This window comes from Eumetopias jubatus, unplaced genomic scaffold, assembly GCF_037043125.1.
Source record: "Eumetopias jubatus isolate StellerSeaLion01/CBP00866 unplaced genomic scaffold, mEumJub1_p1.0 scaffold_2, whole genome shotgun sequence".
In the NCBI taxonomy this organism is placed as follows: Eukaryota; Metazoa; Chordata; class Mammalia; order Carnivora; family Otariidae; genus Eumetopias; species Eumetopias jubatus.
The window spans coordinates 201839637-201902985 of NW_028274808.1; the positions used below are offsets into that span (position 1 = coordinate 201839637).

General features: G+C 57.4%; 2 protein-coding genes across 5 annotated transcripts; one reads left to right on the forward strand and one right to left on the reverse strand.

Moving 5' to 3' along the window:
• Window positions 1-12943: 12943 nt before the first annotated feature.
• NKX1-1 (NK1 homeobox 1) lies at window positions 12944-16389 on the forward strand. The gene is made up of 2 exons (XM_028126843.1): window positions 12944-13427; window positions 15524-16389. Exons 1-2 carry the CDS (start codon window positions 12944-12946, stop codon window positions 16387-16389), a joined length of 1350 nt encoding a protein of 449 aa, XP_027982644.1.
• Window positions 16390-21372: 4983 nt separating this feature from the next.
• UVSSA (UV stimulated scaffold protein A) lies at window positions 21373-56656 on the reverse strand. 4 transcript variants are annotated; one of them, XM_028089074.2, is made up of 14 exons: window positions 56593-56656; window positions 54281-54380; window positions 52779-53109; window positions 51999-52119; window positions 50739-51098; window positions 49785-49897; window positions 49533-49661; window positions 41361-41478; window positions 35205-35343; window positions 34601-34726; window positions 33792-33975; window positions 33307-33418; window positions 30645-30819; window positions 21373-29157 (listed from the first exon to the last, which is right to left on the reverse strand). In XM_028089074.2, exons 2-14 carry the CDS (start codon window positions 54376-54378, stop codon window positions 29064-29066), a joined length of 2100 nt encoding a protein of 699 aa, XP_027944875.1. In that variant the 5' UTR covers window positions 54379-54380; window positions 56593-56656; the 3' UTR covers window positions 21373-29063. The 4 variants fall into 4 exon arrangements, with proteins under 4 accessions (XP_027944875.1, XP_027944871.1, XP_027944878.1 ...); XM_028089070.2 differs by having other exon boundaries at window positions 54281-54513; window positions 56593-56617; XM_028089077.2 differs by lacking the exon at window positions 56593-56656 and adding an exon at window positions 55084-55213.
• Between the last annotated feature and the right edge of the window lie 6693 nt (window positions 56657-63349).

The window sequence follows — 63349 nt, forward strand, 5'->3', positions numbered from 1 at the left end:
GTTAAAACAGGGCTTAGAGGGAAATTTACAGTATTAAATGTTTATATGGAAAAAGAAGAATCCAAGCTTCCTCCTTAGTAAACCAGAGAAAGAAGAGCAGAAGAAAACCAAAACAACCAGAAGAAAGGAAATAAGAAAGATGAAACCTAAATCGGTAAAATTAAAAACAGAAAAATTTTAGGTAAGATCAATGAAGTAAGAACTGGTTCTTTGGAAAAGACTATTGCATGATAAACCTCCAGCCAGACTGACAAAGAAGTGAGACGAGACACAAATAACCAATAGCAGGAGTAAAGAAGAGGTCATTGCTAGGGGACCCACGAACATGAGAAGGAAGAATAAGGTCTGCTCCACGGACACAGACTCCGATTCAGCAATCTGGATGGATGGACCAAGTTCCTGAAATCCACAAACTATTAAAACTTAGCCAAGAAGAACTCACAACTCGAATACCCTCTGTCTACTAAAACAATTGAGTTCATAGTTCATAGCCTTTCAAAGAAGAAAACTCCAAACTCAGGCGATTTCACTAGCAAATTCTACAAAATAGTTAAAAATTAAAATAAAAGGGGGGGGGGCGCCTGGGTGGCTCAGTCGTTAAGCGTCTGCCTTCAGCTCAGGTCATGATCCCAAGGTCCTGGGATCCAGCCCCACGTCCGGCTCCCTGCTCCGCGGGAAGCCTGCTTCTCCCTCCCCCACTCCCCCTGCTTGTGCTCCCTCTCTCGCTGTGTCTCTCTCTGCCAGATAAATAAATAAAATCTTTTTAAAAAATAATAAATAAAAATAAAATAATAAAGCTCTTCATAATCTCTTCAAGAGAATAGAGGAGATAATTCTCGCCCATTTTATGAGGGCTGCATCCCCCAGTCCCAACAGGAGACAGGAGAAGACAAGATAAGAAGCTACAGAACCATGAACATCTCTGCAAAATCTTCAGTAAAATATTAGCAAGTTGAATCCAGCAACATACAGAAAGAATAAAAACATTGTGACCAAGTGGGGTTCATCCCCAGAATGCAAGAGTGGATCAGCCCCAATCACCAATCACCACAGTGACAGACAAAACCACAGGGCACTCTGTACATGCAGAGAAAACATTTGATAAAACCATGTGTTCATGATAAAAACTCTCAGAAAACTAGGATCAGGAAGGAAGTTCCTGAACCTGGAGATATTGTAAAAAAAAAAAATTAATTTCAGTTTCAAGTTATTGGTTGCTAGTACGTAGGAATTTGGCCTTTTATAGGTCGCATCCTCTGACCTCCCCAACTGGTCCTGGGAATGCACTGCAGGTCCGCCCAGGTCTCCAGGTGGAATCTCATGTTGTCTGCACATAGCAGGGACAGTCTGAGCTTTTCCTTTCCACTCTATATGCCTTTTACCTCCTTTTCTCCACTGAAATATTCGCAGGTGAAGGGACCTGGTGTGTGGAGATGTGCTTAAAAACATCACAGAAAGAGAAGTGTGGCCGTGAGGACATGGGCTCATGGGACGCGCTGATGCCCGCTGAGCCCGAGTGGCAGGGCTCCTCTCTGCATTTCTGCCTGTGTTGGACATGTTTTATAATAAAGGGTTTTTAAAAACCTAGTACAACAACGCCAACAGTTGAACAAATGGAAAAGGGACAAAGGCAGTTCACAAAAAATTAGAAACACACATGACCAATATTCACTGAGGAAAACTCGCATCCTTACCAGTAAGTTCCAGCGAGAGAGGACCTGCCCACCTTGTGCGTGGATCTGCGGGCCCCAGATGATGTGTTGCTGGGGTCACTTATCCAGTGCCTTCCCATTAACCCAGGGACTCGCGTCTGTTTCCTCCTAAAGAGGGGATGGAAATCTAAACAAGACTCCACACGACAACGTGTTTAGAGTAACCTGAAGCTAACTGAGTGATAATTAGCTCAGGTCTCTGGACGAGGTACCAGGGACATACCGTGGGGTGGAGAAGCGGAGACCCAAGGGCACACACAGTGCCAACGTGCACATCTTTAGAAAGCAGAAAACACGGTAAAAGGAAACAGGCAAGATGTGCACTGAGCTCTTGCTGTGGGGCGGGATTACAGAGGCTTCAGCTTCAGCCTCCTTGCTCGTCTCCATGGGTGCACGTTACCTTTATCATCAGAAAAGATATAGATTGTCTAAGAACACGGAGATAGCAGGATCCTTCCCACGGCCCCACAGCAGGGCTGGGTCAGGTAAGCAGGAGCCACGTGGCTTCCCGCCCCCTCCCAGTCCACACACCAGGCTCCTGCCCATTTCAGCCCCAGTGACCGCCCCCCCGGACCGCCTCCCCACCCCCCGCCTCCCCCCACCCCCACTGGCCGCCTGGGCTTCTCTGCTGACGATGCCCGGGGCTGTCTGTCTCCAGGGAGCGGGGATCTCTACATTTTCTGCAGACAGTGCCCCTCCACCCCACGCCCAGTACAGTGGGCAGCCACTTGATGAGGGATTGGGGGTAGGAACAGGGCCATCCAGGCAGAGGCCTAGGGGCCAATGACCAGCTCCAAGCCACTGCCGACCCTGCTTCCAGGACATTTCTGGGCACCAGGCCCCACGTTTCCCGGGGCCCACCGTGTCAGGGCCTGCCTCCTGAGAACCAGCTCTTTCTGAGGTTTTGGTGGCGCACCCCGGTGAGGGAAGGGGCTGCCCTGCTCAGGGCTGACTGCCAAGAGCAAGGCTTCCTGCAGCCCACGAAGGACGAGGGGAAGCGGCGGATTGCTGAGCAGATCGCAGCCCGCCGGCACCTACCGAGCTCACTCCGGACAACGGTTCACCGAAGGTCACTCTCAGGAGCAGCAGAACGGCATCTGTCAGTCCTCTGTTCCACCAGCAAATAAATAAAGCAAGCCTTTTGGGGGAAGAGTTGAGCCAGGGCCTTTAGGGGGTGCTGCTGGAGCAGAGAACGGAGTGTCAGCGAGAAGCCGGCCTTCAGAGCCAGGGAATGGCCAGTGCAGAGGCCCGGGGGCCGGAGTGAGCTTGGCGCAGGGCATAGAGCAGGGAGTCTGCTGGCAGGGGTGTGGTGAGCCCAGCGAGAAGGGGGGACGCAGGTGGAAGCCTCTCTGACCGCGGCCACAGGCTTGGGTTTTGTTCTCTGTGTATCATCCAGAAGACACTGGAGGGGCATGAGGTGAGCCCTGCACCGGTGCCCTGAGCATCGTGACTCGGGGAACCCTCTGCTCCAGGCCCCTGCTGCAGAGAAGATGGGAAAGCAGCTGCCGGGACCAGGGCACCCCACTGGCCATTCAGAGACCCACTCTACAGCAGCCCCACTGCCTGGGACCCCAAAGACTCCTGGCTCAGAGGGAGCCGTCAGCGGGGACAAGGCCAACAGGGCAGGCGGCAGCGCCCAGAGCCTGCAGCCGAGGCCTCCCAGCACCTGGCCCCAGATTAGATTTCTCCTTTCTCATTACCACCGTAATAGGTCCTTCAGACCTCATTCCAGCCCTAGATATTATCTGACCCGTATAATTAATTAATTATAGCCCAAATATTATAGATTATTAAAAATAGCATAACTAATAGTGTAATATCTCAAGCTGTCGACTTTAATAGTCAACATTGTCTTGGCCGCGCTTATCAGCCCGGGACACCCGGTGAGAATATTGATTCCGGGGTAATTTTAGCCGTCATCTGCCATCCTGACGGGGATTGTCAGGTCCTCACCCAAGCCGGGGCTCATTTGAAATCGTTAAACCGCCGCGCGGCTCACAGTGGATCTTAATGTTCCCTTTTTCTCCCCTTCAATATGTTTCAGCAACAGAGAGGAAAATAAATAGAGAAGACGAAGGGGAAAGCGAGAGAGAAAGAAAGGGAGGGCGGGAGGGCGAGAGTCCGCTCTCAAGGGGAGGGGAGGGGCGACTGATTTGTCTCTCTCCCCGGGGACCCTGGACCCCCCGCCCGCTTCGCCCCCCAGCCCATCTTTCCCGGAGACTCCGCTGCTGGCGGAGCGGTGCAGGGGGAGGCTGTGGGGGGGCAGGGCGGAGCGGCTGAGAATCAGGCTCCCACAGGACACACGTGCGCTGCAGCCCCGCCGGACTCCGACGACCTGACCCGCTGGAGAGCCTCAGCTCCCGCCCGCAGCACCCCGGCGACCCCTGGGGCCCGCTCGCAGGCACAGGGCACTCGGGCTGCAGAGATGGAGTCACACCCACGCTGGGCACAGGGCGCATACAGCCACGCGCACGAACGGACACACACACACGGAGTCACGTGGACACACACGCACGGAGCAGGCACATGCAGAGCCACACGTGTGCATGGACACACTGCCACATGCGTGTGGAGGACGCGGACACACATCTCAACCAGCATGTATTCATGCACTGAGGGCCTCCTGGCTGGGTGCCGGCAGGTCCAGAGGCTCAGAATAGTGAGGGGTACCCCGGGAAGTGACCTTGGGGAGGGGGCCCCCGGGGTGTTGCAGTTCCAAAAGGCGTCAGCAGGGCGGCCTCGGGAGAAGAGGGAAAGTACAACCCTGAGCCCCTCTGGCCCTGAGCCCCCAACCGCAGCGCCGTCGCCACGTTGCGTCTTGCGGGGAAGGGACGGCAGCTGACAGCAGGCAGGCTGCGGGGGACCCTCAGCACACACAAATGACCCCCCAACGGGAGGGGCTTTGGTAGTGGGGGGCCAGTGCGGGCCGGGCCCCTCGAGGGGGGGGTCGGGCCGGAGTCTCCCCCAATCCTGCCCATCCGGGTCCGGGCCCACGCTCACGCCGCCCCCCGCCCGGCGCACAAGCCCCATCCCGCGCACGCGCATACTCCCGCGGGCACGCGCTCACCCCACCCTCACCCCACCCCCACCTGCCCCTCCCCCACTCCTCCGCATCCCCTCGGGAGGCCCGGGACAGCGGTATTCCAGAATCGCTCCTCCAAGTCTTCCCTTGGAGTGTTACTCAAACTTCTAATTATGATTCACGCGTGTGATAATAATTTAATAATCAGGGAGACGTGCAAGAGGCATTAACCTCAATTAAGCTCATTACGCGACCTAACGCCCCCCACCACTTGCCCTCCCGACCCTGAGTGAACACCGCGGGTGTGACTGTGGCACGTGCATGCTGGGCAGGAACAGTTTCACTGAATGCATTTGTTGAACACCTTCTGTGTACCTGGCCTGGACCCCTCCTCGCACCCTGATCGGGTTCCCCGTGCCGCCTCCCCTCTTCCTCCTTGGACGCTGTCCACTCTTCCGACTAGGGAAGGCCCATGTCCTCCATGCCTAACCTTCCCACCCGTCCTCATGACTGCCCTCCCTCCCTCAGGGCGCCTTAGGGGGAAACTGAAGGACCGCCGGTGACGGCCAGCTCTCCCTGCTAACTGGGTAGCTGCCCAGCCTCCCTGATGGCAGACCTGCCCATCTGGCTCATTTCTGCCCCCACGCCCACCACAGGGTCCACCCTATCAGAGGTGTGCCATGGAGAGTAGCTGAATGTGTGGTGGATGAAGGAATGAGCCCCCCGTGGGATGTGGGGTGGGGGGAGAAACATGGTACCTGAGACTGGGTGACTGTGGAGATGTCCAGGAAAGAGTCCTGTGACTGTGGGTCGGGTGAGCAGAGAATAGGTCAGCTGTGGGACACATAGAAGACAGCCAGGTAACATGGTACGTGAACAGACAATGGGTGGGGACTGCTGAGGCCACGTCTTCTCAACTCTAGCATGTCATGGATGATAAGGTGCCCCACTTGTATCAGGTTTCTGCTACAACATTGCTGTGTAACAAACAGCCCCAAAGCTCTCAGTGGTCCACGGCCATTGTCACCCATTACCTGCTTGTGGATCATGATCAGCTGCCATTGGCTGCCCCCGACTGGGCTCACCAGGTGGGGTTCGGGTGGGCTCCAGACCTTTATTCCTAGTCCCAGCTGAGTGTCCGGAGCATGTTCTCTTCACAGAGGACAGCGGAAGCTGCAAGGGGCAGAAACACAGATGCTCTTAAGGCCTGAGCTCAGAGCTGGCTCCTTGGTCACTTCTGCCCAGTGCAGGTCATGTGTGGCCAAAGTATACTTTCAGTGGGTGGGAAGTACACTTTCCCCATTGGAAGGCCATGGCTGAGTAAGGGGATGAAGGGAAAGAAAAACTGTGGTTAAGTTATCCAATCCATGACATTTCTGCTCTAATCAGAGTTTTTCCAGTTGGGTGGGGCTGGGGGGGGCAGGGGTGTGAGGGATAAGAAGCATTCCCGTAAATGTCCACAGACACACCCTGAACTAAGCTGTGCGCAGAGACACACAGCACCACAGGGGTAACAAGTCCTCCCTTGGTCAGGGACTTCCTGGGCCAGTCTCTACCCCATCCCAACCTGCCACACCTAGTGAGACCCAGGCAGAGTGAGAGGCACAGATTCGGGCGCCTGGGATTTACCGAGGCAGGAGAAATCCAGGAGGCACGGACAGGACAGAGCAAGGATGCCTTCTGCTGAAGTCCTGCCTTGGCCTGATCCGCGGGGAGCCCAGGAGTATCCATCCTGACCGCTGTCTACCCCTGAAGGAGGGCAGGGTCCTCCCAGGTGTCTCTGGGAATGAGTCTCCTATCAGCCAAGGACAGTTCTCCTGAGTAGCTCATGGGTGTGACCTTGAGCCCCTCCACTCTTAGCAGCAGGGGCTGGGGTCTGGACAAGGATCTGGGTGGGGGGCTAGTAAAGGATCTAAGCAGGGATCTGAGTGGGGATCTGGGCAGGATCTGGACGGGACACCATCTGCATCCACTACACCAAGGAGAAAATTGATCAGTGCCAGACCCCTCTGTGGTGGAAGACAGAGCCAAGGTGGCCAGGGCCCTGACTCTCCAGCCAGGGCCATTTCCCTATTCAAAGGGGCCAGAGAGCTAGAGCAGGAAGTCAGACCACTACTGGGATGAAAGGAGAGTGGGTGGGCTGAAATGCTTGCCCCACCCCCTCTGCACTTGGCCTTCCAATTTCCCTTGTCAGTGTAAACATGCTTTTGCATTTCGGATTCTGCCTTTACTTTGATGGGGGACAGAGAGCTAAGTGAGACACATGCACAACGTCCAAGAGCCCACAGTCTGGAACCAGAGCCACAAGTGGATGGATAAATGTCCCATGATGTGCGAAAACAGGACAGAGTGAAGCTCAGGGTGTGGAGGGATACTCAGGGTGGCACCTCCCTTTTCCCCGGGGAAATCAGATGGCTTCCAGGTGGTGCTCCCACTAAGATAAGTAGGAATGATGCATGTGGACAAGTGGCCAAGGGCACGGCTGAATGAGGGAACTGCAGGTGCAGGCACATGGCAGATCGACCATCGGGCTCAGGAGCTCTGGACACAGGGTGCAGGTTTAGGGACTGTGCAGGACAGCCTATAGGAGCCAGTCAGGAAGTCCTTCATATCAGGCTGCAGAGCCCAGATGCCAGCCCTGGATCGTGGCAGCCTTCAGGTGTTTCTGGAAGAGGAGTGTGATCTGATTTATGCTTTAGAATGATGGAGGATAGACCAGAGGGGGCTAGGCTGTGGCAGGGGCAGCGAGAAGTGGAGGAGGTCATCAGCAGGAAACTCTGACACCCTGTGCCCAGAGAATCCCCATATGCCCCACTCACAAGGGGTCTTCAGGCCTTTCACCTCCAAACAGAGGGGCTTAGAGCATTCCACTGGGTAAAAAATCCATAGAAACCCAGACTACGGTGGTGATTACTGATGGGAGAATGACTGTCCTTCAAACCCTGGGTACTGACAGGACTTTGTGGAGGGGGGAGGGATGGAAGGTTGCCATCCTGGGCACGACTGAACCAGGACATCCTTGTTACCCCTGTGAGATGGACCAGTGGCAGGTAAAGCAGCTGGAAAGACCAAGGGCCGCAAGGGGCATCCTGAAGAGAGAGGACCCCTCTGGGCACCCCACATGGACTGCCTTCTCTTTGGCACCTGGTTGTTGATTATCTGTCACTTTGCACATTAAGAATGCTGGCATCAGTAAGACCCAACATTCACATCAGAGTTCCACCACATACTGGCTGGATGACCTTGAGCACGTGATCAATCCTCTTCATCCTCAGTTCACCCATCTGTGAGGCGGTAATCCTCACACCTGCCCTACCCTCTGGTCAGAAAACCCTTTGGAGCTAGGATGTCCTCCGAGGCCAAGAGAGGAAGCTGGACAACACCTCTCCCGTGCTGCCGTGGGAGTTGGGTGCCCTGCTCTCCACACACAGCCCGAGAGCCACTCCCAGTTTTGATGATCTGGGATTTTGTTTTTGTCTTAAGTTTAAAGGGTTTAAACCTCACCTTTGCATTTGACCGACCCCTTGCCATGAACCAGACCCAGTGCTACGTGCTTTTCATTTTGAACTCAACGCAGCTTACAAAGAGAAGCATTCAAACCCAGGCAGTGAAAACCTTGTAAAACTCCCTGGCCTTTTGGATGGTTCTGGCTTGGCCATGGTTAATGGGCTGGAGCGCAGCATATACTGTGCCAGGACGCCACACAATACACAACCTGCCGCCCTCTTCCTCCTCTGGGGTATCCCGGAGTCTGGGGGAGAGAGCCAAGGACGGGGCACAGAAGCTCTCCCTGATTATCAGGGAGAGCAAAGGCGCCTGGAGGTTGTTTGCGCTGTCCGCGGTGCTGAACGCGGGCGCAAGCGCAGCCCGGGGAGGGCCGTCGGGAGCGCTGTCCGTGGTGCTGACGTTTCGGCGCCGTCCGTGGATCTGAAGATGCCCCTGGTGCCGCGGCTATTTCCTCTCTTCTCTGGTGTTCTGAGTGTGCGGTACCCTTGCTCGAGAAGTTAGGAGACCCCCAGAAGAAGCATATCTTAAAAGATGAGTAAAGAAGCCGAAAACTGGAAAGTTCCCCTCTTGTTTTCCAAACTCTGGGTGAGCAAAAGGGTTCACCACGGAGTGGAGCGGGTGGAGAGGCAAAAGGAAGGAGAGTAGAAGCCTTCTGTTCTCCATCTCCGCCTCTACCTCCTGCATCCTTCCCACAGGTGTTCAGGAGGATAGCCTGATCAGAGACAGCATTATGTCATCAGCAGGACCCAGGATGGACTCAAAGACTCAGAACACTAATTTGTAGATGGGGGTGATAATTTCTTCCCTGCATATTTCACAGTGATGTTGGGGGGGCGCTGGAAAGTCTGGGGTGGGGTGTGCTTTGCATGAAGCAGACATTATACAAAGTGGGGGTTATCCATCCATGCCCTGTAAACCCCAGAACATTGCTGCCCCTCCATCGTGTCCAATAAAGCTCTCCAGGTGCAAGAGAAAGGAGGCCCCCCACCCCCATGTACAATGAAGGCTGTGATCACGTTGTTATTCAACTCACAAGGGGAGGTATAGGGACCTTAAAGATCACATAGAATCCAACCCCCATTATTGACAGAAGAAAACATTGAGGAGGGAGTTCATAAACACGTGATAAGTTAGTGGCAGGGTGGAATGCCCCTCCTGCTCTTGTGCACCCCAAACTTCCCAAAACTCTGATGTTGGGGAGAGGCTATGGCCATGGATTGAAAGGGCTGGGTGCTTAACTCTCCCCAATCCCTCTCCCTCAAAAACCTCCCCTTCCTCTTCTGCATAATCTCAGCCCTCACCCACCACTTTTCCCGGGGCCACTTCTTAGATCTTTTACCACCAGTCCCTCCCCCAGATTTCTACACTTGTTCCATGTTGGTTCCTGCTTTGGTGCAGCCCCTCCCCCAGCCTGCCAATGACTCCATCTGGTCCTGCTGATGTGCAGTGAGTGGAGGCTTAGCAATGAAGGAGTGTCTCCTGTCCACTGGGTAGGCAGAGGCATCCCTATCTCAGGCACTGATTTCACCTGTCAGTGCCCACCTGGGGCCCCGCAAGTGAAGCTGGTGGCTTGGAGATAACCCGATATGGCAGATGGGCAGAGATTGCACAAATGAGGGCCTAATTGACAATCAATTGTGATTAGGAGTGAAAGGACGTCTTTATAGCCCTGGACGCTCTGAGTTGAAGTTGGGGGGAGGGGAGGGTTCTTCCCGGGTATCTGAGAGAGTAGGAAGGGTGCCGTGCATCCCCATGACTTGGGTTGTTTTTTAAAGATGGGGGAGGAGTGGGGCAGGAGCGGATGCCATGATCTCCCTGACCCCTGTCCTCACATAGCACCCCCTCTTCGATGGGAACATGACCCAAGGTCCCCTATGTAGCACTGGAGGCCTCCCCTCACACCCCATTTCCCTGCCTCTGCTCCCCTGGGTCAGACTCCGCAGTTCATTACTCTGACTGCTGCAGCTCCCATTAGACAGATCAGGGCAGGGAACACAGGGCAGAGGAGAACCAAGGAGGAGAATCTTGGCACCTCCAAATTCCTGGACAGTCACAGCATTTTTTGTCCAAGTAGCACTCAGCCCTGAGCCAACCCCCACCTCTCAGCAGGGAGCACATCCTGCTATGCTGAGTGTGTGAATACGTTTGGTTGTATATTACAATAGGTTATTTCATTATGCTTATTACGTATCATATTTAACATACTGTATTCTATTTAATATGCTTTAGTGATGCCATACATTATACTACATCTACATTATATAAAATGTTATGTGTGTTTGTGTTGAATGAAAGTTGTACATATTTCTCTTCCTCACCTGCAGGTGTCTGGTGTGCATAATGGAGGTGAGAGCAGACCCACATCCAGCCCCTGCCCACCCAGCAGGTGACCTGTGGAAGACAGGTAGACCCTGTGGGGCATGGAGTGTGAGCATGCACATGAGGGGGTTGTGATGCTCTAGGTCACACTGAAACTCAACCACCCAGAGCCAAGTCAAAGGTTTGCACTTGGGACCTGCCCTAGGACACCTCATCCTGTGCCTCAGGGGAGCAGAGTGGCAGTTCAGGGACTGGGTAGGTAGGGGCTCTGTGTGCCCTCCTCATGGAAAGACTTAAAGAGGGGACCAAGAGTAGCGCAGAGCTGGTGGGCGCAGGTGAGGCTGACTGCAGGGTAGTGAATGCATTTGTGGATCATGGGCCTGAGATGGTGTTCCTAGGTGCTCATGAATGAATCTGAGATTGTATGTGGTGCCTGCTGCTGAATGAGTGTGTGTGTGTGTGTGTGTGTGTGTGTGCGCGCGCGCGTGTGAATGGGGTGTGCACATCTATATTCAAACTTAGCTGGGGGAGGGGTAGAGAGAGCCTAAGAGTCCCACCAGGAAGGTGGGGGCGGGAAGGAGATAATTACCTCCCTGTGATGAGAGATTATCCACCCTCCTTCCCCCAGAGGTGATTTATAATTTAAAGATAAAGAATAATCAAGTCCTGGCAAGGAAGGACACAGTGTTGTGGGTCTGATTAGAATCTCGGGATGGACCAGCATGCGGGGGAGGGGAGGGGATGGGAGCGGGAAGGCCTTGCCTCCCCCCCCCCCCCCGCCCCAGCCCCAGTCTCCCTGAGGCTCAGCATGTCCGAGCTTGGCCCAAATTACAGCCGATTGGTCCCCCATTATTTCTCCCAACTTTTAATTTCTGCTTCCAAAGGATCATTGCCCGCGGTAATTGCAAAGGACCCGTCCTTGTGTGCGAAGCAGGCTCCGGGGACCGCAGTGTGAGGTGGCGCGCACACCGCTCGTGCACACGCCCGCGCGCACACTCACACCCATCACATTCAGCCTCACGTCCTGAAGACCCTCGCACGCGCGCTCCCACCGCCGGCCCCACCTGGGTCCCACCAGCGGCCCAAGCGCTCGCTGGCTCTGCGGCGGGAAGAGGGGAGGGCGCTGCCGAGGAGCAGTGGCCGTCTTACCCTCGGACGCCGGACGCCGGCCGGTACTTCCGAGGGCCGCAGGACCCTGCGGTGCAAACATCGCAGCTGTAGATAAATATGCGCAAATAAAGACCCGGCCCGAGGGGCTTCTTATTTCTCCGGGCGTGGGGATGGAAGAGTTTGCCGGTGTGTCCCCTTACTTGAAGGGTATTGATTTTTATGTAGGCCGCCTGCTGTTTGTAGGATTCTTCGGTCCCCATTTTGGGGGGCGGGGGCGGGAGGGCCGTCCAGCCTCCCTCATTTTCGATCCCACTTCTAATGATTGACCCAGGGGCTGCCGGCCCCGCCCCTCGCGGGGACACAAGGCCCTAGTTTGACGACGCGAAGGGGGCGGGAGCAGAAAGGACTGGAGGGACAGAGACCCTGAGCAAGGGAGACCCAGAGACGCTAGAGGAGACCCCGAGAGGAGCGACCGGGAGAGGCGGGACCGACGCCCACGGAACGCGTGGGAGGGGGGCTGAAGACGCGAGAAAGACACCCAGAGTCTGCCCTCGAGGACCCACCCCCGCCCCAGCCGCTGAGAGACGCCGGAGCCTCGGGGACCGCCAGAGTGGCAGGACTGCGCGCCCCGGAGCCAGCGGAGAGGCCGCCTGGGCGCCGCGTCCCGCGCCGGGATGTCCCCGCCAAGTCTTAGCGCTCGCCCGCCCGCGCGCCCCGGGGCCTCCGCGGCCCCTGCGCCGATTGATCCCGCAATTATTTAAAAGCCAGGGCTGTCTCCTCCCCCTTCGCCCGGGAGGCAGGCGCACCGTTTCTGGACCAGCGGAGGCGCAGCGACGCGCCGCTGACCGCGACAGCGGCTTGCGGCCCGCACTCGGGCTCCGGGCTGCGCGTCTGTCGGTCGGGCCCGGGGCTCGGTCCGTGTGTCCCGCGCGGGGCCCGCCTCCTCCGCCCGGGACCGTTCGCAGCCAATTAGGCGCGCGCGCTAACGAGGGCGGCGGAGCCCCGCGGCCGCCTGCGGGCGCACGTGTGTGCGGCGTGTGGGCGCGTGGGCGCCGCCGGCGGGGCCGCCATAAATGCGCGGGCCGGGCGCGGCGGGCGCCTGAGGCGGCGGCGGAGGCAGCGCTGGGCAGCAGCGGCGGAGCGCGGGGCACGGCGCCGAGAGCCAGCCGAGCCGCGGCCGCCTGCGCGAGACCGTGCGGCCGCGCCAGGGCCGCCGGGGATGGGAGCCCAGTAGCCAGCGGGGCCCGAGCGGCCGGAGCGGCGGGAGGCCGGCATGAGCGCGAGCGGCCCGGCGGCTCCCGGGGACAGCCCGGCGCTGCAGCCGCCGCCGCCCGGGCCCGCCTCGGGGCCCGCACCGCCCACGCCCGCCGCCACCGCCGCCGCCGCCACCGCCCGGGACGCCATGGACGGGCGCGCCGAGCTGCCCGCCTTCCCCCGGGCCGGACCCCCGCCGCTCGCAGCCAGCGACACGGTGCCCGCGGCGCCCGAAGGGGCCGGGGCTGCCCGGCCTGGCCCGCCGCCGCGCCCCACCTCCTTCTCGGTGCTGGACATTCTGGACCCCAACAAGTTCAACAGCAGAAGACGCCGCTGTGTGCTTCTGGGCCCCGTGCCGCCCGCCGCGTGCGCGCCGTGCGCCCCGGCCCCGTGCGCCCCGGCCCCCGCCGCCCCGGGACGCCCGCCGCGCGCAGAGGAGCTGGAGCGCCGCGCCCTCGCCGCCGCCGGAGGAGCTGGAGCCGCCACCGGAGCTGAGCCGCCGCGTGAGTAGGACGCGGCCCGCTCCGGTCGCGGGAGCCGGGCGACGGGCCGCATCTATGCGTTTACGCTCCCGGGCCCCTCCGAGTGCCAGGGCTCAGTGCAAAGTTCGCAGCGCGCGGGGCTCCGTCCGACCCGGACTCCGGGGCCGCTGCCGCTGCCGCCCCGCGCCTCCCGGGATGGCTCCGCCGGGCCGGTCCCAGGGCTGCGGGGCTGCAGGGCCGGCCTTGGAAGGTAGTTGGTGCGGAGGAGGAGGGGACCTGCGAGGCGGCGGGCCCGTGACCTCCCCGCCCCCACCGCCGCCCGAGGCCTCCCTCCCCCTTTCCTCCTTCTCCTTTTTTTTTTTTTTTTTTTGGACAAATCAGACTAATTGTGACAAAATGCTGGTTATCTCTGGAAAAACAATTAAATCCCTTCGATTACAGTTAAGGGGAAATGTGCTTAGCGGCGGAAAGCGGCCGGTAATGGGGCGGCCCGCGCCCCCGGCCCGGTCGATATCCCATTACGGCAGCATGCATATCTCTTTCAAGCACCTTGCAAACTCCCCCCGAACATCTAAATTATAGGGTCAAAATTCGGATAATTACTCGATTAAAACCTATTACACTTATTAGGGGCCGCTATTGATCGAGAATTGCATTCGACCGGCTCCTGATTGCTTTTGGTGCCCCCCTCTCCGGCCCTTCCTCCCTCCAACTTCCCAGCCCCTCTGCAGAGCAGGGACGGGAGCTCAGGGTGGACAGGGCTGGGGCCGCTGTCTTGGGGCCTAGGGGCCTCTGGGTACCTGAGCTCGCCTGATCCAGGTGTGGTCTAGATGAAGAGCAAACCCAGGTTGGCTGGAGGGGAACCCTTCGGGCTCTCGGCCTAGCCGGGGTTCTGGAAGTCTCCACCCAGAGCCTCCACCCGCATGGGGAGCCCATCCCAGCGAAAGGCCCTGTCTCTTGGTTTCGGGGGCGGGGGGGGGGGGGAGCCTGGTCAGGTCCTCTTCCTCCTCAGACTACCCTGACAAGGTAAAACTAGATGGCCAGGTGCTCTCAGGGTCCCCTAGGGGACAGCCTGCTCCTGCTAAGGGGTGTGGGTGTGGGTGGGGCCCCCCTGCCACCACCCCCCCCCCGCGCCCCCACACCTGCCCTCCTGACTTCCATGCAACCTCTGCAGTTGCCCTGGGGAAGTCTGCTAGCGCCCAGTTTGACATTTATACTCCGGGTTCTTGATGCCAACCTGACTCAGCAGCGGGGTCTTGGTGCCCGACTGGGTAGCGCTGCGTACAGCACCTGCCCTGGCTTTTTCTCATGGCTGCACCACCACCTGTGGGGTTCAGTCTGCATAGATGCCCTCCCAGGCCCTGCCCAGGACAGACTCTTGTCTTCCAAATTTTCCACACTCGAAATGCAGCCACCTCAGGGGCCTCTGCTTGGAGGACTGGAGCTTCTGCTCCGACTGGACCTAGCGGGGACACCACCCCCACCCCCCGAGTTAGGACTGCTCAGGACCCCACCGCCCAGGCCAGGACCCCCTGGTCAGGACCCGGACCGGCCGGGCTTTCAGCGGAGGGGCGGAGGGCTGCCCAGTCCCAGGGCCCGGAGGCTTGAGGTGGAAATGGGCGGCCGGGTTTGGTCCCCAGAAGTTTCCTCCCGGCGGCCGGCTCCCTCCCCACCCCTGGCCTCTGGCTCGTCGGCTCTAGAATGCCCAGTAATTGTCTGGCCCACGCCTTTCCGTAATTGGAGGGTAATATACGCCGAAATAAATTAAATGGCCGTTAACTAGTTTGAACATTACACAAAATGAGTTTAATTAAGTTCGTATCTGCCCCGCGGATCGATCGGAGCTTTCCCTCCGCCGTAAGCCCCGCGCGCGGCCCCGGCCGGCCCGGCTCGGGCAGAGGCACCGAGGCAGGGACGGAGAGCAGACGCGGGCGGGCGCGGAGGGAAGCGGGGAGGGGACGAAACGCCAAGAGAAAGGGCAGGAGGGCAGGCCCGCGGAGAAGCGACGGCGCGGGGGAGGGGGCGCTTCCCGGGGCGGGGCGGCCCGAGAGCAGGAGCGCGCGGAGGGCAGGGCGCCGCGTCCTAACGTCGTGTCCTCCCCGCCCGCCCGCCCGCAGACGCCGGCGACCCCTACAAGGCGGACGAGGCCGAGGCCAGCGGCTACAGCGGCGGCGGCGGCCGCAGCCCGAGCGCGGACGAGGCTCCCGACGCCGACTACGACGACGAGGCGCCCGACGCGGGGACTGCGCGCGGCGCGGAGGAGGTGCGGGGCGGCGGCGGCGGCGGCCTCGCGGCCCGCGGGTCGGGCTGCCCGGGCGCGGCCGAGGCCGAGGCGGCCCCCGGCGCGGTGGATGAGGCTGCGGCCCCCGGCCCCCGCGGGAACTCGCCTGGAGCCCCGGGCCCGCCTGGGGCCTCGGCGGCGGCGGCGCCGGGGGCCGCGGGGACGACCCCACAGGGCGCGGCGGCGGCGACGAAGCCCAAGCGGAAGCGCACGGGCTCGGACTCCAAGTCCGGGAAGCCGCGGCGCGCGCGCACCGCCTTCACCTACGAGCAGCTCGTGGCGCTGGAGAACAAGTTCAAGGCGACGCGCTACCTGTCGGTGTGCGAGCGCCTCAACCTGGCGCTGTCGCTGAGCCTCACCGAGACGCAGGTGAAGATCTGGTTCCAGAACCGCCGCACCAAGTGGAAGAAGCAGAACCCTGGTGCCGACACGAGCGCGCCGACCGGCGGCGGCGGCGGGGCAGCGGGGCCCGGCGCGGGGCCGGGCGCTGGGCTGCCCGGCGGCCTCAGCCCGCTCAGTCCGTCGCCGCCCATGGGCGCGCCGCTCGCCATGCACGGCCCCGCCGGGTATCCGGCGCACGGCCCCGGCGGCCTGGTGTGCGCCGCGCAGCTGCCCTTCCTGTCGAGCCCGGCAGTGCTGTCGCCCTTCGTGCTGGGCTCGCAGACCTACGGCGCGCCCGCCTTCTACGCGCCGCACCTCTGAGCGCGGCGGCGGACTGGGACCCGAAGGCGCCTGCCGCCCGGGCTTTTGTAAGGCCTCGGTCGTGGACTCTGTATATAGCCGGTTGCTACAGAAGAGTTTTAAATTTATAAATGACTGTACGCGTCAGGGCCGGGCTCGGCCCGCTCGGAAGCACTTTGCTGAACTTTACTCAATCAATAAACCGCAGGAGGCTGCACCCGCGTCCCTCAGGCTCCCGCGCTGCCCTCGCCAGTCGGTGGGGACTTACTTCATCACTACCGAGGCGCCTCGGGCTGTTGGACCGGGCGCTGGGTTCAGGCCCCAGTTTCCCCGCTGGCCGGGTGTCCCATGGCCAAACTCTGCGGTGCGGTGGCGCCTGGGCTCCCCCCCCCCAACACACACGCACTTGGGGCTGAGCGACTGTCTGCTGTCCAAGAGTCTCCGGTCCCCACGTCTCCCCTTCCCCCACCGGGGGACCCCATGGCTTCAGGGACATCCCCCTTCCTCCTCTGTGTAGCCTTAGGGGGCTCTTAGGGGGGAGGAAGCCCGGCGGAGCAGAGCCGGGCACAGGGTCGGGGCTGGGAGCAGCACTGTCCCCTGGGCACCTACCCCTGTAACCCGCACCCAGAGCACCAGGCCGGGGCAGGTCGGTTGGGCACATGCGCCCCCCAGGCCCGGCAGGGATGAGCTCCCGTCGATTCCCAGAGGAGGGAAGCTGGGGCTCCCCAGGCTCCAGCGGCTTGTCCAAGGGCGCCGGAGCTGGACTGCAAGCCCGGCCCGCACGAGTCCAGCGCTCCAGCCCAGCGCAGCCACCTCTTCTCCAACGACTCGCGGGTCCCGCTCTGGGCGCGGTCTCCACACGGGTTCCTGGAGCCCTGGGAACACCGGGAAGGGAGAGGTGGCGGCGCTGAGCTGGTGGCTGCCCGACATGAGAGCCAAGGCTGTGGGGACACAGGCCCGGGGACACGGTGAGGGAGGGGTCCCCACAGCAGCACCGCCTGGACTTGGGAAGAGCTCAGAGGGGTAGCAGGATGCCGGGCGCTGTGGGGCCCGTGCTCCCACCCAGCCCTGCGGCTGGTGTGCGCCGAGCCCTGCGCCGCAGAAGGAGCTGGCTGCACTTGGGAACACGTCTTCTCTAGGCGTGCATCCCCCCCATGTGTGAGGAGCCGGCTGAGATCTCAGACCTTGTCCCGGCACTAGGTAGCCCGCCAGCATCCGCTCCGGGGAGGGCTGAGGCTAGGTTGGGGAGCCAGAGGGCCTGCGAGGGTGGGGGGCTGCACTGGCCTGGGCAGGAGTGGAGAGAGCCACCCCGCTTGCCTTCCCCATCACCAGTGGGTAAAGGGCCGCTGAGGGGCAGCCCCCAGCCCATCGGGCAGCTGGGGTGGGGCTGGGGGTAAAGGCCGCTGGGACCACCCTGCCCACTGCTGTGGCTGGCCTCCTGCAGGCTGCTCTGCTTCAGAACATCCGGTCCTCCCCGCCCCGCTGCTCTCCATCTGCACGGCACTGGCACCAGGACATTTTCTGCTAAGTAACCCTGCTGACGTTGTCAGCCCCACGAGTGGGGCTCTCCCGCTGGCAGAACTCAAGTCTGCTGAATCTAACAGGGGAGGGTGGAGGGATGGGGACACCCCTGGTCCCACCACCGAGGCCTGGGCATCCAGGCTATAGGCAGCTGACAGAGGAGACCCAGGGCTCCAGAAAGTTCCAGAGGGCTCTTGGCCTAAAGTCAAATCACCAGCATTATTGCGCACTTAGCCCAACCGGGCTCGAGGGGCTGCCAAGCAAGAAGCTAGAGCCTCCACCTCCTGGGAGCAGGGACGGCAGCTCCAAAGGTGCTGGGGTCTCCCCTAAGCCCACCTTGCTTGAGCTCAGCGGGGCCTGCTGCATCACAGCCCTCAGAGGGAGAGGATGAGGTAGACCAGGTACAGCCACCCTGGGAGTCTGCCCAGTGCCTCCGTGGTGCCCAGGCCCCCGCGAGCCGGCACTCCCAGCCTGAGCTGGAGGCAGAGGCGAGTGGTGGCTTTCCTGGCCCCTTATCACTGTCCCCCACCACGGGGGCCCCACCTTGGTGTTAGTGCCACAAAGGGCTGTCTCCGATCCAGGATCTGAATGCACTCTGGGACGGTCCCTCCTCAAGCTCCTAGGACCAGTCCTGGCTGCGGTCTGCATCCACCGGCATCCCAGAACACACCCAGGTCATCTCTGTCTCCTGTCGAGCAAGGCCCAGGCCCTGCGGGTGTGAGCCAGGACACATACGGGCCTACCTGAAGGCCTCGCCTCTCCTGCCCAGGGACTGCTGAGCCCAGACAGAGGCAGAGCTCGCTCCCCGTGAGGCCACTCCCCACACCACTCGGCCCTCCTCTCTTCCCTCCATGCCCACCCACAGCTGCCTTGCTATTAGGATTGGCTTTGGCTGCATGAAAGAGAAAATCCAAACGAACACAAGTTGAAAGGAGATTATTCATTTTCTCTTGTGTGAGGGACATCTGGTTACTGGCAGCCCCAGGCAGCTATGACACCTACACAGAGTCCTTGGAAACCCTCCTCCATCCCACTGTCTGCTACAGCATCCCTGGGCTGGGCCCTCGTCATCCTCAGGGACCCAGATGAAGGGCGACGCTCCGGCCATCACATCCCCATTCCAGGCAGCGGACAGGAAGGAAAGGAGAAGAGGGGGAACACCCCTTTTCCTTTTAAGGCGCTTTCCCAGAAGCCCACGTAACACAGCTGCTCACAACTCATTGGCCAGAGCTTGGTCACATGACCACTCCTAGCCAAGGGAGGCTGGGAAATGTAGTTTTTAAAGCTGGTGGAGACTTACTCTTCGTAAAGAGGGGAGAATGGGTATGGGGGCTGCCAGCGGACCTGCCACCCTCACAGCTTGGCCCGCTTTCCCGCCTACCTGCCCCGCTCCAGTCTCGTCAGCTTCGCTCCGTCCCTCCTCCCCGGCAGCTGGGCCTCACCCTGGAGAGGGCACTCACCCGGCCGGCAGCCGGCCGCCCCGCCCCGCCCCGCCGTGCCCACCTCCCTCTCTCCACGGCCGCCCACCTCCCCTCCCACTGCCCGCCCAGGCCACCTGCCCGCGCGCAGGGCGCCCTCGCTTCTCACCCACTCTTCCCCGCTGGGCCGTGTCCACACCCTCCTTCCGCTCCACCCTGGGGAGCGTCCCGCCGACGCCTTCCAAGCCAGTTACCCAAGGAGCTGTCTACACTCGCTGTCTACACCGGCCTCTTCACCAGCTTCTCCACTTGAGCCCGCGCGGCCCCTGCCCCGCCGCCTGGCCAGTTCCGCTGCTGCCCCTTCGCTCCGCCGCCCCCGCTGGACCCCGGGCTCCGCGGACCCCTCGCGCCGCGCCTGCCGTCCCGCGGGGGTGAGGATGAGCGCAGCTCCGCCGTCGTCGGGGAACGCGGCCCCAGTCCACCTCACTCCCCATCCCCAGGACCCGCTGCTGTCCTCGCTCCCCCGCCTGCCCTCCCCTCCCCGGCCGTCACGCCCTGGTCCACGTGGTGCCCTCCCCACATGGCGGCAGAAGGCCCTTCTGTGGCCGCCTCTTCAGGCCCGCGGCCCTCCGACGACCAGTCACTGCCTGTGCCCTCCCGCTCCTCCTCCCTTACCGGCAGAGTCGCTTGTGACCACTCGCCCCCTGCTCCCAGCAAGCCAGCCCGGCCGTCACATCCCGCATCCCCAAGTGGCACCCAGGGCCCAATGTGGGGTCCCCAGGTCTCTGCCCTGGGCCACTTGAGGTTCGCATGGCTCTCTGAAGTGTCACTCAGCTCAGAGGGCCCTTCCTAGGCTACTGGAGGGATCAGGTGAGGCTTCCTGGAGGGGGTGGTATTTCCATGGGGAGGGTAAGGGGGCATACAGCCTGGGGCACCCAGGGGCAGCAGGTGGTAACAGCTGGGGGGAAATGGGGGTCAAGTAGGTCATTCTCAGGGACGTAGGGACTGTCACACATAGGTCCATGAGGGAAGGGGGTTCTCCTCCATTCCGGGGCCCCATTCCCCACAGGCAGGTGACAACTCCAGGACGCCACATCCCACTCCACCCCAGACAGCCCTGTGCGATGGCCCTTTCAGAGCAGCCGGCTGAGGGCTGATCTATTCACCCTCTTGCCTGGACATAGGGGCTGCTGGTAGCTGGATGCATATCCCCAGCATAAAAGACTGCATTTTTTGCTTCCTGGGCAGCTGGACACTGCCATGTGACTAAGTCTGGCTAAAGCAGCAGGACACCTTTGAAAAGGCTCTTCACAGGAAATGGAGGTATACCCCCTCCCCTCCTTCTGTCCCCATACCCTGTGATGGCTGGAGCCCCAGCAGCCAACTTGGGGATGGAGGCCCTATGCACTGATGCCCGGAAGAGAACAGCCCCAACGATACCAGGGGTGTCTTCTCACCAGCTTGGGGCACCCACCTTAGGGTTTTCCATGCAGAAGCACACATAAATCCTGTGTTGGAGTTAGCTAATTCTGTGACACCGTTTCTGTAGTAGTCCATCCAACCCCAGTCCTGAGGTCATGACTCTGGAATGATGCTCCCTGGGCCCTGCCCATCCTCCCTCCTGCCGTCTGCTCTGGACGGGGACAGCAGGGCCCGTCCAGCCCATGCTCCACCAGCAGCCCCTATGGCCCCTGAGTTGTTTCACAAAATGCCCCCCTCCCCCGCACCTCTTGCTGTCTAAGTACCTCAAAGTGAACAGAAAGCAGTCTCTGACGTAAAAACACAGCACAAGGCTAGTCGTCACAACGGTGTGGTAGCGCGCGCACAGGCGAGTCGGTGGGGCAGAAGCACTGTCCGTCGGTATCGACAGGGGAGAAGGTGGTGCCCCACATCCGCTAAAGAAATACTAGTTTGTCAAGAAATGGAGGATGCAGCTGGGCAGCTATTTGAAATAGAAAACTGGATTTCCTGGGTCATGTTTTATATTAAAATAAATAATAAATGTCTAATAAATAGATTAGTGAGATTTAAATGTAGAAATGAAACCCATAAAAGTACCAGAGGAAACACAGAAAAAATTTTTTAATATAATCTTTGGGGAAGGGACACAGAGACTCAGATACACGAACATCCTCGCGGCAAAACATTAGCAAAGTCAGCAGACAGGAAGTATTTGCAACTTGTCACATGGAGCTAGTTTTCTTAATGAACAAAGAACTCCTACACTTAAATAAGCCAACAAACCAACAGGAAAATGAGCAAAGGCTATGGATGCACAACTCAGAAAAGGAGCAACAATGAGCACTTTACCGTACGAAAAAATGCTCAACAGCTCACTCGTAAGAGACAGGGCGATTATAACCCTGAGATGCCAGTGTTCCACAGGGCTTGGCAAAGATCAAGATGCTCACCACCACACTGAGGGAGGGAGGGTTCCGGAAGTCAGTGTTCGTGCAGGTCGCTTCTGGGAAAGCGAGCTAGAATCCCGGGGACTCGGCCCACACACACACGGCTGTGCGCTGGAGACGCGTGCACACAAGTGCATCTGCGGCAGGACCCCTAGGAACAGTAAAGGGCTGGGAAGGGCCTTCCTGCCCAGTAATCGGGACTGCTCAAAATGCCACAGAACCCGGGGGAAAACTGACAAAATTAACTTTTTCAAAACTCTGGAAATTAACCAAAGACCCGTAACAATCCAAGGAGGGTTTACCCTAGAAAAATGGCTCAGTCTTGGTGGGAAGGGCAAACCTGGTGGCATTTTCAGTTACTCTTCTCATTCCCTCTCTCCAGCTCTGCAGTGGCTTTACACCCAGCAGCCTTGGGGCCACAGGAGCCTGGAGATCAACAGCCTGGCAGCCACTGGGAGGGGAAGACTGGGTCCCAAAGCCCCTCCCTCAGAGACTCGTCACTACTGGAATCGTCAGGCTGCTATCCGGAAAAAACCCATTCTCCAGGCTTGTCTTTTTTTCTGGCCTGACTCAACCGGCTCAGTGCAGGTCTGTCGAGAACAATCAGGGATACTGTTTAATAACGAGCAGCCTGCAGTGGCAACTTCCACTTGGCCAAAGAAGAGGCTGGTGAAAAATCTCAAAAGGCCTGAAAAGTACATAGCTCTCACCACTGGCTGAACTTGAGGCCCCGAAAAAGCAGGAAGTGTGAGCTAAGGCAGAGGTGGCAACTACCTGGCTGAGCGTTCAAGGTGTGCCCAACACACACACAGCTTTCTGCCAAAACCCACAAGACTTCTTGGATCAAAGCATTTAAGGAAGTCTCTGTCCAATCATTAGCTGATCACTAAGCTGACCAAACAGAGACTTCAGTGGCCAAGCACGACAAAGAATATACATTTTTACATAGTTAGTCCAGAAAAGACACTAAATAGCAACAACAAATTGTGGGGAGGGGGGGATCTGATTTCCAGAGTTGCCACCTTATATCATCTAAAATGTCTAATTTCAACAAAAAAATTATGACACACAAGGAAACAGGTAAGTATGGCCCATACATAAGGAGAAGAGTAGTCAGTGGAAACTGTCCCTGAACAAGCCCAAGGCTGAACTTATTAGACAAATACTATAAACCAGTTCTTATAAACATGTTCAAAGAAGTAAAGGAAGCCATGTCTAAAGAATTAAAATATGAGATAATGTTTCACCAAATAGAAAACATTGGTAAAAAGAAAGAAATTATAGAAGAGAACCAAATAGAAAATTCTGGACTTGGAAAATACAAGTGAAATGAGAAATTCATTAGAGCAACGAAATATTAGATTTTAGTTGGTAAAAGAAAGAACCTGGGACCCTGAAGATAGATCAATAGGTCTATTTTGAGGAACAGAAAAAAGAAAGAAAAAAATGAACAGGGCCTCAGGGATCAGAGAGACACCACCAACCACCTGATATACACATAATGGGAGTCCAGTGACAGGAAGAGAGAGAGAGGGGGAGAGAGAGGGAGAGAGAGGGAGGGAGAGAGAGAGAGGCAGAAAGAACCTTTGAAGAAATAATGGACCCAAACCTCCCAAATTTGATGAACGACAACCTCTACATCCAAGAAGCCCAACAAATTCTAAGGAGGACACACGCAAAGAGATCCGTAACTAGACACATAGTTAAAACTGTTAAAAGTCAAAGACAAAGAGCATTTTAGAAGCAGCAAGGAAAAAACCCAACTTATTGTATACAAAGCATTTTCCAAAATCCCAACTTAATGACACTGGCTTCTCATCAGAAACCGTGGACACCAGAAGGCAGTGGGATGATACATTCAAAGTGTTAGAAGACAAAGACTATTAACAACATACTGAAATCTAGCAAAGCTATTCTTCAAAAGTGAAGAAGTTAAGACATTCCACATAAACAAGAATGGGGACAATTCGCTGCTAGCAGACCTATCCCCTCAAGAAACACTGCAGGGAGCCCTTCAGACCAAAGTGAAAGACACTAGTCAAATCCACGGAAGAGACAGACAGTGCAGGTAAAGGAACCACACAGCCAGAGAGCAGACACTATACACGTATTTTTGTTTGTAAACCTTTTGTTTTCCTATCTGACTTTAAAGAGCTATATAAAGCAATAATCACAAAACTATGCTGATGGGCTCACAATCTATAAAGGTGTAATTTGTATGACAAAAATCACACAAAGGCGCTAGGAGGGACACACCTTTATTAGAGCTTTTGTACACTCCTGAAACTAAACTGGTATGAAGCCAAACTAGACTGTATTTACTTGTTCACTGGAATCTGCAGAGCAACCACTAAGGAATTCCCCCCAAAACAAAAATTCAGTGAAAGACACAGGGGAATTCAGCGAACATCCATCTAACACACACACACACGGCAATGGGGAAAAGAGGAAAAAGACATGTAGAAAAACTGAAAAATGACAGACATAAATCTTCCCTTATCAGTAAGTACATTAAAGGTAAATGGACTAAATATCACACTTGGAGGCAGAGATCAGCAGAACAGATTAAAAGCCACAATCAGCTGTTTTCAAGGAGCACGTCAGACTCAGACACCAAAACTACAAGGGTGGAAGAGGATGTACCACACAGTTTCCACAAGGCATATGGACATCATACAAAAGAGACTTTAAGACAAAAGCTGTTACTAGACACAGAGAAGACCCCATTACAAAAGGGTCCCTCCATCAGGAAAAATAACAGTATATGGAGAACAACTGGGTTGAAGGTCAGTGGGGAGAGAGAAGACATAAATGACACTGTGAACCACGTTGACTTAACACGTATCTACAGAACACTCAACAACAGAACAGTTTCTCAAGTGTACATGGAACATTCTCCAGGGTACAGATATAAAATACATTTCAAAGCACTGAAATCATACACAATATATTCTTTGGCCACATGGAATAAAATTAGAAATCAAATAACAAAAGAAAATTTGGGAAATTAACAAGTATGTGGAAAATTAAACCAACTCCTGAATAATCAATGGGTAAAAGAAATTCAAGAGAAATTAGAAAATACTTGGAGATAAAGATGAAACACAACATACCAAAACTTATGCAATGAAGCTAAAGCAGTGCTTAGATGAAACTTACAGTTGTAAACACCTACCTGAAAAAGAAGCTAGACCTCAAATCAATAAGCTAATCTTCTATCTTAAGAAACTAGAAAGGCAACCCAAAGTAAACAATAAAGATCAGAGCGGAAATTAACAAAACAAAAAATGAAAAAAATGAGAGAAAAATCAACAAAACCAGAAGTTGGGTTTTGAATCAATCAATAAAATTGATAAGCCTTTAGTTAGACAGGCCAAGCACATTTTAAAAAGTGAGAAAACACTCAGATTTTTAAAACCAGGAATGAAAGAAGAGACATTGCCAGCAACCTTAAAGAAATAAAAAGAATTACAAAGGAATACTGTAAACAACTGTATGTCAACAAATTACAACCAAAGACCTATATGAAATAGACAAATTCCTAAAAATATAGAAACTACTAAGACTGATTCAAGGAAAAACAGGAAATCTAAACAGATCTATAATAAATAAAGATAATAAATTAATTTTTTAAAGATTTCATTTATTTGTCAGGGCAAGAGAGAGAGAGAGAGAGAGCACCAGCAGAAGGAGCGGCAGAGGGAGAGGGAGAAGCAGAATTCCCGCTGAGCAGGGAGCATTTGGGACTTGATCCCAGGACCCTGGGATCATGATCTGAGCCGAAGGCAGAAGCTTAACCAACTGAGCCACCCAGGCACCCAAGATAATAAATTAAAAACAAAAAAACAACAACAAAAAAACTTCTCACAAGGAAAAGCCCAGGACCAAATGACTTCACTGGTGAATTCCACCAAATGTTTAAAGGATTAACACAAATCCTTCATAAACTCTTCCAAAAAACAGACGAGGAAGGAACATTTCCCAACTCAATCTATGAGGCCAGTACTACTTTGATACCAAAGCCAGACAAGGACATCATAAGAAGAAAAGTGTATGGTAATATCTCTTATGAGCAAAGACACAAAATTCCTTAACAAAATACTAGCAAACCAGGTCATTGGAATCGCAGAATATTAGCAAACCAAGTGCAATAACATAAAAAGAATTATATATCAGACCAAGTGGGATTTATCCCATGAACGCAAGGGTGGTTCAGCATATGAAAAACAATTCATGTAGTATACCATCGCAACAGAATAATGAACAAAAACCACACGACCATTTTAATAGATATAGAAAGACATCTGACAGAATTCAACATCAAGACAAAAACACTCAACAAACTAGAATTAGAAGGAACTTTCTCAGCTGGCAAAAAGCATCTACAAAAACGCACAGCCAACACCATTCTCAATGGTGAAAGACTGAAAGCTTTCTCCCCAAAACCAGGAACAAGATGAAGATATCTGCTCTCACCACTGCTATTTGACATTGTACTGGAGGTTCCTAATTTGCCAAGGCAATTAGGCAAAAGAAAGAAAGGCATCCAAATTGTAAAGGAAGCATTCTATTTGCAGATGACATGATTGTGCATAGAGAAAATCCCAAGGAATCTACACACACACACACACACACACACACACACAATTAGAACTAACCGAGCTCAGCACGGTTTCAGGCTACAAGACCAACATACAACAATCAGTTGTATTTCTATACATTAGCAATGAACAATCCAAAAATGAAATTCAGAAAACAATTATATTTACAATAGCATCAAAAAGAATAAAATATTTAAGAATAAATTTAACAAAGTAAGTACAAAACTTGTACACTGAAAACAACAAAAAACTGTTGAAATAAGCTAAAAAACAGCCAAATAGTAAGAATATCCCAAGTTCATGAGTCATAAAACTTAATATGAAGATGACAATACTTTCCAAAGTGATCCCTAGATTCAACAAAATCTCTATCAAAATCTCAGCTGCCCTTTTTTGGTAGAAATTAACAAGCCGATCCTAAAATTCATTTGGAAATGCAAGGGACCCAGAAGAGCCAAGATAATCTTGAAACAGAACAAAGCTGGAGGACTTCCTTTCAGGGTTCAGAACTTACCGCAAAGCAAGATGAACCAAGACACTGCAGCACCGGCATAAGGATATGTAATAGGTCAGTGGAAGAGAACGGAGAAACCAGAAATAAACTCTTAGATTCATGGCCAACGGATGGTCAGCAAAGGTGTCACGGTAACTTGGTGGGGAAAGAATCATCTTCTCAACACACGGCGCTGGGACAACCGGAATCCACACACAGAGGAATGAAGTCGGATCCTTACCTCACACCGTATACAGAAATTAACTCAAAACGGATCAAAGACCTAAATTTAAGAGCTAAAAGTATAAAACTCTTAGAAGAAAATGTAGGAGTAAATCATAATCTTGGATCAGGCCAGGTGCTCAGGACACCAGAAGCACACAAAACGAAAGAAAAAGTAGATATTGGATGTCATTAAAATTAACGACTTAGTGCTTCAAAGGGCATCACTGAGAAAGTGAAAAGAGAATGGGAGAAAATATTTGCAAACAATACAAGGGTCTAGAATATATAAAGAATTCTTTTTTTTTTAAGGTTTTATTTATTTCAGAGAGAGAAAGAGAGAGAGAGCACAAGCAGAGCAGCAGAGGGAGAGGGAGAAGCAGACTCCCCGCTGAGCAGGGAGCCTGATGCAGGACTCGATCCCAGGACCCTGAGATCATGACCTGAGTTGAAGGCAGATGTTCAACCGAGCCACCCAGATGCCCCTAGAATATATAAAGAATTCTTACAACTCAAACAATGCAATTGAAAATGGGCAAAGGATCTGAATAGATATTTCTCCAAAAAAATACACAAATGGCCAATAAGCACATGAAAAGGTAGTATAAGTAGTCATTATGAAAATACAAATTAAAATGCAAATCAAGATACCACCTCAGGGGCGTCTGGGTGGCTCAGTTGGTTAAGTGTCTGCCTTCGGCTCAGGTCATGATCCCAGGGTCCTGGGATCAAGCCCCGCATCAGGCTCTCTGCTCAGAGGGGAGTCTGCTTCTCCATCTGCCTCTGCTCCTCCTCCCTCTCATGTTCTCTCAAATAAATAACATTTAAAAAAAAAATAAAAGATACCATTTCATACCAAGATGGCTAAGATGAAACACAGATAACGTGTTGGCAAAAACACAGAGGAACTGGAACCCTCACGCACTGTGGTGTGAATGTAAGTCAAATGGTGCAACTGCTGTGCAAGTCTGGTGGTTCACCAACAAGTTAAACACAGAGTTGCCAAGGGAGCTAGCGATTCCACTTCTGGGCATAAACCTCAAAGAAATGAAAATCTATGTCCACACAAGACTTGCACACACGTTCACAGAAGCATCGCTCATCATAGCCAAACAGTGTGAGAACAACCCAAATGTCCGTGATAAACAGATAAACAGCGTGCTGTGCCCACACTTCGGTGTCATCAGTGGGCAGTAAAAGGGCCCAGGGCTCTGACACATTCCACAACATGGAAGAACCCAGGAGACACTGTGCTAAGTGGACTAACCAGACACGAAAGGCCACGTGTTGCTAGGATGCTGTCCACCCAGAAAGGACAGAGCCACAAACAAATCAGGAAGGGCCAGGGGCTGGAGGAAGGAATAGGGGAATGACTGCTAACAGGGACAGGCTTTCTTCTGGGGTGATGGAAAGTTCTGGAACCAGGTGGTCCAGGTTGTACAACGCACTTCATGCCACACTTAAGTGGTACACTTTGAAAGGGTGAATCCTAGGGTGTGGGAGTATAAAGCTATTTTTTGAAAAACACAAAAGCAGAGAGGTAGTTGTTGACATTCTAATGCAGAACCATCACCAAAACGCTCTGTGAGCTGGAAATGCAAGCTGCGACGCTGAACGGTTCACTTCCCAGCTTGTCTTAAAAAAAAAGTGTTTACATAAAAGTGTGAGGGTTCCTAGAGTCTCCCCCGAGTCCCTCCTACTGCCCAGGGAAAAGGCGGGGAAGTGGGGCTTGGGGTGACATGGGTACAGGCTTTGCAAGATGCCCCACTGAGCCACGCTGCCCATGTCACCTCCAGGCTCTCAGGCGGGCCAGACCCATAACCCGGATGGCTGTGGCTCCCCAGGGCAGGGGGAGTCCATACCTCTGGGGCACTGTGACTAGAATACACACTCTTTCCTCACACGAAACACACATATAACAACAGTGGCTGTGGTTACAGCTCAGTCCTGTGTCTGCGCTCTGATCCTGGTGCCCTGGCCGAGGGAGAAGAGCAGACAACCAGAGGGGACCACACACACCCAGGCTGGCCCTCTAAGTCAGTGCATAGTTAAACTGGTTTGCAAACTTCTCATGCTTCTTCTGGTCCATCTGATTCATGGCTGTGACCACCCTCTGCACAGCGGCCCTGTGGGGAAAGCAAAGCAAGACGTGATCAGGGAAGCCCAGCCAGGTCTCCGGACTCCGACCGTCGTCTGGCTGGGATCAGGCCATGGTCCCCAGCGGCTGCCACACACAGACCACTGACTCCCTGCAGATGGGTGACACAGCTCAGAAATAAAAGCAACTGTGACACGAACGTTCCCTGAGCCGTGAAGGCAGCTCCCAGGATCCCTAATCTCGCCAGCACCCAGAATGAAGGCAGAGCCTGCCCAGCAGGCTGGTGGGGGGGTAGCTTCAGGGCAGATGCAACAAGGCAGCGTCAGATCCAGACCCTGCCCAGCTTGCCCAGCCACATGCATAGCGCCCCAGGACAGAGCCACGGGGCAGCACTCCAGTCCTGTAGCAAAAACATACAGACAGGCAATCAAGTCCGTCTCACTACCTGGCCTGGTTGCTGTGCTTGCTGTGCTGCCGAGTGCCTGGGCTCAGCAGGACTCTGTACCCAGGAGAAAGCCTCTGAGGCCGCCAAGCAGGGATGCCCCGCTGCCCCCCAAGTGCCCGTGTGACCGCTGGGTGCAACCCCGGGGCTCAGTCACCCGTGGCCCTTCAACAGGACAAGCTCATGGGGGCTCCGTGCGGGCACTGAGAAAGCCGCCCTCCTGTGCGACCCCACTCAGGCCAAGCACATGGTAACGCTGGCTGGGAGGATAGGAAGAGCCCCCTTCGCCCGCCACACGGAGCTGAACGCCTCCCAGGTGTCTGCTTGAGAAGCCTGGCCCATGAGGACGGCCTGATGACACCCACAACCTGAGCTTAAATCCGACCAGGGAGGCCATGGCTTCATGGGGCTTCCTACACAAGCACCCAAAATGCCTTTGTCTGCCCAGCCCCAGTGGCAGGCAGGCAGTGAGAGTGCTGGCTGGTGGCCTTCCTGCCCTGGCCCTGCCGAATTCCCAACCACCAGGCACGTCCAGCTGGGCTGCGGAGATGCCCCGTCCCTGACCCACCTCCCTGGCAGCACTGGCCAAGCTCTGCTGGAGCGGAGACCTGTGTGGTACCTCCCATCCCACCAGCCTTGGAAGGTACTCCCCTGCCGGCCGTTACCAGGTGGACACCACTGGGCGCTGACCACGAGAGCACCCTTCCGGGTCATCTGGGCAAGGGAGGGCCATGGAGCTGGCTCCGTACCCGCAGTCCCCATGGAGGCCTCACCCCACCACCAGGAAATGAGGGTGTGCTGGCTGGTCAGTTGAAGCCCCTCCGCTAGAGAAGATGCTCATCCATCCCTTTGGGGGGGCCAGCTCCAGGCTCTGCTCCTGAATGGCCCACCCATGGCCCTCCTGGCTAGAAGCGCCCATCCCGCCCGGGGGGCCTGGTAGTCACAGGGAGAAATATGTAGGCGAGAGGAGCTAGGGGCCCCAGGCCTTGACAGTGTTTTGGAGCTCAGTCAGCCCACCTCCGGCATCCCCAAATCCAGGGGGGAGGGGGCAGGCATGCCGCAGGAGCTCTTACTTAGCAAACACCTTCTTGGCGATGCGTGCACGGGCGGTGTTGGCCTGCTGCTTCAGGTCGGTGAGGCCAGGGTGCCTCCTCCTCTTGCCCTTGCCTCTCCCGCTGGACCTAGATGAGCCAAGGTCCACTCCCGTGGCAGCCTCCACATCTCTCATAAACTCGGGGTCCTGCCAACCTGCAAAGAGACCCCGAGATTTCAAGACACCTCTGTCACCAACCAGAGAGCCTCTCACTCAAGCCCTGACCCCTCCTTGCCTCAAGGGTCGGCGCAGCTTGCCCACTGCCGGCCAGTGACAAAGGGGGCAGACGGCAAGGCAGAGCTCCCCACCCCCGTCTCAGGGGCCCACAGGGGTCCTGGGATAGGACCCAGAGGCCTCATCTGGTGCATCCACTGACCCCCTGCCCCGCGCAGGAAGGCAGCTGAGACGGGTGCCCGTGGCAGGCTATTTCCCTGCCTCCAGCTGGACTGGGCCCCAGCAGGCCCCCAATTACGGTGGCCAGACCCATCTGCTGACTGGTGTTTGTGCACACCAGGGGCAGCCACGGCCAACGGGTCAGGACCGGGCCGAGCTTTTTTACTGGTCCAAAGAGAACTTGGCAACAGGCTTCAGCAACAAGGGGGCAGCTCTGCTCTTCTTGCCACGTGTGGTCTGCCACGGCCCAGGCCAGGCAAGGCGGCAGGAGAAGGCGCACCAGGTCCCACAGAGCCCGGCCTCACCAGTGCGCTCATCCACCGGGGCTGAGGGAAGCTTCCACTGTCCAGGGTGCCCAAGGCCCTGCTACTGCCCTGGCTGCTCCTTCCCATCCTGGCCTTGGCTTCCTGGCCCCAGTGAGGGCTGCTCTGCCTCTGAAAGGTGGAGGCGGGCTCCATGAGCCAGGGTGCCATCCAGCCTGGCCACCTCCAGAAGGCCATCCTGGTCAGGAGTGCAACAGCACAGCCCCCTTCATGTGCCCAGACCTACGGACACCGAGCCTGGCTCACCAAAGTGTGCCAGGCGCCCCACACTCTGATGGCGCCCACCATGCCCACGGGAACCCCACGGAATGTGCACCCCAGACAGATGGTTAGGCCTCCCCAAGTTGATTTTTTGAAGTGAAGGAGTACAGGGCTGCACAATTCAGATCCAGGAACGATTAATCCGAGATTAAGGAAAACTGTCTAAACAGTTTATCTCCCGTAATAAGAAGGCGCCACAGTTTAGGAGCCCAGTGAATGGAGCAATTGTTTAAACACCACGGAAAAATACCGGCGCCCGGGAGAGATGGAATGAGCATCTCAGTAAAATGAAGGAGCAATTTAAAAGCCTTTGAAGAAAATCAATAGATGCCGGGGCCACGCGGCCTTCCTGTGCGCTGGCGGGCCCTGGAGCTTGGCGTGCATTGTCACCAAGGTTAGCGCCAGGGAAAAGAAAATTGCCCCGCGTGCGAGGGAGGCGGGGATCAATAGTGTAGTTAGTAAAGAGATGCTATTTCACATCTGACTGGCCAGTGCCGGCCCGCGGCCACAGCCCGGTACCTGTTGTTAACAAGTCACCGAAGCCTGGAGAACCAGATACTCTTCAGGGCTGACACAAAAAATACGCACTTAATTTGCTCCTGAGTGTGAGCCACCAGGGAAGGCCTCGCCCTGCGGATTAGCAGGTCAGGGGCCCCCCCTTGCCGCCGTCCAGGGCCCAGGGTGGCTCAGACACAGTGTCAGCCTGAAATCTCACATCTGTCAAAGGGAAAAACCCCACTAATGACGACAAACACAGCCAGGCTGGGACCCTCACGTGCAGGCCAGTGCTGCACCCACGCACATGGCCGCCTTCCCTTCATCGGGGCTCTGGGTCGGCGATGTGGCTTTCTTGGGAGAGCGAGAGCCCCAGGCAGCCAGGACCTCCAGCCCAGAGCCCAGGCTTGACAAACCACAGGGACACTGAGACAGATCAGGGATCTGGGGGGTACCCCCCAATTCTGAGAGTGCCCACATGCTGCCCAGACAGTGACGGCCACTTCTGGGGGACACCACGTGGCCCTGCTGTTCAGGGATCCTTGGGAGTCATGTGGTGGCCAGCATGTGCCATGTGCCCAGCACAAGGCGCCAACACACGTACCGTGTTGAGACAAGTTCCCCAAGTTGTCCTGCGAACAACACTTACATGGTTCAAGGCCTGAAGCTAGCCTGTAAGCTAGAACCCTGAACCAGCCTCTGTGGAGACCTGGCTCCCGAGCCTTGGGGCTCAGGGCCTGCCTGGCACCTCCTTGCGTCCGCCTGGACATGCACACAGGCATGTGCGCACACATGCCCGGAACCTGCTGTGCTGCAGAGGAGAGGGTGTGGGCAAGACAACGGGTCAAGTGTCCACCTCGTGAGAATGTGCTGCTCTCCTCTCTGGAGAATGGGCTTCAGCCAGTAATTTTTCTTACCTCCATTCCCCCATTTCCTTAAAAACGTGACTCAGAACCCAGAACCCAAACCACCAAACAACATGCTGGTGGTTTCTGACCATGAGTCCGTGACCCCAGTGACAGCGACACGAATACGTGGCCCAACTAGAAGCCTGTGTCTCTTGCGGCACTGCTGTGAGTTACGACCATGCTGGAAGCGGCAGGTGGCCGCCAGGGTCCCGGGCCGTCCCCCCACACAGTGCCCACCGTCTGCTCCAGCCCCCAGACCTACCTGCATGCCCTGCTCGTCTCTGCAGCTGCTGCCTCTGTTCCCAGGCCCTATCCTCCGGGTGGAGGGGCCGGCCCGCCTCATCTCTGGGGATGATCTTCCCGTGGAAAGGGCACTGTGACAAAGAGGAGAACTGTCTGGGGAGGCTGGGGCCTCCATCGGCCTGGCCAAAGCCACCTCCCTTCACATTGGCCGCCCGGCACTCAGCACATCTCGGGCTTAGGAGGTGCTGTGGAGAGCAGGGACGCGGGAACCAGTGCAGAGCCCCCCCAAGTCCCGGATGTCAGACTCCCGACCCCGGCACAAGGCCTGCCAGCCACGGACAAGCCCTCCCTGGGGAGGGGGCCCAGATGAAGGCCACGGCAGGCTTCACACAGGCCGGCTGGAGCCCAGCACTCCATCTGGCCACCCTGTCTGTGGCCCGGCGGAGTCCTGCGACAACCATCCCCACGTGCTGCGGCCCTCCCCGGCCCTGGCTGCCGCCTCACCTTCAGCCGGTCCTGACGCTCGCAGAGCCGGCCATCGGGCCTTGGGGCGCGGCACCGGTGCTGCACGGGCTCGAACTTCCCCGCAAAGGTGATGCAGCGGTTCTGCAGCATCTCTGAGACGGTGGTGCTGAGCACTTCCGTGTCCACCTCACTGGGCTTCCAGAAGCGGTGCTCAGAGTCACACCTGCAACACCAGACTCTCGTAGCTGCCCCAGGGATGCTGCCGACAGCGTGGCTCCAGGCCAGGCAGCCCAAGGAGAGCAGGTCACAAAGACTTCTGGACCCCATCGCAGGTGCCACAAGCCAAACCTCGAGTCGTCCCGTCCACGGCCTCCACGGCTGCCCGAAGCCTGGCAGGACAGGCAGCGCTAGCGGGCGGGGGCTCACCTGGGGGAGGCACTTGTGCCCCCCTCTTGTCTGCGGCCCCACAGAGAGTGTCGGCAAGCACTGCGAGGGGACAGCTCCCCGAAAGTCCTTGCAGACCCCAGGCCTGGCCTGTGTGGAGGTCTGAGTCAGAGCGCCGGAGGGGCAAGGACGGATCAGGAAGGGTCTCGAGCCAGGCAGCCACCCTTCAGACCTCACGATGCCACACTATGTAGGAGAACGGTGCAGGACGTCTCCCCAGGGAGCCACAGGAAGGTTCAGAAGGGGTCCAGCCGCCCCCCACCCGCCCCGGCCACAGTTCTATGGTCCCAGTAGAGCCTGCGTGTGGTGAGCGCACCGCAGGGACCTAAGGCAGAGCCAGGCCCTGGGCCTGGTAGTACGCCCGCCGGCCGGGAAAAGGCAGGACCAGACACACCCACACTCACTTGAGGATCTTCCCAGCCATCGGCTGCTCCTGGCCCCAGTAGCACAGGTCCACCCCAAAGGGCACGACAGGCGCCCGGGCCCACTCTGCTGCCAGCTTCCCAGCCTCCTCCGGTCCCACAGGTGCCCTGGCGAGGCCACAAACAAGACACCCTGACTGTGCATGCAGGAGCCGGCCACAGCCACCTGCCTCCTTCTGTCCTCCCTTCCTCCCCGAGCACAGACACAGAGGCCCCGGGTCAAAACACTGGAGCAGCGACCTCTGCCACCTTGGGCCCGAGCTCCAGGGCAGCCTCTGGGGCCCATGAGAAGCCCAGCACCAAGCCCCAGGGGGCTCCAGGGAGCTGTGCAGGGAGCTGGTCTGGGATCTCTGGTCTTCATCCTGGGCCTGGGGGTGCCCTGACATCCGCCCCCGTGCCCCGGCTGACATGGCAGCTCTCTGAGGACCCTCCCATCCCGTGCAAGCCCTGCCCTAGGCACAGATAGTGGCAGGTGCTCTCCCGGCCAGGGGCGCACCCAGGGCTGCCCCCGCACAGCCAGAGGGGTCTCGGCAGCTTGAGGAGGCAGGTCAACACCCTGAGCAGAGGCAGAGTATCTGGAAGTCACCTGGGGCTCGGGGGAGGGGGCAAGCGTCCACGCAGCTGATGCAGCTGGGCAGCAGCAGAGGTGGGGTCACGTGCCTCCTCATCCCTCCTCGCCTTCTTCCTTGCCTGCAAGCCCCGTGCAGCTGGGTCTTTCTCCAGCCCTGGAACAGAGATGTGCTGTTGTTCCCAGCCACCGTTTCCACAAGCCCAGACCGACCCGCGGGGGCACTGTGCTCCATCCCATGGGGACAGCACAGCAGTGATGCACGCACTAGCCCACAGCCAAGCTCCAGGCAGCACCTGCTCGGCCGTCAGCCAGACGAGCCCACCACGCTGGTGTCTCCCAACACCACAGACGAGGCCACCAGGCCGCTGACCTCTGCAGGGCAGCGTCCATCCCCAAGTCCTGAGAACAGGGTGAAAGCAGATTCCTCAACACTATCAGGGCCCTCCCTGACCCCTGCTGGCCCCTCTGTGGGGCGCACAGCTCCCCTGCCCCATGCAAGCCACGGTCCCAGGGCGGCACAGGGTGTGGATGATGTCACCAGAGGCAAGGCACCCCGTGGGAATCGCCCCCTCCCCACACTCGCTGTGGGGGCCAAGGGCCTGCACTGAGCACTCTCCCCGCTGACAGCCTGCAGGCTGAGTGCGCTCACACCTTGAGAACTGTGATCTGCCAGGAAGGAAGGAAACAGGCTGAGCAGCGTGTCCCAGAGGACGAGACGTCAAGAGGTCAAGTGTGCTGCACGCTCCCCAAGGGCCTAGGGGCCCGGAGCTTGGGAAGAGGAGGGGAGAGTGGAGACCACCCCCACAGAATGCGGTAACGACTTGCCAGGCAGGTGGAGGCGCACGTGAGCGGCACGCACCCCAGGCAGCAGGTGGGGGACGAAGCCGGGGGCAGCTTTCACAGCTCAGGTGGGGAGACCAGATGCGCAGCACACAGGTGTCAGCATCGCCATTACCGGACCCCAGAAGCACAGAAAATATAACTGGAGTTTGGAAACAGCTGAAGAAGTAAGACACCCAATTTTCCTGGAATTTGGGAAAGACCAAAAGGGCCTGCTGAGTGCCAAGAAAGAGATGGAGAAAACTTGGCTAATGCAGTTACGAGGAGATTTAGAGACGTTGAAGATGAAAAGAAAGATCCAAAAAGCTTCCAAAGAGAAAAGGCGGACACCTTGAAAGACAAGCATCCTACCAATGCCAGCATTTTTAACAGTGACGGTGAAGGTGAAGTATCTGGAGACCATCCTGAGGAGGTTGAAGCAAAAGACGTTCACACTTAGAACTTTCTCTCTAGCTCACTAGCATCTCGCGGTGCCCGTGATGGACGGTCCCGTGCACACGAGACCCCCTCTGGAGCCACTGGAAGGCCTGCTTCGAAAACACTCCCCGAGAAAGTAAGTGATCTGTCCGGGAGGAAAGTGAGTTTGGGGCAAGGCATGCGAATGTAAGTGCAAAGTGACGGCCATGCCTCTCGCTGCACACCCAGCACCAGAGCTGAGCCAGCACCGGGGTGAGCACAGTGCGGGGCTGGGGAGGGCTGCGGGGGGAGGGGGGTGCAGACATCGTTACGCTGTGACCGGAACCGCGCACAGGAAACATGGGGATGAAGCTTTCAAAAATGCGGGATAACCCTCAGAAAAATCAGTGATCTTACAATTGTATTAATATTTAATGAATGTTTTAAAAACGAACAGAAAAAACATTAACCTACCAAACCAAAGGTGGGAAAAAGAAAAAAACAAGTGGGCAGTGAAGTGCCTGGGACACTGAACAACAATTCATTAAATGGATTAAAATCAGCTAAAAGGCAGATTAGTCCTAAAACTTTTAGCAACTTGCGGTCCACACAAGACCCACTTAAAGCAAATGGTCAGCAAAACGATGAAGCTGAAGAGGGCCATGTGGACTTACCCTGCAAGTGGGACAGAGAAAGCAGAGACAGCAGCTTCGCCAGGACAACCGGGGTTCAGGCTCAGAATGGACATATGAGCAGAGACACGGCGCACGTGGTAAGCAGCTCAGGGGCTTGCCGTGCCCGGCTCTGCAGACCCTCATAAAACAGACCAAAAAGGTCAAATTCACAGCCACAAGGGGTGCTGTAACCGCGAAGCCTTTCAGAACACACGCACACCTGACCGGACCACCAGGCAGGAGGACCGGGGGACCTCAGCGTCCCCAGACCACGGTCCCTGGGTCACGGAGCGGTCAGGAGGAGCCGAGCAAAGGGCAGTGGAGACCCAGATGTCAGAGACTGACACACACACCCTTCCTGAGCACGCAGACGCGCGGGGCTGAGGGTCCTGCTGAACACAGCTCCACCCAGCACTCTCCAACACCGAAGCACCAATACCGGATTTAGAGGGAAAATCGGAAAGGACATGGCAGCACCGAGGACTGGACACCAGGGAAGGCTTCCCGGCCATTCGGGACTTGAGGAAGAGACTCGCTGGGCCGGTGCCGCTGGGAGGGGCCGCGTCTGCTTCAGGCGTGGGCTCTCTGCAGCAGGGGTAGCCTGACTCGACCTGGAGACGGCCAGCCCAATCCTTCGTGGGCGTCAGCGGACAGGCCACTTTCTGCGCATGGTTTTCCCCGCACGTGGCTGCGCATAGCTGGTTTCGCGGGGGCTCCAGAAGCCCACGGGCCCTTCGCAGGAAACACCTGCTGGCGCCTACTCCAGACGCCCAGCAAGCCTGCCTGCTGCCCTTTCTCAGGTTCCCGCGGCTGAGAGTGGAAGACCGCTCGGGCGTGACGGGTCCCCCAGCGTGGGGACGACAGACCAGGCTCCATCATCACCATGACACCCTAGCCCCAGCTCCCAAAACCCCCCAACACCCCTACTCGGGATACTGACAAGAGCCTGTCACGGTTAGTCAGCCCCACGAGTGTGCATGCGTGCCACACGCACGCGCCCAATGCAGAGCGGGGGCGGGAGGGAGGCTGATAAGTGGGCATTGTGGCATTTAGATGGATACAATCACAGCCTAAGGATCAATATGAGAATTCCTAGGAGTTACAAGAATGAAATATACTTTTCATTGATTTGTTGTTTTAAACCATTAAAAAGATGGGTAAGCGTGTTAAAGCAGAGTAAATACTCAGGGCGCTAAAAAAACACTACCATTTTCACATTGTTGTAGAAAATCAATCTCACTGACATACACTTTCAAAGTAAAACCCCAAAAAGCAAACAGCATGCCTCAGGCCCAGGAGTGAGCATTCTCTGGCAGAGCTGGAGGCCACATGCCACGGCCACACTGCCTGGCCAGCTGCGCCCAGCCACCAGAGGGGCGTGGGCCTCCTGTACAGGAGCCTGGCTCAAATTTACCCCCACATTTGCTTTTCGAAAGAATCCTACAAATGCCCAAATCCCCTTTTTTGTTTAAATTGACCAAGTGGCACCCATTTGCCTGGAGCACTAAGGCAGACAGGGTGGGAGCGATGAATCGATAGCGGGAAATGGAGAGGCTGCGGCTTCCACACGGAGTTAGGCCGCCGAGCTTGACATTATTGATTTTACCTAGTTCAGCTGGCCTTGTAATTAAAATGTAAATTTGAGAAAGAGATTATGTCCTGACAGAAATGGTAGGATTAAGGGGAAGATAAAAGCCCCTCGGTGAAAATTCAGAGAAAGAAATAAGAAAAGCACCAGCTTCCGCAGCTGTGTGGATTTAGACGAATCTACTGCAGGTTCACCTGCGTTTAACTGAAAAAACAGCGGCGGAATATAAACTACGTTATGAACTGACTCTCCCGGCACATTTCCAGGGCCCTGGGGCCACCGGGGCTCACAGTGGGATTTAGGGTGGTGGCCAGGGCAGACCCCACCCGGGGGCATGGCTGTCTCGGGCATGGAGTCGACCCTGGGTCATGGGCCGTCCCGACCCCTGGGACCCTCCGCAGTCCACCTGTCTGCAAACACAGATGGACAGCACCTGGCCCAGATCCATGTCGGCCACTAGCATGGCCTTCCAGGGTACAGACAGGATGCTGTGAACCTTCCAGAGAAAAGGGGTGAGCCGGTGGCAGCGAGACCAACAGGGTCTCTGCCTCCCTCCCTGGGCTCCCGAGGCGCCCTCCAGGGGCCAGGCCACGGGCACCAGGGACTCGGGCCCTGCTGGCCTCAGGTGTACAGGGGCACAGAGGAGGAGGCATCCCGCCTGCCGGACAAACACTGCAGAGCTCAGTGGGGCAGGCACACACACTACCAGGCTTGCAGACTGTCAGGATCAGGAGTATCTCTGTGTGGAAGCTGCTCTGCTCCAGCGTGGCTGGGCCCCAGCTGGCAACACCTGGAGGCAGGGTCACCCACTGTGGCGCCACGGCCGGGCTGAGTCCACGCGCGTGTCCTGTGAGCACGGTGGGCCCACACAGCCTGTCGCCCAGTCCCCTCTGCCACTCCTGCTTAGCACCTTGCCAGTGGGACTGGCGGCAGCCCCACCGTCCCTGCTGAGGGCCACGGCCTGCGTGGCAGAGTGGACGTGGCACAGACGAAGCGCTCCGTGGACTGCAGGCAGCTGTGCTCACCGCGGTCATCAGAACTGGCTACCAAGCACGGCCCCAGGCCAGAGACAAGCTCTCCCTCCTGCGGAAAGGGCTCAATGCCCTCCGAGCAGGACGTGCTGAGGGCCAGGGCAAGTGTCTGCAGCTGGAAAGCCTCGGAGAGGGGACTAGCTAGGGTCAGCATGGGGCTCCCAGGCCCCAGAGGCAGGCCCAGCGCCTCAAAGCCGGACCTCTGCTGGGCGCGCTGCCGGCCGCAGGAGGCGCTCAGGCAGGGGCTGCCCATCACCAGACTCCTCCGTTGCAGAAACTTGGAGAAGTGACCACACTGAGTGGGCTGTTCCCTGGCAGTCCTGCCCCCACTACCTACTGTCCCAGCCTGGAGCACAGGCAGCCTCGGGTGTGGCCAGGCTTCTGCTGGGCTCCGGCCTGGGCACGGGAGGGCAGTCACTGGTCCCGACAGATGCCTTAGGCAGCCCCCAGGTACCTCATGGGTTCAGGTGGCGCCTCTGGCCACAGGGAGCCCCTGCTCTGGGGGCTGGGGGGGGACAGCAGCATAAACCAGGGATGGCAGGCCATTTCAGGTGCAGAAGAACACGGAAGAACAAAGGGCAGGAGCGTTGCCTATCGGTCAGAGGAAGACCCAAAAGCTAAGAACTGAAGGCCCGTATGGCTGGAGCAGAGGGCGAGGCAGGCACACGGGCCCTGGCGGGCTGGGAGCCGGGGCGGGTCGCTGCTGCTCCCGTGTCCAGGCTGGTGCCCGGGGAGAACCGGGGCTGTGCGAGCGGCAGGCGTCTGGCCTGGATGTGCTACTTTGGCACGATGCCCCTACTGGGCCCCAGCGCCACACCTGAGCTCCAAACATCTACACTCTGGTTAACAAACTCACATTTTGCCTTATAGACTCAGAGAGAAATCGACTGGTCTGTTTTTCCAGAAAAGCTGCGGGTCTTGTTTTTATTTGCCTCCTCTGTGTGCGCTGGGTAGATCCTGCGGACCCACACCCCTGCTCGCTAGATGGCCACCATGCTGGGGTGCAGATGCGGGAAAGAAGGAAACCCCAGACAGCAAACACTAGTCAGAGCTGGGGCTGCACTTCCCAGGAACAACCCCCCTCCGCCATGAGCTACGGAGGTGTCCTGGGTCAGAGGGGGAGTCCATGACTCCACAGATGGCAAGTGGGGAAGCCCCAGCCAACAGGGCCCGGGGACTAAGGAGCCCAGCAAACAGTCACCAGTCTCCTGCCACCTCGGGAGTCACCCACAGCACTGTCCCCGGGGCACAGGAGCTGTGCGGGCTCTCTGCTCTGGGGTGCCTGCCCCACTCCTGGACTCGCTCCCCAGCGCTGAGACTTGTGTGTCCCCAGCAGGGCTGCCCCTCGTGTGGCGCCGGCCTGGCTGTGCCCACAGAATGGGTGCTGGGGCCTGCGCACCACAGGGACAGTGGGAGCCCACTGCGGGGAGGCCTTGGGGAGGAGCCTGACCCGAGAGTACCTGGGGAACAAAAGGAGAGTTTCAAGATTTTCAGTGACAGATCTGCAGTGTCAGCAGGCGGGGCGCCCCCCATGGCTGGCTTCCCCGCTCAGTGGGCCCCAGACCCCAGATGTGAGGTCACGCCCTGAGGGTCAGCATCTTTAGCAGGACCCTGCCCAGCGCCCCCCACCCCCCGCACTCACCACACTCCGGCCACAGGTGGTCGGGGATGCAGGCCTCATACCCCTCCTTCTCTGGGACCTCGACGAAGTCCCCATCATCCTCGTCCTCAGCCTCAGCCCTGTTCCCTGGGGCTGCCACCTGTGGAAACACCCCCAGACCTATGTATGAGCATAGCGCAGGGGCCTGGAGGTCCCTGGTCCTGCCACAGCACTGGAGACCCAAGATCATCTCTGGGCTTGGTCCCGCTCCTGAGCTCATGCCAGATCCGCAGCTCGCGTCCAAACCACATACAAACCTGCCCCACCACCTGGTGCCCTTGGAAATGCAGGGGAGAGGCGCAGGAGTAGGTGCGTTTCCAGAGCCTCAGGAGACCGACTTCACCCAGGGAGAGGCAGGGCCACCCCTCCCTCCAGGTCAAAGCACCACAGCCACCCCACGTCCACCCTTGTCGGAGGCAGCTCTGGGGATGCTGGTGTGACTACGACACTTCTGGAACATTCTGTTCTTAAGAATGACTTGTTAAAAAGCCACCGAGAAAATAGTTTCCTTTGGATGAGACCCCTTTTCCCACCCAGGTCAGTGTGGTGAGGGGCCCAGAGCCACCAGAGGGGCTGGGGGCCACTTCCACCATAGCCTGCCCAGAGGGCCTGAAGAACTGCACGAGGCTGGCTTCCTTTCTATGAGACCCGGACCCTCTGCCCCCACCCCGCTGGCTGGGCAGCACCCGGCCTCTCCACGGGGGTCCTCCATGGAACAGGAGTCGGGCTTCTGCAGCTGACCCCACATTCTCAGTGACCCCCCCCACAGCCCTAGGACCAGACTTGAGGCAAGCAGCCCCCACGGGATCGGTCCTTCCCAAGAGGGTCACAGCAGGGAGGAACCAGGAGTGCCCGCCCCACTGCCAGCCGGCCCTGGAGTACTCGGGAGCCAGTTCAGCCAGACCAGGGTGCAGACCCTGCACCAGTCTCAATCCCACTGAAGGAAACATCCAGGATGGAGGCCCCTGTCAGATAAATACCAACTACTGGGGCAAACTCTGGAGAACCTCGTGACACACACCTTCACTTCTGAAATCTTTCTCCACAGTACACCTCAGGGCCACTGTCGAGGCGGAGGACAGAGAGCCTGGGTGACAATGGGGGCAGGAGGCCCCCCCCCCAGGCTCAGCTGAGTCACAGACACCGGCAGCCCCCCACAGCCCCCCGTCGCTGCAGAGCTGGGCCTGGTGGTGGCCACCGCGACCGGGGACATCAGCAACCACATCTGCCGTTACCTGCGGGCCTGGGGACGCCTGCGGGGGAGCCACCGCCAGCCCCCAAGAGGCACAATCAGATGCAAATGCACTTTGTTTGGGTACAACCCACGGCGGTGCATCTGGGAAGCATGGGAGACATTAATCATCGGAAACTGTAATTTTTTGTTATCAGTCTAACACTGATCAAAAGGGAAGCCTGTCTCCACCACTGACCTGTGAAACGTCCCAATTATACTCTTTGGAAATGACAGGGGCACTTAACTCCCGAGCTGGGCAAATGATGGCGATCAATCACGTTTGAATAACAATGAGCCACGGACCTGAAAATTATTTTTGTATAGAATCTACCCAGAAATTTATGAAAGGTGGAAAGCAGCCCAAGGTTTTAGGGCATTACGGTTCTCGGCTAGTGCAGTGCGTATCAAACACTAAACAGAATTTATGTGTTTTAATTTTCTAAAAGGTAGATGTGGACTGGGTGCTACAATGCATAACACTGAGCGCCGCATTTTAAATACGGGGGTCATTTTCATAAAATATTATGCTTACCGCTCACACCCTTCAATTTCACCAGGGACTTTTACTAAATTTTCATTTCCTAAAAAATATTTAGCTGCTTAGCTATTAGGAATTATACCCTCTTTCTCCCCAACTAAAACTGTTTATTCCTGTGATGAAATATGGAGCCCGGGGCTGCTCTTTGTCCTTAAATTAACACTGCTCACAGCGGGCTAGGCCGCACCCACCTCCAGGAGGACCCACGGGGCAAGAACTGCCCTCTCAGGGTCCCCGCAGCCAGGGCGCTGGCCTCTGCAGCAACACACTTGTGTGCGTGAGCCATGAGCTCTCTAGCCGCGGGCGGCCCCCTGCAACCACAGCGACACCGGGCCAGAGATGGACTTTGCCGCTAACAGCGAATCTGCGAATCCGCGCTCCAAAGCCTCCAAGTTCAACATGGAGTTCCCGGGGCGGCGTTGGCTCTCTGAAACGCCCCAGCACCTGGGGGAGGGCAGTGACACCCACTGTCCAGAGGAAGCCCCACGACCAGGCAGTCGCACTGCTGTGACACACGTGTGACCTGCTCCAGGGCCTCACACCAAACACCGGCTCAGAGAACAGGAACACCGCCACCAGCCAGGCCAGGAAGCCCTCTCTGAAAGCCCGGCAAAACAGCACGGCCTGGGGAAACTGAGGCCGGCAGGAAGGAGCCTGGCTGGAGCCAGTCCTGGGGGAGGGGCAGGGAGGTGGCCACCTCCCCTCAAGGTCAAAGGTCACAGACTGGCCACGGGGCGGGGCACGGGTGTGTGGATGCCCTGAGGTGGCAACCGGTTGAAGGTGGGTGGTCCTCAAAATGGGATCAACTCATGAACTGTTCTCATTCTGTAGCCCCCCCACCCCACCCCCGCTGCGTCTGGGGTGTGCACCCACCTCCTCCAACAGGTGGAGTCCCTGGGCATGCAGCCTGGGAGGCCCGGGCAGGCGGTCAGAGCCCTGTGGCCCACGGACGCCTCCCATACCGGGGTGGCCCTTCAGGAGACGCCGCCAGCCGCCACTGCAGGGAGGCACAGAGGAGGGCCATGGGCCTTCTGGCGGTTTCATACAGATGGAGTCGCACCCACAGTTAAAAGGATTTAGAAAAATGAGCCTCTGGGATCATAATTAAACAAGCAATAAAATGGCTAAAATATACAACACAATCAGTGTACAGCAGCGGGGGTATCGGGGTTACCGATTATTTGAGGAGGAAGAGGAAGAGCGACCTGGCTCTGGGAGCGGGTCTGCCCGCCAAACGCATGCCCAGATGCAGCTGGGACCGTTAAATAAATTTTGTACGATCTAATTAACTCGGTGCGCAATCTCAATTACTTTTCACCCAAGAAATCACTTTTGTTCAGTTTTATGTGTGTCTGTTTCCCTTTTTAAAAAAAAAAATGATGTAAGGCCTCGTCAGACAAGTGAGCTCCAAACTGCATTTGTCTTTCAGCGGCTTGATGGCCATGCATTTAAAACCCCATTCTATCTTATAAACTAAAAATTAAACGTGCTCAGCTGTGATGGTCGTCACTGCATCTGCTATTTATATGCTAATGCCCTCCCTGGAAGGCCGTGCAAATTGCCCAGCCAGGCCAATATCTCATGTGCATCTCCAGCTGCTGGGGACGCGCCTTCAGAGGGCAGAGGGCGGTGGGGCGCGCGGGGCTGACCAGGGCAAGTACGAGGGAACAGGGACCCCCGGCCAACACCACCCGGGGCACTCCGAGCCCGCCTGGACGCAGACAAGGCCACAGTGCACGTGGTCCCCTGCTCTGCAGGAACGGAGCTGGTGCAGACGAGCATCACCGTGTTCCAGAGTGACTGTGGCCCCCTTTCCTGTCTGATACAAATCCGCGCAGGATGAGGTGCTCGACAGACAGGCCTCGCCTTGGAAACTGCCTGCTGGCGGTGCAAGCAACCAGGCTGTGGGTCAACGGGACACCTGGAGGTCCATTTCCAGGGCGAGGCTGGGGCCAAGAGCCCTGCTGGGTCTGGGCACGTCCGTCCCCCAACACAGGTGGTGACCCAGGAACCACAGGCGGGTAACTCGAGTCTGCGCTACGGTGCAGATGGGCACCCTCCCCTCCGCGGCGGTTACCCCGGGGAGCCCATGTGAGTGGCTGAGCTGCGGGACAGCACATCCCATGGAGTGCACAGTGCTTCCCCAGTTCTCACCACCCAAGGAAGCGGCATCCACACAAGAACAGGAAAACCTGCTGCGCACGCTCTCCTTCCTCAGGCCAACCTTCACAGGCAAAATGCAGGCGGCCAGTGCCCTCCGTGGCCAAGGCTCACACAACCTCCCCACAAGACTGAGTCTTACCACCTGTGTACTGGGGTAGTGACGTGACCCACCTCACAGGGCTGCTTGTGGAATCAAAGGGACGATGCGTGAAGGTGTTCAGGAGCAAGGGGTGCGCAGCAGTGCAGGGGGAGAGCTGGACGCGGCGGGGCTGTGCTCTGGGGCCCCAGGGCGCAGGGGAGAGGGCCGGCCCTGAGCAGTGGGGCACCTGTGTGCGCTGCCAGCCCTGGTGAGAAGGGCGGAAGGCGTGCGGACCCTTCCCCCGGTTCGCAGCCCTGCAGCCTCGTGGCCTTCAGCGTGATGGAGGGAGCCGCGTCTCCAGGAAGGTTGTTTACTGGCCCTGCCGCGCACAAGGTCCTGGCTGCTGGCTGATTTAGTTCCCCTGCCTCCCTGGGGTGCCTGACTCGTTCAACATTTCATTCCCCGGCTTCCTGCTCTGTCCTTTTCACCTACAGGAAGCCGGCACTCACGTGGCTCCCACGGCACAGAAAACTTGTCGGACACAATGGCAGCAGGAGCGTCCAGGGCCCCTGCCTGAGGCGGGAGGTACTTCCTCCAGCAGAAGGCCCGTCCCATCTGCTGGGGAGGCCGCGCGGGCAGGCAGCGGGCGGCCGGCACAGAAGGAAAGCCTCCCAGAGCCACATGGGGTGATGTCTGCTTTGGGAACGAGTGAGGATGTGCCCGCGGTCCAGACCCTGTGGCTGCATCAGACTGGTGTTCGGTGAGGACGGAAACACCCACATGAGTATTCTACCCGTTTATACAACCCAGCCATTAAAAAAAAATCCTGCTGATAGTTTATATAAACTGATGCTTGAAATTATTTTTTTCATAGTAGTTGGTAGGAAATTAATATTTTGTTAATTATACAACACACAATAATTAGTGATCGTGGCCACATAATTAAACCGTAGACAATTTAAAAGTTTACACAGGATTTTTATCAGTTTCACGAATGTAGCAGGCACGGATTATTACACCTCTCCCACAGCAGAGGACTGGAAACTAAATCTACCAAATGATGCTCCACATTGATCTATTTGAGATTTATACACAGCTGCTTCCAAACAGAACAGAGACACACTCTATAAAACAAACAGTTACACATATTTAAACGGACTTAAATATTTCTCAAAGATGGAACCTCTAAGTCAAAAGGAAAACAGTATGTAGAAACCAGCAACAACACAAAACCAGAAACAGGACACCTTCCGACACCCCCACCCCGAACGGCTTGTTCCCAGGACTCCTCCCCAGCATCTGAGCTGCCAGCCAGGAGCCCTGTGTTTGTGCTCATCTCTGACACATTTGTCAGAGGTCCTAAAATCCTCAAATCCCACGTTCCCGAATCAGCATCCCCAGCTCGGCCAGCTGTGCACGCGGTTACCACACCGACCCCGCCAGGTTGGGAAACGCTACGGCAAATGATTTAAAGCCCTGTCCGTTTTACTTGAAAATGAGCAGAGAGCAACTTGTTGGTAACTTCTAATTACCGCAGTGGCTCCCATGGCCGCCCACCCTGCGCGGAGTGGGAGCAGATGTGCAGATATGTGGCGCGTCTATTCTGGGAAGCGGTGCTCACCTGAGCGGGGTGCTGCCACTCAGCCACTCGAGCCCCAATCGCTTCATCTCCAGGTGCCGCCACCCGCCAGCGCGGGTGAGCACAATCTCCAAGGATTTCACTTCTCCACCAACTGATTTAAAAAACACAATCTCCAAGGCACAATCTCCGAAATCCTTGGAGATTGTGCCTTTTTTAAATCAGTTGGTGGAGAAGTGTCTGGAAAGTGTCCGTTCGGCTGACAGAGGCAGTGATGCGCCCTTCCCGCTGAAGCCACGCCACCTTCCCACAGGCGGCTTCAGCCTACAGGGCCCCAGTGACCCGCGAGTCTGAGTCTTGGCCGGCCCTCCTATCCATGCAGGAGGGGCAGGGCCCCTTCAGCCACAGCCGTCCTCCAGGTTGGCCCCCCCCTCGCCGTGCTCCCCCGAGGTTCCCTGACCAGCCTGCCCAGAGCAGCATGGAGCTGCCCCCACCAGACGCTCCCTCGGATGCCTGGGGGGCAGTGCCGGGGGCTCCCAAACAGTCCAGGCACAGGCCAGGCACTGGCTGGGGCTGGGGCCGGCCCCGCAGAACACCTTGTGCCTCCTGCACTGGGAGGCCCTGGCCTCACTGGGCCCGTTAGGAGAACTGCCCTTCCCCTGGGGGCCCTAGAGCTGTGAGGCGAGAAGGTTCTGCTGCCAGCTCTGGGCTCCGAGTCCTGCCCACCCCAGCAGTGCTGCGGACCCCAGGCCTGGCGGGGAAGGTCATGCTGTCCAACCAGTCCTCACGGCTTCCGGGGCTCTCCCCAAAGCCCCAGCTGCCCTGAGGGTGCTTCCCCGGGTTCCTTCAGACACAGCGCGAGCCCCTGCTAGGCAGGGGGGCCGGTCGTCAGGGCGCCATGAATCCCCACACCCCTCCCTGCTATGAGGCCAGCCGCTGCCCTGATGCCAAGACCCTGGCTCGTCCAGCATTCAGAGATAAGTCCCTCCCGACGTCCTAGACAAGCCAACTGGATCACCTCCCTCCTGAGACCAGAGAACAGCGCTCCTCGGGTGTTAAAAAAAAAAAAAAAAAAAAAGCACCTTGGTCAAAATTCACACAGCTATCTTCTTGGTGAGCTCACAGCCCCCAAGCAAGGCTCTACGAAAAGCCTCGCGCCCAAAGAAACCCCGCTAGGACATCAGCCGGCAAACGCCAGGCAGCCTGCAGGCCCTGCTCCCAGCCCAGAACTTTCTTCAGACACCACAGCTTTGCTGTAGAAAGACAAGACCGCCCTCTGCCGGTCCCTGGGGCCCCCACACCCTGCACCTGGAAGACAGCCGGTGGGGCCATCCCTCAGAAGCGCACGCCAGGGTAGCGGCCCTGCGCCAGGTGTCCAGGGGCTCTGGAGGAGTCAGGTCGCTGGGTGCCAAGACCCACGGTGTCAGCCGCCGCCCGTCCCGGGTCCGAGGGGCTCCGAACCTGCTCTTTTCCCTCTCCCCGCACCCCAGGCTCCTGCTCTAAGCGGTACGTCCAACCAGAGCAGAGGTGCAAATACGCCACTCAGGGGGCCAGGTGCGGGGTCCCAGCACCCTCGCAGAGAGGTGCACGCTGGAGTCCGCTTCCCTGCCTCTAAGAGGGCAGCGGCTGTGCTGACCCCCACTGTAGTCCAGCTCTGAGCGCCCTGCCCTGCTGGCAGGCCCCCGAGGACACCTGCGGAGGGACGTGGCTCTCATGTCCATCTCAGCATCAAGGTCTAGGCCTGGCACAGGTCACGGGAGGGGGGCCCCCAAAGTCACCTAGTGTCCCAAGAGCTGATGGACCTCACCCATGCCCCATCAGCTAAGTGTGGGCCTGTCCCTGCTCCACAACCTTGCCTGGGGATGCAGCACTCAAGAGGACTAGCCTCCCCCTCCCAAACCTGTGCCTGTGAGGTGCCACACGACCAGAAGATGCCCAGCCTTGACCAGCCTCCCCAGATGGGGCACCAGGCTGCATGTTCACCCCACCTTGCCACCCGGGAGCTCCTCTGTAGGGCCCTGCTTGGGACCATGGCGTCCACCTCCCCAGGCCAGGGACACGGCCTTCTGCATAAGTCCGAGGACAAGTCCTGATTCTGTGTCTACCTCAGACACCCCAACACCAAGTGTCCTTGGCCACGATGCAGGTGGACAAGAAGAAATGCTGAAGCCCCGAAGGCCCTCACCAGCTCACGGGAGGCTCTGCTGGGCACTCGGGAGGCTCAGGGTATAGCAGTGCGGCGGGGCTGGCCTGGATCTCAGCTCAGCCCATGGCCGCCTCCTCCAGGGCCCTGGGATCTTCCTCCCAACTAGAACCTTCTGCCTCCTCCTGCAGCTCTCCCATGCCCTCCTGCCCTGGACCCTGGACCCACCCTCCATCCACAGGGAGGCTTGCGCTGTGCTCTCTGGCCCCCCAGGCCAAAACTTCCATTTCAGGAAAGGAGCTCCCAGCAGGGCAGGAACCAGAATACTTCCAAGCCCCAGTGACTCCTGCTGACTCAGAAAACAGCTCAAAGAGGACATCCTGCAGTCACCCCTCCCCAGGCTGCTGGCGGCACTCACCTCCCTCCAGCGCCCTTCCTCAGGCTGGATGTCCAGCTCTCCCAATTGCCTCAGGGCCCTTTCCAGTTCCATCTTCAGGTCGATGGCAGCTTCCAGGTGCCCACCGTGGATCCCTGCGCGGGTGAATATCTGCCAACAAGGGGGCGCATCATTCAGGCAGGCCGGGGCACCCTCCCCACCCCCCCGGCGTACACCCCCGCACACCCCATGGCCCCGACTCTGCCCCGGCACCCCGGCACGCGGGGACCTCACCTGGACCCAGGAGCACACAGCTGGCAGGAAGGTGTTTTGGATAAGCTTGAGCGCGTCCCGGGCGGAGTGGATGACAGCGTGATTGTCTTCGTCCTCACGCACCCTCAGGTTGTCTGTAACAAAGCACGCAGGGTCACTAGAGGCACCAGGGCCGGTCACCCAGCACCACGGAGGGTGCCCCAGCCACGTTCTGCCCAGGACCCCATACCTCGTGCCCGAGAAACAGATTCAGTACTTTAAGATTCTGATTTTGGTGCAGACCATTTTAGCCTGAGCCCGATGCCTCCCTCCACACCAGACCTCGAGACCCCACACAGCATTCTCACGGACAGACAAGACCCCAGTCCATCCGCCGAGCCCCGGGAGCCCTGGAGCCCCTTCCCACTGCTGCCCACACGGCCCTCCCTCTGCGTCCCGCCACCCCAGCCTGTCTTCAGCCGGGCACCCCCACCTCCTGCACATGGCCTGCTCACCCCCCAACCCCGCCAGACGGCTGTTAGTTCCCTGGGGCTGGTGGGACCCAAGATGCCTGGGGGTGGCAAGTCTTCACACAGCTAGGCAGCCTGACTGCCCTTCCTCTGTGAACACCCCCAAAGGGCTCCCAACCACACCTGCATCATCACGGTGCAGAACGTGGTGAGAAGCTGCTGTCCAACCACGTTTTCCTCTGAGCCAGAGCGGGGGGGCGCCTGATCCCTGACAGTCACCCTCCGATCCCGATGGGCCTGGGACCAGGCCCTGCAGCCTCCCCAGTCCCTTGGAGGATCAGGCCTGCCCATCACACGGAGGACCTTGGGGTGGAGCCACGGGCCCCAAGCCTCAAGTCACCCCTCACCCCGACCTTGGAGTCCCTGCCCTGCTCAGAGTCCCAAGAAGTCTGGGCTCTCGCCAGCGTCCCTAGGGCCCATGGCTGAGGGAAGAGAGCCCTGGCCAGGCGGCAGGAGCGGCGCTTACCTGAGGAGAGCTCCACGTCTAGTGTGTACTTGTGGGAACCCAGCCCGTGGCGCCGCACAAACCCTTCCTCATCGCTGTCGCTGTCTTCCTCCTCCTCGGCCCCTGTGGCCCCCCGGGGCGGCCCCTCCCCACTGCCGGCTCCGGGATGGCCGGCACAGGCGAGCAGGGTCTTGCTACAGCAGGGCTGCTCCTCGTCCCCGTGATTCCTAGCGCCGGCCTGGCAAGGGGCACTCTGCTCAGACACACTGGAGACCCCCGTGGGCAACGAGGCGCTCAGGTCTGCGGCAAAGTCCAGTGGCACCAGCAGCCTGAAGCAGCTCTCCACCTCCGTGAGGCAGCACCGGATGTCCGCGGACATTTCTGCAGACACAGGTACTGCCTGTTGGGGCCCGCCAGCAAACGGCACCACCTCCCCCAGGGCAGCGCCCATGATCAAAGGGAGGGCCACGTCCCAGTAGCCGGTGGGCCCCAGCGGCAGGCGGGCTGTGTTACACGGGAGCGCAGGCTGCCCGAACTTGCGCCTCCCCCTTCCTCCCCCAACAGAGGCCGGTGCCCTGGGCGTGCGGAGGCTTGGCAATCACTGAGAAGCCACCAGCTCAGCAGCACAAGGCCACCCTCTGGGATGTCCTTGGAAACACCCTCAGGTCTGGACTTCTGCTGCGAGTTTCACTGGTGCCCTGGGAATGCCAAGTGGGCTGTGCCGCCATGAACAGAGCTTCCGGAGGCCAGAGGCCAGTGGGGAGCCATCAGCACACACACCACTCCCCAGTCCTCCATTTGGAGCAGATCTCGACCGTTCTACTCTGGCCAGCCACTTCCTGACAGGGATCTCCCTGGGGCTGGCCAACACCCTCCTCGGGGGACAGAGGACTGCTTCCAGCCTCTTCCGGGGCCAGGCACCCCAGAAGTGCCTTCAGCTGGGGCCTGCCCCTCGGGTTCCTCTCCCCCTGGCTGCCCCTCACGGAATGGGCCAGCTGCTCAGAAGCGTCAGGTTTTGGAGGTTGGGGCGCTGGCAAGAGCAAAGAGGGGCCATGAGATGAGTAGGCACATCTCCCCGCTTCCCCCAGCCGAGACCTTCACCGAAGCACGGTGCCCACGCGGCTCCGCCAGGGGGCGCGGGAGAGCAGTGGCCACCCAGACGTCCCTGGGGACAAGGCTGGGGTCTGCCCCCGCTCCCCGCTGCTGCGGCAGCAGGGTGGGCAGGCTGCACAAGGCCCTGGGCGGTGCGGCAGGTGCCCTCAGGCCTGAGAACTCACTCACCCTCCATGTCCCTGATGGCCTGCTCAGACCTCTCCCTGTAGATTCTATCCAAGCGCTTCTGCTTCTCCTCCTCCCGCTTTCTTTCTGCCAGAGTCCGCGCGCTCACGTCCTGAAAATCCACCTGGGAAATTGAAGTGGACGTGAGACCTGACTGCACAGAACACAAAGAAAATGGGTCAAACACAGGCCTAGGAGAAGACGTGCCGGCACCAGCACAGAGCCAGACCCTCTGGGTCCCTGGGGTCCAGTTCTTCCAAACACCAGGAAACACACTTGACAGCAATGATTGGTCCCCGACAGAGGCACGACCAGCCCCATCCTCCAGAAAAAGCAGCATGCTGCTGCGAGGAGTACGGGGGGAGGCCGCTCGCCCCACCCAGGGGCCTGGAAACACCCTGGGAGGGGACCCCGGATGTGCAGTGCCAGGCAGTATGCTCAGGCCAACAGTGGGGACCGGCCAGCCACCTGGACAGGAGGGCGGGGTGGCAGCAGCCAGTCCTGGTGGGTCTCATGCACTCAAGGCCACCAGAGCCCACAGCAGCCCACAAGAGGGACTCAACTCCTGGACACAGAGCAAGGCCGCGTCTGAGAAGCCGACCCTTTTCCCTCGTTTCGGCTTTCTGTGGAAGTCAAGACCAGAGGCCCAGCTCCCTCCACACATCCTCCTCCCAGAGCTGCTGCCCTGCTCCTGGGAGCACCCCCACTGCCCCCGAACACTGGCTGGCCACCGAGGCCAGACAAGTCTGTCCACCAACACAGCACAAAGTGTGGCCTGCCCACCTGTTTGCTGTGTCTTAAGAAGTGGTAGCCCAAGGAGAGCTTCTTGTAGGCCGCACCGTACTTCTCATGCCACCCTTGGATGGCCCGGGTGGCAGCCTGCCGCAGCCTCTGAGCCACCTCCCTGGGAGGCGGCAGGGGCTGCTCGTGGTCAGTGCCCAGTGTGAGCTCCAGAAACTCCTGAAAGTTGGAAACAACCAGCATCCTGAACTGATGGGACCGGGCGAAGAGCTCGTCTATGGCCTGGAATGCGGAGAGGCGGATCTCGGCGTGGTCCTGGCTCAGCTGGGCCGTGAGCAGGTGGTAGGCATGGCTGAGCTGCTCCTCTGAAGACCTAAGGACACCAGTCATCCTCACTGAGTGCCTGATACTCTGTGCGCACAGCATGCAAAGCAGCAGGGCCCTCTCCCCTTTGTCCAGAGAAGTTTGGACCAACGACTGCCCTCGGGTCCCTGCCTGTTTCTGTACGACCCACAAGCAAGAATGGTTTTTACAGGGGGCGCCTGGGTGGCTCAGTCGTTAAGCGTCTGCCTTCGGCTCAGGTCGTGATCCCGGGGTCCTGGGATGGAGCCCCGCATCGGGCTCCCTGCTCGGCGGGAAGCCTGCTTCTCCCTCTCCCACTCCCCCTGCTTGTGCTCCCTCTCTCGCTGTGTCTCTCTCTGTCAAATAAATAAATAAATTTTAAAAAAATGGTTTTTACATTTTTTAATGGCTGAAACAAACCAAAATAATACTTCATGACATGTGAAAATCTTGACAGCCAGCGTCAGTGCCCATCAAGTTTTATCAGGACACAAGCACGGCCGCTCCTTCACATCGTTCCCACTACTGTCCACAGCTGAGCCATCACTGCAGAAACTTTATGGCCTGCAAAGCCTTGAGAAGTCACCATCTGGCCCGTCAGAGAACATCAGAGCAGCTTCCATCCCAAGCGGAAACCCCAGCCCCAGCCTCCCCTGCAGACGCAGCGACGGGACTGAAGCAAAAGTGAAAGGACCTGCCCTCCGAGGAGCCTGCACACACCCTGCCCCCTCCTGTTGCCCTTCCCAGCTATCTTCCCTGCAAAAGCTGCTACTGTTCTGCGGTGTTCTGAGTCTACACTGAAACCTAATCTGAGCTGAAATTTTTTTTGTCAAAAGCTGAAGACTTCCTTAAAGCCACTTAAATTCTCCTGTTTTGTAAATACAGGATAAGGACCATCAGCAAATCTCGACTTATGCTCAACAGGTCCCAGCTGACATGGCCTTTAGAAAGCGCTCCTGCCGCGCACACCGCCCCCCCACCCAGGACCACTGCCCCACAAGGTGACCACCTGCCAGAGCTGGGCCCTGCAGGGTCCTGGGGAAACATCCTGGACCGCTCCTTCCCTGCGCAGAGAGACGACAGTGGGGACACAGGCAGGCCAGGGCTGAGAAAGATGCAGGTGGTAGAAGGCCTGACCCCGAGGGTGTGGCGGACTTGCTGAGCCAGCCAACTGGTGTGAAATGCTGAACCTTAAGACATACTTGCAAATTTTCTTCAGTTCCTTCATTTTCTCAGGATTCAGCTGGGGTTCCCCCGAAGTTGTGAGCTCTTCTACCAGCTGGGACAGTTTCTGATCCATATCTAGAAACGTGCACGGCAGAGATGTGATATGACCACCTAGCCTTCATGATCTGTTACACATTTCCTGAGCTGTGTCCTGGGCCTTCCAGGGGGCTGCAAGGCTGGCCCCTCCAGCCCTTGCCTCTGAGGCGACCTGGACGCGGAAATACAACAATTCAGATGATGTTCTGGACACAGCACTTTTGGTGGTAAATTAGGAAAAGCGCAACAACAAAATATTAACTCTGGAGCTCTACAACCCCACACACGGGAGATACCTCAGCAACACAAGAAGGAATGCAACTGCCTAAACAAAATTTAAACGAGCTTTTCCCAAATGTGACTGTGGCACTTCCTCCTTCACAATACCGTTCATTCACAGTCCACGAGGCAGCCTCTGCAGACGGCGAAGAGCGAGTGACTGCACTCTTGTAACTTGCACCCAGAGACCCAAAGGCGGATCGGAGCGGAGCACACAGCAGATGTGCAGTAAGGAAAAGGAAGGGTGATGTCCAGGGCCCCAGAAGTCAGTCGTTCGGCTCGAACTGAGACTGGGGGCAGGCAGCATGGGTGCCAGGCCGGCTGCAGGGCTGTTTTCTTCGGGAGAAGGAGGGGCCAGGCCCAGCAGGTGTACACGGCCTCTCCAGGAGGTGCTCTCCGAGCAGTGAACTTTGTCACTGACACCAACTCAATACACACTTGGCAGGGGCAGGGGGCTGCTCACCTGAGCACCCTCCCAGCATCCCCCACTGCCCGGGTGGAACTGCCGGAGTTCCTAAACCCAGGGCACCATGGCCACACCAGACAGAAGAGGGGTGTCCCGGGGAAGGGGGAGGGGACGGAGTCCTGGGGAGGGCGAGGAGGAGCACGGTGTGGGCGGGAGGACGGGGAGGGACAGGGTCCTGGGAGGGGAGGGGGAGGAGGAGCGGGGGGGGGAGGAGGAGGAGGGGGACATGTCCTGGGAGGGGAGGGGGAGGGGGAGCGGGGGGAGGAGGAGGAGGGGGAGGGACAGGGTCCTGGGAGGGGGGGAGGAGGGGGAGGAGGAGGGGGGGTAGAGACGGGGGGGGGAGGAGGGACGGTGTCCTGAAGAGGACAAGGAGGGGTTGGAGGGGGAGAGACAGGGTCCTGGGAGGGGAGGAGGAGGGGGAGGAGGAGCGGGGGGGGGAGGAGGAGCGGGGGGGAGGAGGAGCGGGGGGGAGGAGAGATGGTGGGGGGAGGGGGAAGAGGAGGAGGGGGAGGGACAGGCCCTGGGAGGGGAGGGGGAGCGGGGGGAGGAGGAGGAGGGGGAGGGACAGGGTCCTGGGAGGGGGGGAGGAGGAGGAGGAGGAGGGGGGGAGGAGGAGCGGGGGGGGGAGGAGGAGCGGGGGGGAGGAGGAGCGGGGGGGGAGGAAGAGCGGGGGGAGGAGAGATGGTGGGGGGAGGGGGAGGAGGAGGAGGGGGAGGGACAGGGTCCTGGCAGGGGGGAGGAGGGGGAGGAGGAGCGGGGGGTAGAGACGGGGGGGGGGGGGGGGAGGAGGGACGGTGTCCTGAAGAGGACAAGGAGGGGTTGGAGGGGGAGAGACAGGGTCCTGGGAGGGGAGGAGGAGGGGGAGGAGGAGCGGGGGGGGAGGAGGAGCGGGGGGGAGGAGGAGCGGGGGGGGAGGAGAGATGGTGGGGGGAGGGGGAAGAGGAGGAGGGGGAGGGACAGGCCCTGGGAGGGGAGGGGGAGCGGGGGGAGGAGGAGGAGGGGGAGGGACAGGGTCCTGGGAGGGGGGGAGGAGGAGGAGAAGGAGCGGGGGGGGGAGGAGGAGCGGGGGGGGGAGGAGGAGCGGGGGGGAGGAGGAGCGGGGGGGGAGGAGAGATGGTGGGGGGAGGGGGAAGAGGAGGAGGGGGAGGGACAGGCCCTGGGAGGGGAGGGGGAGCGGGGGGAGGAGGAGGAGGGGGAGGGACAGGGTCCTGGCAGGGGGGGAGGAGGGGGAGGAGGAGCGGGGGGGGTAGAGACGGGGGGGGGGGAGGAGGGACGGTGTCCCGAAGAGGACAAGGAGGGGTTGGAGGGGGAGAGACAGGGTTCTGGGAGGGGGAGAAAGAAGAGGAGGAGCGGGGGAGGAGGGACGGCGTCCCAGGAAGAAAGCGGGGGAGGCGCGGAGCGTCCTGGGGAGAAGGAGGGAAACAGTCCCGCGGACGAGGCCGGCCCTCGGAGGGGACCAGCCCGGCCGCAGCCCCTGCCGGGTATCGCGACGACCGCGACACCTACCGCGCACCAGGCCGCTCGCCTCGCCCCTCCCCTTCCGGCGGAGAACCCGCCCCTATCACGTGCCCCAACTCGCCGCAGTCATTGGCTCGCCCTCGCACGGGCTGCGCGGGGACGAAGGTCAGCGCTGCGACGACCGCACCTAGGCGCTACGCGACCGCTGTCACCTTAGCCCGCCCTTTCCGGCGGGGGCCCCGCCCTCCTCCTGTCACGTGGCCCCGAGCTCGGCAGCCAGTGGCTCGCCCTGACCCTGGAGACGGGAGCGCCGGGGCGGGGCCGAGGTCTGCGCGGTGACGCAGGCGCGCTCCCGGAGGGTCGGGACGGCCGAGGCGGGCGAAAAAAGGAAGCGGGAGGGCGCAGCAAGTCCTTAAAGGAGCCGCGTGCCCGGGTGCCGGGGCGAGGCGGGGCGGACCCGAGGGGGGTGAGCCGGGTCTCCACGCCGCGGTCGCCCAGGAGTGTGGGATCCCCGGGCCCTGCCACCGCAACAGGCGGGCCGGGAAGGCCCGGGGGGGAGCCGGTGCGCGCTTCTCCCGCGGGCGCCGGAGACCCCGCCTCCACGCGCCGCCCCGCGCTGCCCGCTGCCCAGAGGGGCCGGGGAGGAGGCGGCAGGGGGGTTCCCCCAGGGCCGGGGCCCGCACGACGTTCGGGGTTGGGTGACGTGAAAAGGGGCGGCTTGCGTGGCGGCCCCCAGCCCCTGCCGGCACGCGGGGCCCTGGCCGTCCCTGACCCGCCGTCGGACGCCCGCGGGTGTGTCCGCGCCGCTCCCGGAGGCGGTCAGCTCGGGAGCCCTCGCCGTGCAGGCGGACACGCCTCCGGGCGCTGGCGGGGCGCCTGCCAGGCTTCGTCATTCCCCAGGACGCCCCTCGCCCCTGCCCGCTGCGCAGTGCAGGCCCGGCTGGCCTCGCCGGGGCCCCGCAGTCGCTCGCTCCTCGTGCAGCCCGGGCCCCGACCCGCGCCGTCCAGCCGCCCGTGCGCACCCATGGGTCCTGGGCAACCCCCCCCGGGGAAGCGGGCCCTGGGGGGGATCCCCTCACCTCTCTGGCCTGCTGCACCTGAGGGTCCTCTCGGGGCCAGGCGGTGGCCTCACCCATCCCCTGCGCCCTGTGTGCCCCCCTCCCACAGGCTGTGTGGCCACCGCCCCGTTTGGGTTTTGTCTCTGCCTTTTCCTCGGGAACGCCTGCCTCACCCGTAGGTACTGAGGCCCCCGGTGCTTGAGGCTCTTTGAGGGGGTCTCAACAGGTGCTCAGAAAGCAGTGCAGATGGATGCACAACCGGATGAAAGCACCGCAGACCGAGGCGCACTAGGCTGTTAACTATCAGCACAAGAGCATGCTGTTCCTGGAAAGAGCTGTGCATTTGCCCTGCACCCCCTTCTCCTCCTTTGACACCTGCGTCCCCCCAGGCGGCCTGTGATGTTTGTGTGGCCCAGTCCCGTCTCCTGCCTACCACCCTTGGCACAGCTGATGGGGTGTCTGTCCTTCCACTTACTCAGGCCAGTGACCTGGGGGCTCATGGGCCCCTGTGTCCAACCGACTGGGGGACCCCCCATAGGCCCAGCAGCTGCCTGTCCCCCCATATCTACCCTCACACCCCTGGAGGCCACTCACCTCACGGCAGCCAGGATGAAACTGTCAGCGCTGCCCACCGCCCGCCTCTCCAGCCCTGCTGCTTCCGTCCGTGGAGCCCACTCTCCGGCCCGGAAGGCTGCTCCCAGCCCACCCTCGCCGGCCTTGGAATTAGCCCCCTCCCTCCCTCTTAGGCAACTCCACTTCATCCTGTGGTGCTGACTCCCTATCACACAAGGTCCATAATCTTATTTTTTTGTTTTCTCTTTGCTCCCAGAACCTATGCTCCATGAGAACAGGGATCTTTATTTTGTTCCATGAGGTCAGATACACAGTAGGTGCTCGGTATTGAATGTTAAGTAAATAGATTTAGCCCCGATGAATGTGTTGAGACCTAGAGGATATTGCAGAAGAAGCAACTGGGACTTTCAGAGATGAGGAAACCCAGTGGGACGCACAAAACCCTTCCGAGGCGCGTCAGAACCAGAGCGTGGACAAGCAGCGATGAAAAGCAGGGGAAGAGAAAGCGCAACGTATAGTTAACAGAGGTAAGAACACCAGACTTCTTGGTCAGAACGTCACAAGCTCGAAGATAGTGGCATGAAATCGTTAACGTACTAAAAGAAAAAACACCTGTCAACCTGGATTGTATATGCAGTGAACTATCCTTCCCAACCTGAATTAGATCGAAATAGAACACTTTCAGACCAAGAAAAGCTGAGTGAATTCATCGCCAGCAGGTCTGCATGGAAGCATGCAGTAAATTCTTCAGATGAGGAAAATGCTAGCAGATGCAAACTTAGATCTATAAAAGCAGTGAAGACTGCTGTAATTGGCAAATGTGGGTAAATACAAGATCCATTTTGTTTCTGTTCCCAGGGTCCTCGGATCAAGTCCTGCATCGGGCTCCCTGCTCGGCAGGAAGCCTTCTTCTCCCTCTCCCACTCCCCCTGCTTGTGTTCCCTCTCTCAATCTGTCAAATAAATGGGTAAAATCTTTAAAAAAAAAAAAAGATCTATTTTGTTTCAAATTTCTTTTCTAAATCATTGCTTACTGAAAGCCTAACAAGGAATTGCAGGGTACAGAACACAGAACATCTGTAGAAGTAAATAGATGGAAACAGTCGGGTGCAAAGGGCAGGAGGGAGAGAGGCCATAAGTTTCTCAGATTCCTATGTTTACGTCAAGTGGTATCATATTTGAAGGCAGCCGTGGTAGTTAAAGAGGTACACGACCCGAGTAGCCTCAGGTACAACAGCTAAGAAGTCAACAGAAAGAACAACCTTTGGTCTGAAGATGGCTGGTAAAGACAGAGAACAGAAGAGGACAGGCAGGACAAATGGAAAGAGTGAAAAGACCAGATTAGATCCAGCAGTAATCATCACATGAACTATCAGTCTAGACACTCGCTCAGCTGAAAGGCAGTGATTGTCCAACTGGACTAAAAAGACCCAAGGGTATGCTGTCTACAAGAAACAGACCTCAAATTTAAGACTTGGGTTAGAAGCAAGAGGATCAAGAAAGAGCTAACGTACGAACACTAAGCAGATGAGGGCCGGAGTGGCTGGGCCGAGATGAAGTGGACTTTATAACAAGATGTTACCGGGGAGGGTGCTTGTGCCAAATAACAGAGATTCCAAATACACGAAGCAGAAGCGCATGGACACAAAGGGGACACAGACAAATTCACCTGTAAACTTCCGAGAGCAAGTAGTGAGAAGATCAGTAAGGACAGGAGAGACTAGCTGCCCACCACAAACTTGACCTGGCTTGCACTTGCAGGGCACGCCCCCGACAGCAGGCAGATGTTCACTTGCAGTGCATGCGGAACACTTAACCAAGGCTGACATAAAACAAACCTCCGTAAATTTGAAAGGATTAAAACCATATGGAGTAGATTTTCTAACAGAATTAAATTAGAACTTAATAACAAAAAATGTCTGGAAAGTCTCCAAGTATTTGAAAATTAGCTAACAGGCTTCTATAATCTGTGGGTCAAAGGGGGAAAAAATCACAATGGAAATTATTTTGAACTGCATGAAAATGAAAACAACATTAAAATGTATGGGATGTTTATATTAGAAAGGAAAGGCCCCAAAGCAGTAATCTAATCTTCCCCTTAAGAAGCTAGAAAAAGGACAATTAAACCTAAAATAAGCAGGAGGAAGAAAACAATAAAGAAAGAAATTACATAGAAAACAGGCAAACAATAGGGAAAAATCAAAGACTGAAAGGTGGTTCTTTGAAATAATCCATAAAATTGATAAGCCTCTAGGTAGATATCAAGAGAAAAGAAGAAACAAACGACCAATATCAGGAATGAGAGGGGACATCACTACAGATCCTACAGATGTTAAAAAATTAAATAGAGTATGTTGTGAACAACTAGCTCAGCAAAGTACGAGCAAGTCAGATCCAGCAATACATTAAGACCTACACCATGACCACTGGAGGCTCATCTCAGGAACGGAAGGTCTGTTCAACTGCTCAAAGCCAATCGCCAGTTGTGTAGTTCTCTGTGTCACCCATATCAGAACAAAGGAGAAGAGCCTTATGGTAATCTCATTAGACGAAGAAAAGGATATTTGACAAAATTCAACATGTCCTCATGATGGTAACTCAGGAAGGAGGAATGAACTTCCTCAACCTGATCATTGCGCCTGTGAAAACCCAGAGCAGACATGGTCCTTCATTGTGCGAGAGGACGCTTTCCCTGGAGATCGGAAACAAGACCAGGACTCCATTCTTACCCTCCTAGTTCACACTCTGCTGGAGACTTTAGCCACACAATAAGGGGAGAAAAAGAAATGAAAGGCATAGAGATTAGACAGGAACAGGCAAAATGGTCTTTATTTGCAGATGTTACAACCGTGTACATAGAAAAGTCTTTGTAACGTACCAAAAAGCTACCAGAACAAATGAGCTTAGAAAGGTCACAGGATACAAGATCAATACACAAAATCAATGATATGTCTATATGTTACCACACTGGAACAATTGGGAAGTTAAATTTAAAAATCACACTGACAATAGCAGTAAAATGATGAGATATTTAGGATAAACAAAGTGCGTTGAGAATCGTAATGCAGGTGAGGTCTGGATACAGAGAACACCCTATTCACAGGCTGGTGGCCTCAATGTGGTCACGATTTTTAAGTCTCTGTTGTGGGCTGGACTGTCCCCCTCACCCAAACTCATGTTGAGGCCCTGACCCCCATGCTGACTGTATTTGGAGGTGACTAAGTTCACATGAAGTTATGAGATGAGTCCTCATCCGACAGGACTGGTGTCCTCATAGTAAGGCTGTTCTTCCACACCTACAAAGGGAAGGCCGTCCGCGAGCCAGTGAGAGGCTAGCAACCAATCTACTTACTTCTGGCTTCCAAAACTGTGAGAAAATGTTTTTCTGTTGTTCAAGCACCCCAGTCTGTGGTGGTGTTACGGCAGCCTGAACAGACTAAGACAGTACCCAGATTGATCTATAGATTCAATGCGATTCCAATTAAAATCTCAGCAAGCTGAGATTTACAAGCTGATTCCAAAACTTACGTGGAAATGCAGTCAAAACAATTTTTAAAAAGTAGAAACTACATAGAACAAAAGGGGCTCATTTGTACTTTAAAGTTGCAGTGACCCAGATGCTGGGGTGTTGGGGTGAGGACAACCCTAGGGCAGCTATGCAGAGGAGAGTATCCAGAAATAGACCGAGAGAACTACAGCCTGGGGATTTAGCATTATTTGATGGAGACAAAAAAGGCTTCAACAAATGATGTTGGAACGACAGGAAGAACACATGGGGGGAAATGGCCCTCAGCCTGTTCCTCACACCACACACGTTCATTGCAATGGGTTACAAACCTAAACAAAAGCTAGAACTAAGTCTTCTAGAAGACAGAGAATATGATTGGGACCTTTGAATGGGCAAATATTCTCGGAACACACAAAGTCATGAGCCATAAAAGAAAAAGTTAACTGAACTTTACTAAAAATAAAACCTCTGGTCAAGTAATAGGCAATAAAGTGCAAATACACGTAACAAAGGATCTCTGCCCCAGATATATAAAGCATTCCTACAAGGAAAATAAAAAGGTCATCCAATAAAAAATGGGCAGAAGACTTGAACAGATACGGGACTAACTACTCAACACATCGGAAGGAGCTCAGCATCCTTGGCCAACAGGGAAACACACAGTAAGCCCGCAGAGAGGTGCCGGCACGTACCCACCTGAGCAGCTAATGTGAAGAATGACTCCACCAGGTGCTGGCAAAGATGCGGACAAACTGGAACGCTCACACACTGCCGACGGGCACGCTCACCGTTACCAGCACTTTGGGAAAAGCCTTGGCAGTTGGAAGGTAAATGACTCAGTTATTCTACTACTCAAGAGAAATGAAAATAATGTCCACGAAGAACTGTTCCAGCAGTGTTCAGAGCAGCTTGATTTATAGGAACTAGAAACTGGACACAAACCCAATGTCCACCGAGGGGAGAACAGACAGCCTGTGGTGCATGTGGCGTGGATTACTCCTCAGCGATGCAGGACCACTGACACACGTAGCCATGGGGATGCACCTGAGGCATCTGCTGAACCACGTCAGGAACAAAGGAGCACGTCTGTGTTTTGATATACACGAGGGCAAGGCTAACAACCTGTGCTGATAAAAGTCCCAGTGATGACTGTAGAGCGGGGTGTAGATCGTCTGGGAGGACAGAAGGTACAGCCTCCTGGGGTCTGGGAATGCTGTACACCTGGGCTTTGTGCTTATACCTGGTACATTTATCAAAACTCATCACACTGTTTCTTGAGGGCCAGTGTATTCCAGTGGGTGCAACTGCTACGTCAGTTAAGACCCACAGGGAGCCAATAGCCAACAGAATGTCTCAAGTCCAAGATGTCCGCCCAGTGCTAAGAGCTGGTGGGGACACAGAAGCAGGTGGAGCTGCGTCCAAGGTGGGTGGGTGTGGGCTGGTACAAGCACTTTGGCCAACTGGCCGTCAGTGTCTACTGAAGTTAACATGGGACCCAGCAGCTCCACTCTGAACATGCGTGTCCAGCAAGTCCCACGTGAGCATGTTTGTGGCAGCTTCATCTGCAAACAGCCCAAACCTCCCCAGTATAGCCGGAACCAATTGCTATGCTCAGCTCACCCTGTGGCTGCCCACAGCTGCCCCACAGCTGAGCGGCTCTCACCATG

Excerpts from the sequence above, each read along its gene's own strand:
- UVSSA (XM_028089077.2), bottom strand. Across the intron at positions 33,976-34,600 it reads ATGGCTGGGAAGATCCTCAA|GTGTGACTCTGAGCACCGCT; the intron begins GTGAGTGTGGGT and ends CTGGTGTTGCAG. Across the intron at positions 30,820-33,306 it reads GAGACGAGCAGGGCATGCAG|GTTGGCAGGACCCCGAGTTT; the intron begins GTAGGTCTGGGG and ends GTCTCTTTGCAG.
- NKX1-1 (XM_028126843.1), top strand. The coding sequence starts at position 12,944 with ATGAGCGCGAGCGGCCCGGCGGCTCCCGGGGACAGCCCGGCGCTGCAG. Across the intron at positions 13,428-15,523 it reads CACCGGAGCTGAGCCGCCGC|ACGCCGGCGACCCCTACAAG; the intron begins GTGAGTAGGACG and ends GCCCGCCCGCAG.